This window comes from Bactrocera tryoni, chromosome 3, assembly GCF_016617805.1.
Source record: "Bactrocera tryoni isolate S06 chromosome 3, CSIRO_BtryS06_freeze2, whole genome shotgun sequence".
Classification (NCBI taxonomy): Eukaryota; Metazoa; Arthropoda; class Insecta; order Diptera; family Tephritidae; genus Bactrocera; species Bactrocera tryoni.
In genome coordinates, this window is record NC_052501.1 from 46,724,301 (window position 1) to 46,795,591 (window position 71,291).

General features: G+C 37.1%; 9 protein-coding genes across 10 annotated transcripts; 2 read left to right on the forward strand and 7 right to left on the reverse strand.

Moving 5' to 3' along the window:
* The first annotated feature begins 13,939 nt into the window (after positions 1 to 13,939).
* On the forward strand, positions 13,940 to 15,221 carry LOC120772008. 2 transcript variants are annotated; one of them, XM_040100368.1, is made up of 2 exons: positions 13,940 to 14,593; positions 14,644 to 15,221. In XM_040100368.1, the coding sequence occupies exons 1-2, from the start codon at positions 14,254 to 14,256 to the stop codon at positions 15,162 to 15,164; spliced, it is 861 nt and encodes a 286-aa protein (XP_039956302.1). In that variant the 5' UTR covers positions 13,940 to 14,253; the 3' UTR covers positions 15,165 to 15,221. The 2 variants fall into 2 exon arrangements, with proteins under 2 accessions (XP_039956302.1, XP_039956303.1); XM_040100369.1 differs by having other exon boundaries at positions 14,662 to 15,221.
* Positions 15,222 to 17,465: 2,244 nt separating this feature from the next.
* LOC120771801 lies at positions 17,466 to 19,755 on the reverse strand. The gene is made up of 2 exons (XM_040100003.1): positions 19,432 to 19,755; positions 17,466 to 17,890 (listed from the first exon to the last, which is right to left on the reverse strand). Exons 1-2 carry the CDS (start codon positions 19,632 to 19,634, stop codon positions 17,605 to 17,607), a joined length of 489 nt encoding a protein of 162 aa, XP_039955937.1. The 5' UTR covers positions 19,635 to 19,755; the 3' UTR covers positions 17,466 to 17,604.
* A 7,110-nt stretch (positions 19,756 to 26,865) lies between these two features.
* Positions 26,866 to 27,586, reverse strand: LOC120771897. The gene is made up of 2 exons (XM_040100169.1): positions 27,428 to 27,586; positions 26,866 to 27,205 (listed from the first exon to the last, which is right to left on the reverse strand). The coding sequence occupies exon 2, from the start codon at positions 27,182 to 27,184 to the stop codon at positions 26,978 to 26,980; it is 207 nt and encodes a 68-aa protein (XP_039956103.1). The 5' UTR covers positions 27,185 to 27,205; positions 27,428 to 27,586; the 3' UTR covers positions 26,866 to 26,977.
* A 2,053-nt stretch (positions 27,587 to 29,639) lies between these two features.
* LOC120772496 lies at positions 29,640 to 32,431 on the reverse strand. The gene is made up of 2 exons (XM_040101143.1): positions 31,425 to 32,431; positions 29,640 to 29,929 (listed from the first exon to the last, which is right to left on the reverse strand). Exons 1-2 carry the CDS (start codon positions 31,721 to 31,723, stop codon positions 29,782 to 29,784), a joined length of 447 nt encoding a protein of 148 aa, XP_039957077.1. The 5' UTR covers positions 31,724 to 32,431; the 3' UTR covers positions 29,640 to 29,781.
* Positions 32,431 to 35,764, reverse strand: LOC120772495. Its single transcript, XM_040101142.1, has 2 exons — positions 35,315 to 35,764; positions 32,431 to 32,580 (listed from the first exon to the last, which is right to left on the reverse strand). The coding sequence occupies exons 1-2, from the start codon at positions 35,659 to 35,661 to the stop codon at positions 32,454 to 32,456; spliced, it is 474 nt and encodes a 157-aa protein (XP_039957076.1). The 5' UTR covers positions 35,662 to 35,764; the 3' UTR covers positions 32,431 to 32,453.
* A 4,702-nt stretch (positions 35,765 to 40,466) lies between these two features.
* On the reverse strand, positions 40,467 to 45,789 carry LOC120771469. The gene is made up of 2 exons (XM_040099486.1): positions 45,378 to 45,789; positions 40,467 to 40,827 (listed from the first exon to the last, which is right to left on the reverse strand). The coding sequence occupies exons 1-2, from the start codon at positions 45,596 to 45,598 to the stop codon at positions 40,566 to 40,568; spliced, it is 483 nt and encodes a 160-aa protein (XP_039955420.1). The 5' UTR covers positions 45,599 to 45,789; the 3' UTR covers positions 40,467 to 40,565.
* A 5,262-nt stretch (positions 45,790 to 51,051) lies between these two features.
* LOC120771547 lies at positions 51,052 to 51,896 on the reverse strand. Its single transcript, XM_040099602.1, has 2 exons — positions 51,355 to 51,896; positions 51,052 to 51,299 (listed from the first exon to the last, which is right to left on the reverse strand). Exons 1-2 carry the CDS (start codon positions 51,714 to 51,716, stop codon positions 51,179 to 51,181), a joined length of 483 nt encoding a protein of 160 aa, XP_039955536.1. The 5' UTR covers positions 51,717 to 51,896; the 3' UTR covers positions 51,052 to 51,178.
* Positions 51,897 to 60,683: 8,787 nt separating this feature from the next.
* On the reverse strand, positions 60,684 to 61,227 carry LOC120770231. Its single transcript, XM_040097516.1, has 2 exons — positions 60,875 to 61,227; positions 60,684 to 60,804 (listed from the first exon to the last, which is right to left on the reverse strand). The coding sequence occupies exons 1-2, from the start codon at positions 61,225 to 61,227 to the stop codon at positions 60,684 to 60,686; spliced, it is 474 nt and encodes a 157-aa protein (XP_039953450.1).
* Positions 61,228 to 66,517: 5,290 nt separating this feature from the next.
* LOC120770627 lies at positions 66,518 to 66,923 on the forward strand. Its single transcript, XM_040098229.1, has one exon. The coding sequence runs from the start codon at positions 66,561 to 66,563 to the stop codon at positions 66,921 to 66,923; it is 363 nt and encodes a 120-aa protein (XP_039954163.1). The 5' UTR covers positions 66,518 to 66,560.
* The last annotated feature ends 4,368 nt before the right edge of the window (positions 66,924 to 71,291 follow it).

Sequence of the window (71,291 nt, forward strand, 5' to 3'; positions counted from 1 at the left end):
CGACTTGGTTCTAACGTCAGTGTTGACAGTAATAACTTCGAAGATGTAGATAATTTCGTCTATCTTGGAACCATTATTAACACCTACAACAATGCCAGCCAGAAATCTAACGCAGAATAACTCTTGCCAACAGGTGCTACTGCGGAGTGAGTAAGCAATTAAGACGTAAAGTCATCTCTTGCTGAACAAAAACCAAATCTATAAGTCACCCATTATTCCCGTCCTGCAATATGGTGCGGAAGCATGAACGATGACAACATCTAATGATTCGACGTTACGAGTTTTCGATAGAAAGGTTCTGCGGAAATTTATGGTCCTTTGCGCATTGGCAACGGCAAGTATCGCATTCGATGGAACGATGAACTGTACGAGTTATTTGACGACACTGACATAGTGCAGCGAATTAAGAGACTGCGACTGCGCTGGTTAGGTCATATCGTCCATATGGATGAAAACACTCCAACTCTGAAAGTATTCGACGCAGTACCCGCCGGGAGAAGCAGAAGAAGAGGAAGACCTCCACTCCGTTAGAAAGATCGGGTGGAAAAGGACCTGGCTGCACTTGGTGTCTCGAATTGGCGCCAAATTGCCAAAAGAGGAAACGTTTGGCGCCGTTGTGTAACTCGGCTATAACCGCGTAAGCGGTGTCTACGCCATTAAAAAATAAGAAGAATTACGGACAGTCCTCCCAAATTAACGAAATACATTTGTTTGAAATATCATTTACCCGCAGAATTTAATTCATATTTCCGGTTGCTTTTCTGTAACAATGTATATGACATTAACTCGACCGAAGAGCTAAATTTAATATATTGAGTTGATGTGCAAAACGTCAATCAGAGAATCGTAATTCATTATATTAAGGAAAAGAAGTTTAGACCAAGACCTATTTAAAAATTGTATCTAAAACTATTTCGATCGAAACTATTTTGTTCGTAGATCATATGACTGAAAACTAGATACTAGAATTTTGGAAACAAATTTTTGATGTAAAATCCGGTTGGTTCATAAGCTGGTTCTGAAGACAACTCTTATGTCAGTTGTGTATTCATTTAGGCCACACAATCTCATAGAAAATTTTCAGTTTCTTCTCCACCTAATCCGTGCCGCATATAATTTCCTTCCGGGAGAGGTAAACATGAGTAAGTTTGTTTGTGTGTGTATAATGGCTTACGGTGTGTTTCCTACTGGCAGTGTAAAGTCTTATCTATCATCTTGTCGTCTGACACATTTGTTCTCCTGTCAAGAGCAGCCCGGTCACACAAATTTCCACAAAATGTCTGCAACATTCGCATAGCGATGATTTTATAGCTATATACATATGTACTATATGTATGTAGATTTGTATTTAAATGTTTTTATGTTGCCTTTCGGGTTCACTGTTTTCATTAGTTACACTTATTGCGCTTGCCTCAGTGCTGCTGCGGTTCTTATACATAAATGCTCTGTTGCCAATATGCATACATATGTGGCATGTAAAATAATGTATACGTAGTGTGAGTGTATATAACACAGATAATTTATCGAATTATTTTCTTACAATGGATTTCGCATTTAAGATGTTGGCGCTTTGTTTGTGTTTATTTCATTAAATAATCTGTGCATTGAACCGGAAACACAAATTTTGTTGTTGGTGTTTAGGTTGAGCTTTTTCCTTTGTGTTTCCTTAATTTTATTTGCATAAAATTTGTGATTATTTCCAAATCGGGTTCTCTTGATATATGCGATATTTTCCCTAAAAATAATGAAATAGAATATAAATTAACCAACTCACTTAATGGGCAAAGTTTTTAAAAACTTTTTATCCTTTAAAACCTAACTTTTTCACTTTCAAGTGAAATCTGTTAGTAAAAATCTTCAATCATAAGACATTACGATACATTCTACTCTCAGCTGTTAATGGCAGGGCTTCGAATACATCTCGTGGCCTTGCTTCGAATACATCTCGTGGCCTTGGTTTCCAATTCCAACGAACTTAAAAGGTAATAATATCAATCTCAGTATTTTCAGACCTTTTCGGCGATTTACTTAAGATATAGTATCAATATATACACTAGTAATATAGGTCCATACCAGTATATGCTTACTAAAATAGTTTTCGCATATAGTCCGGTTCACTTGAATAATTTACAAAAGCAAATGCTGATTGCAACAACAATATTTGATCTACAAAGAAATGCTTCGCAGATTATTTAAAAGAAAAAATTTCTAGAATCAGTTTTTAGGCTCGCGTCCGAAGCCAGTGGAAATAGCACTCGCAAGCTTCTGTGATAGTGCTTAGGTTCCGTAATAGTAAATTGATAAGAGACTCCCTTGTAAAAGAGGTTATTTCGTGGCGTCAACTTCTTCTCTGAGTCTCTATATTGCACTATACCCGCTTTTTTGACACTTCTCTTCTGTAAGGTTTGCCATTTCTTCTTGGAAAGATATACGATCCAACAACGAGTCGAAATAATTAAAATTTACTACCGAAGGCAGTGACTTTAAGAGCGGGTTTTTCAATAAAAGCGCTACAAAAATTAAAAAAAAAAACAAAAACAGTTTGGGATATCAATGAAATTATTCATTCCTGTGAAAGTACATTCGTACATACTCCATGAGTCACCATTGCATCCCGAAAAAATACTGTTTGGTGCGATTTATGAGCCGACGGCTTTATTGGGCCGCACTTCTTCCGTTAAAAACCTCTTTATTTCAATTATGATCATTTACACCAAATTAAAAAATTAGCATTATTTTGTATACCAGATGTCCAATGTACCAGTATGCTTATATTAAATGTGCAGTTATCCCAAAACCATTGTATAAACTAGTGATTTGTTCCATATTATAGTAATTAACATTCTTTCGAAAACATCGAGATATGTATGAGGACATTTAATAATACGAGTATATTACTTCAAATTATCTATACTCAATTCCGTATAATTTCACTTTCTAATTAACTGATATTTTTAGAGAGATTGCATCTTCAAACTCTTGATTAAGGCCACTTTATCATAATAATACAAACAATATTTTGCAAAGATCTCGTCGATGACAAGACGAGTTGAATTCTGATTGGCTGTCTGTCTGTCTGGCCTTGTAAGCAATAACTTTTGTTCACCTAAAGGTTGTTAGTGTTCTACAATCCACAATCATTAGATGAACAAAGCTAGTATACTCTGTTGCAACATGTTGTAAATGTATAATTAGAAAGCCCAGAATTGGGTCAAGACGAATTTTATTTTTTGAGTATATTATTAGACTCCAGAGTTCCATTGGATGGAAAATAATAAGTATTACATACTACTAAAGTGAATGTTGGTATATCTTTCCAAAAGATTATTGGTATTATTATGATAAAGTCGTCATCGACGAGATCTGATTGGCTGTCTGGCTGTACAACCAATAACTTGGGTAAAAATTCACACATCTTAATGAAACTTGGTATACGTGTTCCTTGGGAAAAATTTTATGACAAGTTCATAAGTGGCCTACTCGTAGATGAGCGTAATCGGACTACTACTACGCCCACAAAACGCTATTAATCGAAAACCTATAAAATGCCATAACTAAGCACTGAATTAAGATATATACCTATTATTTGGTACAGATGATTAAAGTAGCAAGGGACACATGTGGGGTGAAACTTTTGAAAAAATGGAAGTGACCAGTCCTCTAATATATCTAAGGTACATACCTCTAAGCCTTAAAGCTACAATAACCAAATTCGCTCGAGACAAATGCTATAAGAAATCCCACCGATAGTGTGAAAATGGATGTAGTCATATGATAACACCGCCTACTCCCCATATAACGGCTTTATAGGAGTCAGTGTTAAATTTGAACGATATGCAATTAGGTGAAAACCCACATCTCGGAGTCTAAGGAAAGCAATATTACTTAAATTCGGCGAAATCAGAACACAAATACGCCTGCTTCTTATAAAAAATTAAATACTCTTTGCACAAATAGTGCCTTTGTGGTAAGCCATCCTAAATCTAAAACTTATAAAAATCGAAACAAAACTATGCACCGAAAATGGAGACCCTGTATAAGCCTATTGCTAACTTTTTACTACAAATATTGGTTAGCCTGTGAGAAATATTATTGCGATTCGGAAAGAGTTGCTTTCAGATAATAATATGTCAAAAATGGATTGAATCGGATCAATAATTTCCTTAGCCCACGTATATTTAATAGTAAGATTTTCGAACTTTCAGTTGACTTCATACCAAAATATGTGCGTTATCTTAATAAAATTGAGAAAGCGTGTTTTTTTAATAACGGTGCACCTTTGTGTTTAGAATGAATAAAGTCTAATTTACAAATCTTATGTACCTGAAGTTATTACCCGGCTTTCAGTTACACCAGAGCTTACCCCTTCCTTATTTGTATTTCAATGCATATACTCAAAGAAGGCAAACATAATCCTGTTTTGCTGATTATTATGCGTAATTTCCTGTGCAGGAACTCAACACGTTCGGCGGCCGGCCAAGGTCATTCGATTATGTAAGAGTTATTCAACATGAAGCATCGATGGCGATGATAATTCGGGTGGTGGAGCACGGTGCTCGTTCGTTCCAATGATGTGGTTGGCCGTGGGGAAACGGTTGGCGCAATTATTCCACAAAATGTTAAATAAAACAAAAGGTTTCATATAATATATGTATTTATAAAATAACAAATTGGACAAACACTTACCACGTCTGTATAGCTGAACGGTCGCAAAAGGAGAGAGCGCGCGCAACTTTTTTAGTTAGTGTTTAGTTGCGCGCGAATTGAAACTTCGAAAAAACTTCGAAAAGAGAAAAAGAAAAGATTGCTCTGCCGATACAGACGTGGCAAAGAAATTGGGCGGGGCGGCGTCAACATTCTCCCCGCCTTGCAGTATTACTGCAAATGCAGTTTACAATCAATTACTTAAAACTAACTTAACTAAATGGCTCCTGCACTTCCTCTTCCACGTCTTCTTTGCAGATGGGGTGGCCGACGAGACGAATCGAGTCTGGTTCGGTCCGGGAAATGCCGCTGAGATGAATCGAACCTCAGTCGGTCATTGCCATGCCGCCATTTTGCATAGAAGTCACCACCTTCCGAGGTCGGCGAGACGACTCGAGTCTAACTCGATCCTTGGTAGGTGGTGAATGTGAGAGGCGTTGGCAGCCAGTGCACTTTATTGTGCCGATGTTATACGACACCGGATATTATAGATCCCAGTGTCGTATTTTGGGCGATGAGTTGACCCACTGCCGCTCATTGTAACTCTGGCAACATGAGCCGGTAGTAAACGTCCAATCCCAAAATAACATCGACTGGCGCTGCCCTGTTGGAATGGTCTTATATAGGTTCTATATTGGCGTCGGCGTTATGAACCTGGTTGCAGTTTGAACTCTTATTAAAGCGGTTGGTGACAGCGCAATTCTTTGCTGCCAAGGTAGTGTTGCGTGTATCTGCTTGACGACGAACGTCTCGTCCACGCCTTCACTTCGGATGGGGTGGCCGACGAGACGAATCGAGTCTGGTTCGGTCCGGACAATGTCGCTGAGACGATTCGAGTCTCAGTCGATCGTTGCCATGCCGCCAATCCGAAAGGAAGTTACCAGCACGCCGAAGTCGGCGAGACGACTCGAGTCTGACTCGATCTTGGGCGTGTAGTATGCGGGAGAGGCCTCGTTGGTCAGAGCTTTGCGTGACTGATGGCGTCAGTTGACACGGTTGAGAGAGGTCCGAATACGTCGTGCCGATTGTCAATGAATTCTCTTCCATTTCTATTGTTGTGCGGGTGGCGCTCCGGCTGAAGCCGACATGCGTTCGACTTTAGATTGTGGCGATGCTTCTTTTTCAGTCATCTCGTATTTCTTTGCAGCTGGGACCTGCTGTGCGTTATTTGTGCATTGTGTGACAATTGTATCTTGTCATCTGTGGTGGTCGTACTTTGTTTGCTCGACGACGCTGTGGATTGTGCATGTGTTTGTGATTGGGGTTTCTCCTGTTTCACCGGTGGTTTTTTCGTCTTTTTTTTTAGCAATTGCATGAGTTTGTCCTTGACATCGAGTCGTATCTCATCGGGCACACGTTTGATCTCCGCGTAGAGTGAGAGCAAGAAGAGCTTATCGGGATCACGATTCTTCCGATTTTTTGCTTTTGCAGATTCTCGTTTCGTTGCGGCTGCGGCATGTTGCTGGTTGCGCAACAAATGCGAGTGCAGGCCGCCGTGGAATGCCTGCAGGTGTGGCATCGAATTGCGTTGTTGCGACGGACTACTGCCGGGTGCTCGAAATGCGCCACCATGTGTATCGGTGTGATTCGATGAGCCGGGCGCATCATTTGTTCTGCCATCGTTGCTGGCATGATCCTGTTGTTGCTGCTGCTGCTGATGTTGTTGCTGTTGTAAAAATATAAAATTAGTATTATTTTCGCTACAAAATTGAGTTTTTGTTTGTTGTTGACTTATCGTTGAATATTGTCTGTCGCCTTTGCCATTTATTTTTGTTTCTTCTGAGGGAACGGAACCTGTTAAAATCCAACCGAACACCGTACGTTGTGCAGCGATGGATCCGAAAATTTTCGATTTTACCCCATTTAGTATAATCTTCGGGTAAAGATCTGCTCCGATCAACAAGTCAACCTTTTGACTCGTATAAAAATTATTATCCGCTAAGGGGATATTGGGTAACCTTTTGACAATTGAAGAGTTAATTGATAGTTGATGGAAGTAGTCCAGTCAATTTTGGTAGTACCAACGCTTCCGCTTTTAGTTTTAAACTTTTGTTACGGGGCGAGCCAATTGTGATCGAGCATACCGACTGAACTCGTCCTGATACGGTATTATTCAATCCTGAAACTCGCGCGCTGACCTTTTTGCTTGCCAGATGTAAGCGTTTTTGCAGACAATTGCTTACGAAGGTGGCTTCAGATCCTGAATCAATCAGGGCTCTGACAGTGAAGGTGCTCTCGTTGTGACATACGGTTACCATGGCTGTACCTAAGAGCATGCTTCGACTGGTAGGCACATTTGAAATATTGGCCTTAATAGAGGCCACATGAGATTTAGTAGAAATCTCAGTAGTGTTTGTGCTGTCAGATATCTGAACTATATCCTCACTCTGATCCCGGTGAATCATGGAGTGATGTCTCTGTTTACATTTATTGCAATTGAACATACTTTTACAATTTTTGACTTCATGTGAGTCCGATAAACAGTTTATGCAGACGTGAAGTTTTCTGACAGCATTTAATCGTGCATTAGGCTGCATCTCAATGAATCTTTGACAAGTTTTCAAAATGTGCGATTGAGATGAGCACAGTTTACATTTAATATAGTTTGTTTTGGCGTGATGCGAATTGATGGGTTTGCATCTAATCCTTGACTGCAAGGTTGGAATCCGATCTTCACCATCAGCCAACTTAATCTTGGGTTGAGTACCCAAATCGCCTTTGAGATTTGATACTCTCTCAAGCGTTTTTACCCGTTTGGTTAGAAATTTGTCTAACTTAACCCATTTTGGGATCTCTGAATCCGAATCCAAAGATTGTTCCCAAAGCGACAGAGTATAGTCCGGTAGTCGGATAGAACACAAATACGTAAATATGGCATCCCAGCTATCTACATTGATGCCATGTATTTGTAAATCTGAAATGCAGCTATTAATCTCCCGCTGTAAATTTCTGAGTTCGGTCTCAGATTCTGTTGAAATGTGCGGGAGCTTGAATAATTAATTTAATTGTGTGTTGACAAGCACTGGCTTGTTTTCATATCTACACAACAAATTGTTCCAAGCCAATGCGAATCCGTCATTCGTCAATGGCGCTTTCGAAACGATATCTTTTGCCTCACCTCGCGTTTTTTGATTTAAATGGAATAACTTTTCTACCGGAGATAGCCTTGGGTTATTCCCATAAATGGCGTCAAATAAATGAGGGCCATTGTAAAACAGCGCCATGAAATATTTCGGTATCACAAGGCGGTAAGTTGATGGAATACCTCACGGGTTCTACCCTTTTTTTCGTTCAGGTTGAATCACCGTAGAATTCGAAGTAGGGCTTTGGTTGAAGGCCGTGAGGTTGTGCAAGTGTTCGCCCATCAAGGCCGCGCAACACACATACGCGTGGTACCAGCTTGAATATTTAAGCTTAATGTCGTCAATTGAGCCTGTGTCGGAAGGATCCACCTTTGGCAAACACAACTTGTATTCTGACTTTACTTCTGCCCACAGAGATTTCAGTTCAGCTTGCTGTACTTCAAGACAGTAGGCACTTTGGTTGATTGCTGTTGGAGTAAAAGACTCCTCAAACTCCAGTAGAGCGTCTGCAGCTGTGATAAATGCTCTGATGGCTTCCATTGTGTTCAAAAAATTGAACCGGAACTGCAAAAATGTTGCACAAAATCGGATCTAAAACTTGAAATCAAAATTTAAGAAATATTTGCAAATATGTTGCAAAGTTCAAAAGTTATAGAACCAATCACGGACAAACTACAAATTAGTAGTGCGTTGTTTCTTAGTGAAGCGTGAATATTCGAAGGCACAAAAAAAAAATTAATAAATTTAAAACTGTTTTCGCAAAGTATTTTTTCGAATTTAATTACAATGTGCTTGCTGGGTAATCGGCCCAATGCACTTGTACTTGCACTTGCAAATTTAGTGAAGTATTTCCTCAAAATATTTTTCCAAAATTTAATTTGAATGTGCTTGCTGGGTAATCGGCCCAATGCTCTAGCACGCCTAGTCTTCGAATATGTACACAAACAAAATTGCTTTGTGCTTAATTGCTTTATTAAAATCCAAATACAAATACAGATAAAAATTCACAAGCACTTCACTTTCACTTTTGTTCACTGGGTTATTTAATTTAACACTACACTATTTGTTTGTTGCTGTCCTTCTGGGATGGCTGCTGCGCTGCTTTGCCTTTGCTGCTCTCCCTTTGCTGCTTGCCTGTGCTGCTTTGCCGGTGCTGCTCTCCCTTTGTTGCTTAGTCTTAGCTGCTCTGCCTTTGCAGTTTTGCTAGTGCTGCTCTGCCTATGCTGCTTGGCTTTCTTGCTCACTTCACTTGCTCCAATTTTTGATGTCGCTCACTTCACTTGTATTTAATTTTTTGTATTTTTTTTTTTTTTTGTTCACTCGCGAAACTGCAGCTGCGTTATTGCTGCTTGCCTTTATTGCTATTCGAGCAATATATGGGAAGGCAGAGTTGAGCGACTAGACTCAAATTAAACCACAAGGAAAACACAAAAAACCGAGAGAGATGGTTGACGCTCCAGACGAATAGTGCATTTGCCAGGTGTTTGTTGTTGTACTTAAATGAAGTACAATACTACCTGCAATCTTGTGCTTTGATTTTGTGGGTAGAGTGCCAAAAATAAGTTTTGGTCTCCACTTCACACAGCACAATTGGTTTTGTACATAAATGATGCACAAATTAACCAATCTATTGCCTTTTAGCTTGCAGAGCACAAATCCAAAATATGTTTGGCTGTAACTTGCGTGTTGCTAAATGGGGCAAATTATGCACTTTCACTTTAATAAAAAATCGACTTGTTACCTGTTATCCGGCTCGAAGGACCAATGATAATTCGGGTGGTGGAGCACGGTGCTCGTTCGTTCCAATGATGTGGTTGGCCGTGGGGAAACGGTTGGCGCAATTATTCCACAAAATGTTAAATAAAACAAAAGGTTTCATATAATATATGTATTTATAAAATAACAAATTGGACAAACACTTACCACGTCTGTATAGCTGAACGGTCGCAAAAGGAGAGAGCGCGCGCAACTTTTTTAGTTAGTGTTTAGTTGCGCGCGAATTGAAACTTCGAAAAAACTTCGAAAAGAGAAAAAGAAAAGATTGCTCTGCCGATACAGACGTGGCAAAGAAATTGGGCGGGGCGGCGTCAACAGGCGATATTATGTAAGCAAATAACTACAGCATTTTCTGAGAATATAATTCGGAATGCGAATACAATTTCACAACTGCAATTAAACTAAAGGATGGAGTCATGTGTAGAAGTTCACGCAAGTGAGGAAAGTTCTCTGATCGCCATTCACTTGGGAGTGGCCAGAAACGACTCTTTTACACATGGCTCAAGCAGCTCACGACTTCCGGTCTTTGACCAAGTATCCTCTGGGTAGCCTAAGAACATCCGTTTGAAGGCGAGCTAAAGTGAGAAGGCGAAACATCCCCTACATAGGGTTGTGTGCTGGGTTTGGGACCCGCCACGTAAAAAAACACTCCAATGAAAAAGAAAAAGCAGCCTCGGATGAGAGACCCCCCTTTTGATGACGACCATGGCAAACGAAATAAGGACTACGATTCAGGGCATGCACCTGGAATGTCCGGACCCTTAATTGGGAAGGTGCCGCTGCCCAGCTGGTTGACGTCCTCGCAAATATAAAGGCTGACATCACCGCCCTCCAAGAAATGCGATGGACGGGACAAGGACAGAGAAGAGTAGGTCCTTGTGACTTTTACTACAGTGGCCATATAAAGGAGCGCACGTTTGGTGTTGGATTCGTGGTGGGAGAAAGACTCCCTCGCCGAGTACTATCATTCACTCCGGTGAGTGAACGTCTAACCACAATCCGCATCAAAGCGAGGTTCTTCAACATATCGCTGATTTGCGCATACGCCCCGACGGAAGAGAAGGACGATGTGACCAAATATGCCTTTTATGAGTGCTTGGAGCGCACTTATGAGGGCTGCCCACGCCACGATGTCAAAATCGTGCTTGGCGACTTTAACGCCAGGGTGGGCAAAGAAGGTATCTTTGGCACTACGGTCGGTAAATTCAGCCTCCACGAGGAAACATCCCCAAATGGGTTGAGGCTGATCGACTTCGCCGGGGCCCGAAATATGGTTATCTGTAGTACTAGATTCCAGCATAAAAAGATTCATCAAGCTACCTGGCTGTCTCCGGATCGAAAAACTACCAACCAGATCGATCATGTTGTGATAGACGGAAGACACGTCTCCAGTGTTTTATATGTGCGTACGCTCCGAGGTTCTAACATCGACTCGGACCACTATGTTGTTGCAGCTAAGATTCGCACCCGCCTATGTGCAGCAATAAACGCACGCCAACAAACACAAGGAAGGTTCGACGTCGAGAAACTGCAATCATAACAGACAGCCGAACGATTTTCTACTCAGCTTGCACTCCTGCTCTCTGAGAGCACTCGTCAACAACTCGGTATAAGGGAACTGTGGGACGGCATTTCAAACTCCGTACGTACAGCTGCAACCGAAACCACTAGTTTTCGGAAAGTGCAAACGAACAGCTGGTACGACGAGGAGTGCCGTGACGCAGCGGAGAGAAAACAGACTGCCTACCTCGCAACGTTACGATCGACCACAACACATGCGGGATGGGATAGATACCGAGAGTTGAAGAGGGAAGTGAGACGCATTTGTAGACAGAAGAAGAAAGAGGTTGAAATGCGTGAGTACGAAGAGCTTGATAAGCTGGCCGACAGGGGTAATGCTCGAAAATTCTACGAAAAAATGCGGCGGCTTACAGAAGGATTCAAGATCGGAGCATTTTCTTGTAGAACCCCCAAAGGAGATCCAGTCACCGATGCCCAGAGCATACTTAGATTATTGAGGGAACACTTCTCCAGCCTACTGAATGGCAGTGAACGCACAACACCAGGAGAAGGCGAACCCGATTTCCCAATAGATGACGATGAAGCAGACGTTCCATTACGCGACCATGAAGAATTTCGAATAGCAATTGCCCGCCTGAAGGACAACAAAGCGGCAGGGGCCGACGGAATGCCGGCCGAGCTATTCAAACACGGCGGCGAAGTATGCCCAACGATTGGAATTTAAGTGTGCTATGCCCAATCCATAAAAAAGGAGACCCCACAATCTGTGCCAACTACCGTGAGATAGTCATAACTTTGAAGTTGTAGATAATTTCGTCTATCTTGGAACCAGCGTAAACACCACCAACAATGTCAGCCTAGAAATCCAACGCAGGATTGCTCTTGCCAACAGGTGCTACTTCGGACTGAGTAGACAATTGAGAAGCAAAGTCTCTCTCCACATACAAAAACCAAACTGTATAAGTCACTCATAATTCCCGTCCTGCCTCTGCACCATATAGCATAGGAAAGTTCTCCGAAAGATTTATGGTCCTTTGCGCGTTGGCCACGGCGAATATCGCATTCGATGAAACGATGAGCTGTACGAGATATACGACGACGTCGACATAGTTCAGCGAATTGAAAGACACAGTACCCGCGGGGGGAAGCAGAGGAAGAGGAAGACCTCCACACTGTTGGAAGGAGCAAGTGGAGAAGGACCTGGCTTCGCTTGAAATATTCATTATCATCTGTCTCTCCATCGACGCCTCAGTTTCAGAAATTTCGATCTGAAATTTTGCCAGAAGCTTTTCTCTACAAGAAGAAGCTTATTTCTCGGATCCACCAATATCGGCAATTTTTCAAATTTTTGTATGGATAGATTTTCTAACCTCGAGGTTAACGTTTTTCCATTCTTCTGAAATTTGTATGTGAGTACGATTCTAGGACTACAACCTTTCTTCTTACTTAATTACTCTTACTTGTTTTCGTGCTTGGTTGCTCTGGCTAATATTCACGAACGGTCAATATGAGTATTGTGAGGTAGATTTTCAACATTTTTTACCCCACACTATGTGTCCATCTTTAATTTTCCATTTTCACAAAATTATTCTGTTAATATTCGCTAAGGTTTTTGATAGCAGGTTATCAGATCCGAAGGAGTATTCGGCTGCTTCGCAATATATTGTGCTCCTTCATGTCGAATCTTGAATCAACTCGGATTGATTTATGGAACGGCTTGACACTTTTTGCGTCGAGATCTTAAATCGAAAGCGTACAAAATACAACTTGTGCAGGAACTGAAGCCTTTTTGAGCCAAATTTGTTGAGCTATGAGACTCATTTCTGGCTCAACGAGTTTGGGACAAAGAGCAGCCTGAAGAGATTCAAGAGCTGCCATTTTATCCAAAAAAAAAACAACGGTTTGGTGGGGTTTGTGGGTCAATGGAATCATAGGTCCGCATTCCTTCAAAATGTTGCCAATGAGAACGTAACCGTTAATGGCACCCGCTATCGCGCCATGAAAACCGACTAATTGAAGCTCTCGATCTCGGCGACATTTGGTTTGAACAAGAGGGCGCCTCTTCCCATACATTACACCCATCAATGGATTTATTAGGAGAACACTTCGATGGGCTGATAATATCTCATTTGTGCCGTTCGATTGCCCAACAAGATCGTGTGGTATCACACCGTTAAGCTTTTTACTGTTGGGATACGTAAAGTCTAAACATAAATCTAAATAATTTTTGAGGTATCTTGTTTTAAAGTTTCTGTTTACTCAGTCTATTATATTGACTCATTCTGATTTATTTTTTTTGGCCACTTTTCGCAACTTCGAGATTAGAAGATAAAGAAAACGTGTTTAGTAAAAAGCGTGAGCTTCACTATTCAATATAAGATATAGGATGGTAATCCTTTCTGTATAAATTCAGAACATTGTGGAAGAGTTCTTTATATAAATTCAGTATGTTCAAAGTGTTAGTCTTTAATGAAAAATTAATTTGGTTTCAAGGCATTCTCGGAATCGAGTTCCCACAGCTAATCTTTTGAGGTTTTAATAAATCTCAATATTTGCTTGGAGACTTCATAAATTGTTATGTCGTTTGAGGTAGTACATACTTAGGAAAACATTGACATTGACGTATTGACTTCATCATCGAAATTGAATAATCTTGAATAAACTAAACAACCCTCTTCTTAACAAATAGTGATACTTTTTACGTAGAATTTTACGAACAACATGCTTAACTTCAAATATAGTAACTCTATAATATTTTTGGAGACTTGTCAAAATTACAACTGTAAACCAGTCTGACAATAAGCAATCACATAAAGAAAAACTTGTACAGCAAAATAGTTTCAATATTTAATTTTCTCAACTTTTCTGCCGAAAAATTGCTTTAAAACCTAATTAATCCCACTTTGTATTCTAAAAAATTGTTGAGGCTAACTAAAAGCCCTTAGATTTAGTTGCAAAACAAAAGCTAATAAAACCGTATCAAAAACATTTCGGTGACAAAAATTATCGAAAATAAATTTATGAAATACAAAATCTAAAACTATAACAATCAGCCCTATGACCTGAATTGTCTGACTAAATTACGCATACGTTCTTGAAAATTAGTGTCTGCCTCTTGTTATTTGTGTGAGAAACCTAACAAATGTAAAATAAGCATTAAAAATGTACGATGGACTCACCCGAACCGGTTAAGACGCATTATGTGCGTTGTTTGAAATGCAACAAAATTCTCGAGTGTTCACGCTACGACACCAACGCGTTACTCGAACACATTCGCACCGATCATCCCGAAATAGAAATCATTGAAAACGGTAAAAAGGATATGCCACGTAACGGTCAAAAGTCGATGCGCGAAGCAGCTGGCAACATCGTCGTGCCGCACGAGACGCTCGCCGATAAGGCACCTACCATGTTTGAACGCGGAGCCGCCAAAGGCTCGGATGAATATGACGACTTCAAGCCAGGTTCCACATCTTCGCGTGAGCGCATGCGCATACGCTCGCAACGCGGTAAGCATCGTAGCATTCGTTGTCAGCAGTAGCCATGAATCTAACTAAAGGTCTCTTTAAAATGCCAGTTGATAATACAGTCCAACGTGATATATCCGATTGTGATGTGCGCGCCGATCAGAGTAATGCCACAAGCCATGCCTATACACGTCGCTACACGGTGCATACGCCCTCTTCGCCGACATACAACGAGAAGCCCAGTCGCAGCCTCTATCGCACTTCGATTGAAAAGTGGCGCCCGGCCAACGGTACCATCTATTGTCCCAAATGCGGCGCCAATCGACGTCCGCTCATACGCACACAAACCGAACGCAGCTCGAACAATTCCTGCTGCGCCGCCTGCATACTCGGTTGTTGGCCCTTCTGCTTTTTGCCCTTTTTGCTACCCAACGACAATAAGGAGTATCTGCATTGTTCGAATTGCAAGACTTTCTTGGGCTTGTATGATCGCTCCAATAATTGTGTGAAGCCGAACCGGGAGTATTGCCAAACAGAGGAGACGGTCATAAAGGAGTCAGATTTGCGAACGTCGGGGGGCGATGATAAAGAGCGGCAAGGTTGCCTGTGTTAATGGCCGACATTTGTTTATGATAAATTCTGTATGAAATATTTTTTGTTATATTTTATACCCGAGCTTTTGTATGTGCTTTAAGCTTTTTCGTACACAATAACTTTGACTGGGAATATGTATTCGGTTTGTTTTGGATTGTGCCAGTACACGAACCCTATCGAAAGTTTTGTAGCTTTAAAGCTTTTGAAGCTTTTTTTTATAAATTTGAAACTTTGCCTTATACATGTGCGGGTGGTAGGTCTACATATATACTGGTGTGGTAGGTCTACATATACACTGTTTTTGTTAATCACGACTGGCTTTTGAATAAAGAAATAACTTATATTATCAATCCAAATTTAATATAGAATATTTTATCGGCATGGCTAGTTTCAGTTCGTAATAATCTGATCTGATAATGATAAAGTCTAAGTTCAAAAGGCTTCATTTAGTTAATGCGTCTATCAACTTTAGTCCCCCAACAGAGGTAAGATAAAATTGTATATTTCGTCATATTTCGTCATCATTTGATCTTACAAACCAAACATTTTATACTTCGAGCCAGAGAGTGCTCAAGCAAAGTTAAAAGACCTGTATAAGTAAAAAACAACAATATCAAAGATTTGGTCCAGATCAGCCTAGAGAGCTCAGGGAAAATCTGAGGCCCTGGTATTATTAAAAATACGGGCAAGAAAAACTAGCAGACAAAACGAAAGAGGAGGTTAAGGCAAGCAACAATGAAATTAACGAAAGCACAAACATTGTGGAAGCAGCTAGATTTTTTGGCAAAGATTTGAAACGAGCGTTTACACCAATTGCAGAAAGAGAAGACTTAAGGTTGCATTTTAATCCCTGGGAGAGTCCTCACTTTGGAGGAATTAAAGAGGTTGATTATGTTGTCATAGATGCAAGATTGGACCTTGATTCCACTGAGAAGAAACGGATAAGGTGTCCGCCAGCAAAGCACGTACAACAATGACTGAAGTTAATTAAGGACGAAAGCAGTGAACAGAAGAATACTGAAATAGAAAAAAAGAAGCGTAAAATCAAAGGAACACCGTGGTCCGTTGAGAAAGAAAAACAACCGACATGAAACCTTTGTAACGAATATGAGCAAATAATTACGAGTAAAATATGACTAATACAACATAGGAAGGCACATAGTCAGCGAGAACGTCACTTAGCTAACTAACATGACACGATCACAAGCTGCGTTCACCTTTCTAGCAGTTAGTTTTATCGCCTGAGAGTATGTTCAAAAATGAACATGTGCATTTGTATCAAAGGACCCCTGTTTGTCGGATTATAGCAATATATTTAGTTATTTATTATTCTATGCAAGAAGAAAATTAAATAACATAAGAATGAAATGTTTTTGACTATATGATGTGTCTATCAATGTTAATTCCCCACTAAAGGTAAGATTTTGTCATCAAACAAATAACAATCACAACAAATTCAACCATTGGTCCATTTAAAGTACGCGTGTAAATTGTGACAAGTTTGTCAGGTGATTTTTACCAAGAAAAACAAATTTAACACCGAGTTTGCTAGTACGGAATAAATGAAAATGTTGTAGAAGTATTTTGGGGAGTGTACCTTATCAGTAACATAAGTGTTTGAGGGGCACAAAGCATTCAATGAAGATTATGAAGACATCAAAAACTTGGCTAAAGCAAGGCACACAATGTCTGTACATAAATGACGATAATGATTGACGATAAGTCATAAGTTTAAAGAGGGTTTCAAATTCGTCATGTTACCACCAGAAAGATAGCAGAGGATCTCAAAATCTCTTATGGATCGACTCAACATGTTTTGGTTAATGTTTTGGGTACAAAGTGTGTAAACTCGTACCAGGAGACGAGTCGTAGAATTATATCAATTATTTATAAATTAATATTTATGACCAGAAAAATAAAATTATTATTAAGCGAACAATTCGAGGTGATTAATGTGAAAATTCCATAGAAATCTGATTTTCTAAGGCGTTTTCAATTAAGCTATGTCGAGGACACACAGCATGTTGGATTCCTTAACAGAAAGGCTCAAAAAATTCATTTATGCTTTCTAATAAATAATTTTTGCATTAATAACTTGAAAAAAAAATTTAAAATTTTGTGTAGGAATTGTCAAAGAAATCTACGAAATATTAAAAATTTAAAAAATGTTTGTTTCTAATTATATTAACAAAGAAAAGCTGCAATTTTTGAGATATAACAAAGCTCTGCCTTTCTCTAAAGAATTACTTCTTTTTCCCAAACACTTTGCATTAAAATATATACATATACATACATTGATATCATTATTATTCTCCCTACGTTTTATTTTTATAATTCAATAAAATAAATATAATATATAAATAAATAAAAAATGATTTATTATAGAAATGGATTTAATTCTTCCATTGTTCTCCTTTTATCGCTCAACCAGCTCCAGTCGCAAATCCCTGTTTTGAATATCACTTCGCCTCCGCTTGCTCCACCACTGTTGCTTCCTGAGTTTTGGCTGCTTCCTTCTCTGCCTTTACTGCAGCACGCTTCGCTTTAACTTCTACACGCTTTTTTTGCACTTCAGCCGCACAATCCTTCGGTGGCTTCTTTAGTGACATGCTGTCGTTGGCCGCCATTTTCCGTGCGCTGCGCGATAAGCAACGTTCGCTGCAATTTATCGGCACAAAACGGCCAATGTAGCAGCCACATTTGCTGCAATAATGATTGATGTCGGTGCGGCGTTGCCAATTTTTACTGGAAATAGATGTGGATAATAAGATTCTTTTGACTTGTAGCAAAAAAATTGTGAAAAATTATTGATTTCAAAACTTCTAAATATATAGTTTTTATAAAATTTTATAGAAAATTAAAAAAAGAAATAAAATAAAAAAAACTTATTTAACAAAGATTGGCTTAAAAAATTTTAAATTGCTATATTTCTCAACAATATTTAAAAAATATTTGTAAACAAAAATCTTTATAAAATTATCACTTAGAGAAAATAACAAAAAAAAAAATATTTTATGAAAAGTTTAATGTGTATTTTTTTATTACTTTTATCGAAAAATTGAAAACAAAGTAACACATGTATTACAAGGTGCGTTCCAAAGTAAACGCGCCCTGACGTCTAGCGCCCCCTGGTGGCGCCACCTATATGTCGACTGATGCGTTTGAATCTGCTATCTTTATCCATTGTCCAGTAAGAATTTCATGACATTTCATCTATTGGAAGTGAAGTTATTGCGTTTTAAATATGTTTGTGTTATCGGTGCGAAAATGAGCTTCGAACAAAGAGCCAAAATTAAATTTTGTTTTGAAATTGGTAAAACTTTTACCGAAACGTTTCAATTGATGACACAAGTTTATGGCGATGATTGCCTATCCCGTAGCAGAGTGCACGAGTGGTTTCAACGTTTTCAAGGCGGTCGTGAGGACATAAATGACGATCAACATGTGGGCCAATCAAAATCCGTGATCACCGAAAATTCCATCGAAACTGTGCGTGAATTCATCAAAAATAAGCCGAAATCATCATTGAAATTCATGGAAATGGAATTGAACATCTCCAAAACATCGATTTATCGCATTTAATTGATTGACGACCTAAAATTGCTCAGAATCCATCATCGATCATCGATCATCGATCGACGCTTGTGACCGATTATTTGACCAAAAATCACATTGTAACCATTAACCGTTCCCCGTATTCACCTGATATAGCACCGTGCGATTTCTTCCTTTTCGGAAAAATGCATTTGCCCATGAAAGAAAAGCGTTATGCAGACGTAGAGACCATTCAAAAGGTTTGAACCGTCATACTGGCGGCCAACGAGCTAAAACACTCGTTCGACATTTGAACATATTGAAGCAGAAGTAGACTATTTTTAGTAAAATAAATTGATTTTTCCGAAAAAACTATTTGTTCTGTTTTTTCTTTAAGTCCTGTTTACTTTGGAACGCACTTTGTATTCACAGATTGTCTTATGAGATGTTTAAATTACTGAATTTTTGAACATTATATAAAAAATATTATTAAAAAATTATTATTTATAAAAAATAAGAAAAAAATTTGTGAAAATTTAACATTAATTAATAAAAAAATAGTTATTTTAAGATTTATTTTTTTTCAAATTTCACATACGCGATATTCATGCACTGTTTTATAATTATAATTAATAATATTTTATAAAAAATTTTAATTGTAAAACTTAATTAATGAGATTTATTTATCTCGAATCAGAAAATTATGTTTTTAATTTTTCCAGAACTAAAATATTTTAAAGTAAACTATTTACCACAACTTCGTAGCGCTGAGAAATCGTTGCAGACAAGTAATGGCCTCCAAACGTACGATACTTAACGCTTCAGCTTCGCAGGCGGGACAATTCACGATCACCGGTTGTTGTTCGAGGAAACCAATATCCATTAGTTCGACTCCCTTGATTATGGGCTCTTCTTTGACAATCACTTTTACACATTCCTTTTTGTCAATAGTCATTTTGTGTTGTGTTTACTTTAAGTATATTTAGATATGTATAATTATAAACAAATAACACTTCCCGATCACTTAAATAACCAAAGAATTATTTTACTTCTTGGCAGTTGCAGTTTGTATCTCACCAGCGCTTAACTTACACTAAATTGGAAATATAATGTTGCGTATACTTGCAGAAAGTAAATGTTGTGCTGATCGCACCCACATAAAAAATACTCTCGCGATTTCGCTCAAAAGAAATTTCAGCAATGTCTCTCTTTTTTAATGAATTTGTTTTTCACCTGCTCTTTGACTCTCTGGTTATTAGCCGGGAATGTTGATTTTCATTTGGTTTGCGTAATTAATCTCACAGATTGTGTGCTCTCGTTTTCTCATTTTTCTCCGGAAAATTTTAGCAAGAATATTAATTCATGCAATTACTTATGTGAGTATGTATTTTAATATTATTGTTATGTAGTAAACTCACAGATCCGTGATTTGCATACTGAGATTTTTGCTTTTTATTTTGATCAATAGAAATTTTTCTTTATCACAAATATATTCGTATCGATAAGTTTTTCATCTCCGCTGCAGATTCTTCCCATTCTTTCATATAGCAAGTCCTATATTTTAAGCAGTGTTTCCTTAATTTCTGGATTCATAAGAAATATGTTTTAATCAGTTATCGTTAGATCAACTTAAATTGTCCTACTTATGCCTCAAAAGATCTTTTAGGATTCATTTTTTTAACTAAAATTCAGATATAATATTTTATATCAGTAGGTAGGTAGGTAGTAAATTTTTATCCCAATTCGCGATATCTTTTCTAAATATTGACTTTAGTATTCCTCAGAAAACTCATTTCCAATTTACGGGTATCACATTAAACCATGCCACTGATCCTCGCGGATGTATGACAAACACAGGTCTTGCTATTTTTCCTGAAAATTGTTGTAAATATAATCTCTTCATCATTATTTTCGCTAATCTTCGAAATGATGATCGTGACTTTTATTTAACATACCTTATATCATATATTGTCGCATTCGCGACTTGGCTCCCACGTCACTGTTGACAGTCATAACTTCAATGTCGTAGATATTTTCTTCTATCATGGAACCATCATTAACACCAACAATAACATCAGCCTAGAAATCCAACGCTGAATAACTCCTGCCAACAGATACTACTTCGGACTGAGTAGGCTGTTAGGAAGTAAAGTACTCTTTCGACGATAAAAAGCCAAATTGTATAAGTCACTCATCATTCCCGCCCTACTATATGGTGCAGAGGCATGGATAATGACCCCATCTGATGAGTCAGCTTTAAGAGTTTTCGAGAGAAAGGTTCTGCGGAAGACTTATGGTCCTTTGGCAACGGTGTATACCGCAGTCGATGGAATGATGAGCTGTATGAGATATACGAGTCGACGATATTGACATAGTTTTGCGAATGAAGAGACAGCGGCTACGCTGGCTAGGTCATGGCCTCCAAAAAGATGAAAATAATCTAGCTCTGAGAGTATTCGATGCAGTACGGGAAAGCAAAGGAAGAGAAAGACCTCCACTCCATTGGAAAGACCAGGTGGAGAAAGATCTGACTATACTTGGAGCCTTCAATTGATGCTAAACAGCGAAAAGGAAGAACGACTGAAGCGCTGTGGTAAACACGGCTATAATCGCATATGCGTCACTCCATAGAAGAAGTATATCCAAGAAGTCTCAGACCTACCATGGTAAAATACATTCTTTTGGTAAAATTTATTTTTTCTATTCGAACTATTCCTTCAAGGGTGATACACTGATTATAGCGACTCTCCAACTTTTCGATACCATTTTGGTAGTACGATTTGTCATTTGCTTCAAAATAGGCCTCCGTTTTGGCGATCACCCCTTTATTCGATGAACTTTTTTTCCCAGCGAGCATTATTTTGGGATATGCGAACAGGACATAAAAAAATATGGATTTTTGACATCGTTTTCACGGACTTGTGACACGGTGCATTGGCTTGGTGAAACAACTTTTACTTGCGAACGGTTTTCGGAGATTTCGACCTCCAAACGGCACAGTAACGCTATATAATAGTCGCTGTTGATGGTCCTACCTTTTTCAAGGAAGTCAATAAAAATTATTGAGTGCGCTTCCCTAAATATAGACGCCAGCTTTCCAGTCGACTTTTGTGTTTTTCAACACTTTGGAGCGGGGTCCTCGTCCACTCGGATGACTGTCGATTGGACTTCGGAGTGAAATTATGAAGCTATGTTTCATACATCACCATATATCGACGCAAAAACTTATTATTTTTTATTTTATTTTGCTTGAACGTCTCCAACCACTGCTCGGAGTTATCAGTCGGCGTTGTTTTTTACCTAAAGTGAGCTCGTGTGGCACCAACTTTGCACAGAGCTTTCTCATATCTAATTATTCGTAAATGATATGATGTAAATGTTCAGTTGATATTTTTATAGTGCCTGTAATCTCGAACAACTTTTCTTTATAGTCATCTAAAACTATTTTGTGAATATTTTTGATTTCGTCGGTAACAACCACTTTTGGTTGTCGTCTAAGTTTAGTGTCTTTCACCACGTCTAAATTTAGCATTTCAATCCTTGATGGTTGATTCTACTCGGCCAGAGTCCAGAAACTCGTCATCATACGCAAGTGTTTGCTTCTACTGTCAAAAAGCAATATTTTATCAACACCCAGAATTCCTTTTTATTAATTTTTTGTCTCAAAAACAAATGTTCCTTCACTCAAAACCATGTACAGTAATTCACAAGCTAATGATCCGAGAGCTGTCAAATTTAGACACAACTCTTCTGAAGGTTAGACTTACTAAAAATCATATGGATTTAATTCTAGTAGCGATATCTGTGGGTCACACTGGGAACTTGTCAGTTAAAAAAAACTTAATAAAAAGCGATTTTTAGGCAATTAATGGAATGCCAATTTAGGCAAGTGATCTTGGAAATGAGTACAATCACGATTTTCCTAGAAATAAAAACAAAATTTTCTATTCGACGTTGAATTAAAGCTGACAGCTAATGCATTCAGAAAAAATTTGAAGATTTCAAAACTTAAATTTCGAAATTAGTTCATGCCAATTAAATTTTATATGCAAATTTGAAGATCTTTAAGTGTCTAAACATTACCCGAATACATACTTACATATATATATATATGAACATATTTCAGCAGACATTTGACGTTAATTGCCAGACATTAGGTTCGGCATTCCAATGTCTGACTGTGCGTCTAATGATTGCTTAGACACTTGGTCTGTGTTTTATTCGCAAAAATTCATTCTAATTATTAATTTTTTTTCCAGCCAAACTGATCTATATGACCTCACCCACTTGTGCTTTAATGGAATTACTTTACATTGTGCGTGCGTATTTATGTCGGTTTACATATGTATATATGTATGTATGTGCAGACATATTTAAGCGAAAATAATTGCCTTAAATTTTCTCGCGGCATTCAAAATAGTTCTTGTGTTTGTTTGTTTTCATTTAGTAACGACCTGTTCGTGTGGAATTCAGAATTTCCAACTTGTTAAGCATTTGATAATACAAACGTACTATGGAAAATATTTTTCTAGATCATATGCTGGGACTTAAGCGTTTTTCAAGGGCACGTGTAAATCATAAAATATTATAGGTAAGAGCTAAATGCGGGTGGCTGAACAATTTCTGACTCATTTTATTAAAAAAAATACATACATATGATGAAAAAGACTGGAAGGATGATAGCGTAGCTATCAATCAAGATCACTACAAAAAATGGTAAGTCAGAAATAAATCTAACAGAGTAATTAGATAGATAGAAAATTCTACCAGCCTCTTCTATAGCATATGAATAATTAAGGGTTGACATACTGGCAGCTGTTTCAGAAGTCTTTGCGTTAGAATGTGATTATTTGACTAAACTCTGACAAGCAAAGTAAGACCAAATAGAACCCGTAATACCTCTGAAAACGCTTCCGAAAATACTAAAGAAGCTTTCCATAAAAAAAACTCCTTATTGCAGACGTATTGCTTAAATTCCAGCGGAATATAATTATATATATATGTATATATTTCTCTGGTTGAGTTTTTCTCCTACAATAATTCCTTACAGGTCCTATTGCTTGCACATCCTAGGAAATGGTACAATGAAAGCAATTGAAGTCCGATAACTCAAACATATACCGTCTATATATAGTATATATAGCTCGTGGCGTCGTTTGTGTCAAATTTTTCCGTGTGTCCAGCAAGGCTTGTCACTTCGCCACGTTTAACTTTAGTACAACGATTGGAAATTACCCAATATTATTACGAAAATTCACGTTCTGTAGTGGTTATCGAAAAACCACGTTCAGGAAACGCAATTAGATCACCAAAACTTACCGTTTGCCGCCTTGCGCCGCCTTATGTTTGACATCTAAATTTGGACACATTGCATGGAAAGTTTGGTGACTCGTTCATTCTGAGAAATGACAGGGTCAAACAGCCGCCAAGGTGATGCGATTTAACTCCTCTATATTATTTTCACTAGGGATATGATAAATCAAAGATTTACGTCAATCAACCAGCAACGCTCGAGGAGCTCGAAGACTATATTCATTGCACTAATGCCGAAATTCTAGTCGAAAGCCTGCTCCGGGTCATCGAAAATAGGCGTAGATAGGAGGAAATATGCAAGTGAGTGTCCTTTTTTCATTTTAACGTCGCTCTTGTTATTAGACATTTTACATATACTTACATCTCAGTTAAACCGTATTAATATAATTGTTGTTATAGAAATTTCTGTATATAACAAATTACTACTCGAATTACCTAAACTAGTATGATTTTGATGATATAAGTATATGTACTTACCACTCTCCATAAAAAATTTAAATTTAACTGAGAGCATTGTATACAGTGACATATGTAGATACCCTTACGTATTCATAAGCATTCATACATATGTACACATACTGGCATGATTATTTACTTTCTTGAAGATCACGACAAATTAACTAATATTCTTCGAATGCTCAACGTGCAACATATCACTTCAATTTGTAGGTGACATCAGCCACATTTGTTATTTTTCGTAGGCGACAGTGAGTTATATAAAAATAGTATAAACAAAAGAATTTATTGTTTCTGTATTTGGTAATAGTCATGCGAGAGTTCATATGAGAGAAGAATTATTTTCCAATTATACAGATAAGACAATTAATATTTATATTAACTAATAGCGAACTAGTCGAATTAAAAGTACTCAATCTGCATCCATATACATATGTATGAAGATCAGAGATTGTGCAACCATAATGCAGAAAATATTACTGTAAGTGCTGAAATAGAAGAAACAACAAGTAAGGAATGCCTAAGTTCCGATGTAACCGACCGAACATTTCATACTCTTGCAACTTACAATTTGCCGCATTAGGGGTAGTATTGACCCTATTTTATCTATTTTAACGAGTAATACTTACTATTAACATGCCACATACTAAAAAAAATTTCCCTGGTTTTCATTAAGGTACATTACATGCAGTCACCAATCGTTGGCCCATTGTTCGAAAATCTTTATATTAGGTATATGGGGACCAAGGGAAGTATTGCCCCGATTCAATCTATTTTTAATATACAGAGATACTATTATAAGGAAATGATTTTCTCAGAATTTTGAATGGATATCCCACACATTAACTGATGTTTGCGGTCAAAACTCCACAATAGATACTGGAGTCCACATACCCGGTTTGCTTGCGTACTTTAAAGGAATTAGTAATACAACGTTTTATCCCGTTATGTCAATTGCTTTTGGTTTTGTGCAAAGGAAGTGAAAGAATCAAATGGAATTTAAAACTGTGTTACAAGGGAAGTAGGCGTAATTGTGTTCGATTTCGCTTCTTTTCACAATATGACATAAAAATATGAGAAGAGTGTAACGTACAAAATTTAGTCGAAATCGAGATATGTGATTTTACAATAAAAAAACCCGTCTAATACTAAAATTGTGTGTACAATTTTATGAATCTGTCGTATTTAGTTATTGATATATCGCACTTTTAGTACGTTTATATGTGGAGTAGACAAGATTCTCTTCTGATTCCAAGTCTCAGCGGCACTTTTAGTGCTCTCCATGAATGTAGGATCGGAATTCGCACGACTAAGCATGTCCAAAGATATCTTTTTACGATACTCTTTAAAAAAATAATTCCGCTTAATCGGGACGAGTCGAGCAAGAATCCGTTTCATACCAAAAATATCCTCCAAAATGACTCGAACGGACTCGAAAGAAATGTCGAGCTCTTTTGCCATCTCTTTAACACTTGCCAGACGATTTTCAAGCACGGTATCCTTCGCTTTTTTAGTATTTTCATCAGTTGAAGCGGTCGAAGGTCGTCCAGAACGGGGAATGTCTACAACGATCCCTTTACCTCCCTCTTTAAAAATTAAAGCACCGTAAACCTTTTCCAACATTCTCAAGGATACATCACATATCCGGGGAATTTAATTTTTTGTCACTATAAATGATCAGCGTGTCGAGCTCAATGGACTTAGCCACGTCCGTCTCTGTGCTACAACTGGCCGATCAAACTCAAGTGTTTGTATGGAAAACTCTTTTATCTGTCGAGGTATCTACACGAAATTTGGCAGAGGTTATTATCCAATGCATCCCTACAATATCCAAATAAATTTTTAGATCGGACCTCTATAGATTATAGCTATCATTCAAACCAACCGATCAAAATCGGAAAAAATATCCTATTATGCTCCAAAAAATGCACATAGGAAGAGTTTTATAAAGTTAACCGAAGTTAACGTTTTTTTCTTGTTTACACTTTAAAAGAATGGAAAAAGATATTTTTGTGTGTCATTAAACTAAATTTTAAGAGTAAGTTGGATTATTTTCAAATACATTACTAGTTCAAAATATCTGCAAAAAATTAAAAAAAAAATAAATCCTTTATTAATGATCATTTCAATTACATATATGCAGCCACAGTAGAGTTTCCATTGTGACAGTGAACGCTAAAAGATTTCACTTTATCGACAGTTTTGAAAAATATCTAACAGTCGGTTAACATGTCATAAAACCGACACATAATATGCATTTAGTATGCATATTTTATTCAAAAACAAGGGGAAATTAAAAAATAAAACGAATGGAGAAATAACACAAAATATTCGCACACAAGCAAATATGACTAAAATTTCAAAAACATTCATTATTCATTATGATTTAAAATGTATACTCAGGAAATTGTGTTAAATATTCAGAAAACCTTAAAAGTATGCAAATACATACACAAATATAAAAAGTTACAGACATACATAAATATATAGTTTGGTTGTCTACAATCCAATAGAAGGCAAGAAATCAACTCAAAGTTGCGGCCGCCGATATGTGCCCAAATATTCACCGCACTCGGAACAGTAATGCCGTCGACTGAAGCAGCGCAGTATTGGACGCTGCATCACGGTCTTAGCCGTCGCCTTACAATAGGGGCAGGTGACCTCATGCGGCTGGGGACCTACAGCAAAGTAAGTTGGCTGCGGAACGATGGGCAGCTTCTGTTGTGGCTGAACCATAACTAATTGGATAGCGTCAAACTAAGGTGAGAAAAAGTTGTTGAAGCGTGAAAATGTTACAAAAAAAATAAATAAAAAAAACGAATAAAATTTGTAAAATTAAAAACAGTGAAGAAAATAAAAATTGTGAAAAAAAAATTAAAAAATATTGAAATTATAAAAAATATGTTAAAAAAATTTTAAAGTATTACATAAATAAAAGTAATTGTTTTAAAAATTCAAAAACAAAGAATTAAAACAAACCCGATAATTCGCTGTACAACCGAAACAGTGACGACACAACACGATTGTATGTAAATACTTGCGACTGTGAGCACGCTTTGTTCTATACTAAACCCAACCAGACCCGCGAGCTAGCCACTGAGCACCGGCGAGCAGCCGCAACCACTTGTATTTGTTGGCATTCTGCAGTTACTCAAATATTTGGTCACTTTTGTTGACTGTCGCTCGTTTGCTCCGCTGTCAGTCACCTCCACATTCACACACACACGCTGTATACACAAATATACCTCAGGCCTCAATACATCAATTGAAAAAGTGTGCCTGCATTGCCGCAAAACAATATTGGCGAGCAGTGATGAGCAATCCGCGAACAACAGCCAACGCCTCAATGTCGAAAGCATCCGACGGCATAAAATAAACGTTCTCGAGCAGCAACCACACGCCACCACTGAACGCTGTACATTCGTTACCATTCGCTTAAATTTATGTTGCTATTTTTATGCCAACAAAGAAGAGAAAATTAAAATACAATTGGAATAGGCTTTAAGTGAAAAATATAAACGGCAAAGGGAAAAGCGGGAATACAGAAAATTACTTACCTTACTTATTACTTTAGCCAACAAATGAAATTTTTAAATTTGATGAAAGATTTTTTTATTTTGCTAAGGTTAGAATTATATTTAAAAGCACGATACCAACAAACTCAGTCAACATTGTCTTGCAATCGGTAGTGTCATAGCTTGAGGGAGCCCTTAAACGAAAAGACTATGTGGTTGGTACCATTATTGAAGTTATGGAGGCTTTCCTAACGTACAGCAGGAGACAATTATTTGAGCTCGAGGTAAATTTGAGCGCATCATCTATAGTTTTCTTTGATCTGTCTTTGAGCTATTGTGGGGTAGTGGGGTCATGCATGTGCACTTCGTAAAGGGGTACTCCGGAAGGTGGCTTTCTCTTCCCCATGGACCTATGGCCTATTGAAGGAACTTGATGAATGAGGCCCCTGGAAAGCCAAATATTTAGAAGAGAGTGAAAAAGTATGGATGCAAGATCTTATCAAAAGTGGGGTTCTGGCTGTATGAAACCGTAGCGAAGCCCATAATATTTTTTTGGGTTGTTTTGTGGTGGATTGTGTTCAGGAAAACGCCGTACCTGTAGACTAAGGTCCACTCCGCTCTTCACTCAACTCCACCTCGATTGCATACCTGACAATCTAGACCACTGCATCGCTGAACCTTATCCTGGTGGGAGGCATATGTGAGCGGAACGAAGTCGTTGGATAAGAGATGCAATGCGTGCTTTATCAATATCATCAAGATATTTTATTATCCGACTTGTTCCCGTACCCGGTCTCAGCGCAATCGCAAAAACGAAGAGGGAATTTGAGGTGTTGATAAAATATCGCTTTTTGATGAGGAAAACATTAGGTTGAAGCGGAATCTTGGCTTGATAATGAGTTCCCTCAGAAGAACCATCCAACAACGACTATTGCATAGCGTTATTTTACAAATCTGAAAGGAATGCTCGCTGGGAAGAAATTTTCGTCGAATAAAAATGTGAATGCCGGAACTAGGGCCTACAAGGAGCGTTCCAAAGTAAACAGGACTTAAAACAAAAAAACAGAACAAATGATTTTTTCGGCAAAATCAGTATATTTTATTCAAAATAGTCTCCTTCTGCTTCAATACAGCTTTTTCTGGTTTTCTACCGTACGGTATTTATTGAAGACGAAATTTGTCATTTAATCGTTCAAATTAATGCATCATGATAATTTTACTCAATTATGCAGACGGTTTTTCTTCTTTATTTGTAATTAAAAATAGGTCACACAAGAGTAAATAAAATCTAATGAGACACATTTATTGGAAAATAATGAGCTTGTAGAAAAACAATTTAACCTTTTGACATAATTGATACTCAAAAGTCGAAGAAAACTTAGATAAACTAACAAATTGCGTGCTCTTGACACGATTATAAAATCAAGCCGAGAGACCGCTTAAATTTAGCTCTATAAAATGTTAACAAGACAAAAAAATCAAATTGGGAAAGCAAAAAAACACAAGATCCATATTACATATGCCAATGCTATGATACTATGTATTTTTCAAGGCTTAATGTAAAAAAAGAATTAATTACAAATAAAATATATACGTATGTAAATATGTGCGCTTAATTACAGTTTTATGCTACATATTTTCGAGCGTTTTCATGAAGACAAAAAGTGGAAAGCAGATATTTTTATTAATTTTATTTTTTTAATATTACTTTTTCTTTTTGTTTTGCGTTTTTCGTTAATCGGCCTCCTTGGCAGTAAAGGAATATGTACGAGTATGTATTCTCCAACTAAGTGAGTGTACGTGTGGGTGGCAACCACCTCATGACGTAGCAGCCAGCTTCTTCGGTTTGATTGCTGAGTGCTTCATAGCGCGGCCAAAGTAGCAACCGCAATTCTTACAATAATGATTGCGATCCGTTTGTTTACATGGTATAAAGTAGTCCATACAGCAGCAACAGCAAAATGTACTGGAAGTAAAATATAGGGATAAAATCACAGTAGAATAAATTATTTTAAAAAGATCTTTGTAGCAATTCTTTTAACATATGTAAATCTAAAAATATTTATTTGAATATAATACTTGTTTAAATGTAGCTCATATCTAGGTTGCCTTTAATATTTCGAGATTTGACAACCAGATGGATCACTCAGGTCAACATTATACGACAACTGACTAATTTTGGAGATACCTCAATCAGAGCAGCCAAAGTGTTTCGATCATTGGTTCAAACGCATGCAAAAGTGTATAGATCTTAATGAAGAATATTTTGAATAACAATAAAGCAATTTTCGGCAATTAAAATTTGCTTTTGCTCTTTAATCCCGAAATAGAAAAGACAACCTACGTATGTATAAAGAACATGCAAAAATAACTGGCGTTATTTTTTCTATATACATACTATACAAAATACTCTTGAGAGATGCATTTCTTAAAATAGATAAGTATATAAAGAAATCGTTATATTGATTTTGTTCGGCCAGTTTAAATGACAGCTATATGCGTCCGATTTGAGCGGATATTGTAGATTGTCTTAGATAAGAATTTGTGTAAATTTTTTAAAGACATCATGTCAAATATTACTTAAGATTTGCCATACAAGCACTTGATTGCGATCTTTCAGTTTATATGGGAGCTATAAGTTAAAGAGACCTAATCTAAACAATTTTATCGGAAATTGCAACTTTGCCATAGGCTGTAACCCATACTAAATTTTGTGAAGATCCCTTGTCAAATAAAAAAGCTTTCCACACAAGGACTTGAGTGTTAAAATATATAGATACTTAAAAATATGGGAGGAAGGAGTCAAGTGTAGAAATTTACGCAAGTGAGGAAAGTTCTCTGAGCGCCCTTCACTAGGGAGTGGCCAGAAACGATTCTTTCAAATATTGCTCAAGCAGCTAACGACTTTCGGTCTTAGACCAAGTATCCTCAGGGTAGCCAAAGAACATACGTTTGAAAGCGAGCTAAAGTGAGAAGACGAACCATCCCTGCCCATTACGATTTAAGGGCATGCACCTGGAGTGTCTGGTTAATTGGGAAGGTGATACTGCCCAGCTGGTTGATGTCCTTGTTAAAATAAAGGCTGACAACACCACCGTCCAAGAAGTACGATGGACGGGCAAGGACTCATTCGAGTAGGTCCTTATGGCATTTACTTCGGTGGTCATATATAGGAGCGCAAGTTTGGTGTGGGATTCGTGGTGGTAGAGGAACTTTGTGGCTGAGTCCTGGCATCAACCTGCTGGATGAAAGTATGAAAGCTGCCCCGCCAAGATGTCAAAATCGTAAGCAAAGAAATTACTTCGTATATGTAACTTACTAAATATTTCTAGTGGTTTTTGTAACTATTCTATTTACTAATTACCATTACTTCGTCAATTAAACTAAATTTCTAAAATCCTCACCACACCAACACTTTTTCACACTCAGAAATCTTGTTAATAAATAAATGGAACACTTACACCCACAAACAGCCAACGAAACGATTTATCTCCGTCGCCCACCATTTCATATCGTTTTCGACTTGTGTCATTTCAACAATGCCGCAAGCAGGACACTTCAACATTACCGATTCCTGCGGCAAATTGAGGTAGGTGCCAATGAGTGGTGTAGCGAAATTATTATAAATATGCTGCTCCTTCAGTTCCTTCAGCTCCTTCTCAGACAAAGGCTTCTTGGCATTTTTATCCGCCGCGGCAGGTGTGTTGTTGCTGTCTTCGATTGCGGGTGTAGTCGGCGTGGAGTTGGATTCCGACATCATGCTTTAATCGTTATATGAAATTATAAGTAAAAAAACGCACTCACTTTGGTATTACTTAGTATAAATTAGATTTCTCGCGAAAAAAATGTAGAAAAAAGAATTGTTTGTTCGAGCGCAATGATTACACGTCCGGCAATTAAAGAAACGTACTAAAGTCGAACGGCTAACAAATATCTCAGTTGAGGTCAACAGTGAACGCTAGGAGTAAGCAAGCGAGCGTGCGAGAGAGTAAACAGGTGAGTGAAAGAGAATTGATATAATTCTCATATATGAGTGAAGAAAGCGAAAGTTTTCACGCTACCACCCACGTCTAGCTTCTCAGAGCACCTAATAGAGCTGCTGCTCAGAGTGGGAAAAAGATCTGGTCGATCGAGAGATTGTGAGAGTCGTTGTGCACGGTTCACGCCAATAGAGTATTATTTTTAGTGTTTACAAACTAAAATATAAGTTTCAAAAAAATATATTTTTGAATTATTCGATTTAAAAGGTATTTTCGAGAGCGCGCACTATAAACAAATGCATATTTATTATTGCACTTTTAATTAATTAAACCTAGATTCTGGATGAGACTGCTTATTTTATTAATTAGTATTTTTATTATTACTTTATTTGGTAACTTTCGTTATTGGCTTTGTTATTTAGCTAATATTGCACGGTTCCGAGTGCACTTTTTCGTTTTTTCTTTATTTTATTTTTATTTGCTTTTATTATTTATTTTTGTTATTAGCACTCATTTCGGCTTCTGTTGTATGCCTAATTTTCCCCCACATTTACTGCAGTAAATGCCTTTCGTGGTCCACTCGCGATTACAGCCGCACCAGGTGCTAATGCAGCAGAGCCAGAAGATTGGGAAGAAGCTACAAATGGAGAAAAATTAAATTTGTTATACGATTTATTTTAAATATTTGAATAACGTTTTTTGGTATTTCAATATGACAATAAATTGTAAAAATATTTCAAGGAAAGCAAACATACTTTCTCACCTCAATTCTTATTAAAAAAAAATATTACATTGATTAAACTGCATATTACAACTAAAAAATATATTAAACCAAACAAAAAAATAATTTTGTAATAAATTAATTAAAGTCTTCAGTGTACAGTCTCCAAGTAAAATATTTCTTCTTTGTAAAAAACAAGAAACCCCCTTAACAAGAAAAACCCTTAACTTTGGTGACACCGAAGCTATAATACCATTCACAAATACGAAAGATTCCTTACAATAACTTTGATCTCTCGATTTTTATGACAACTATATGCTACCGTGGTCTGATATCAACCGTTTTGACAAATGAAAAAAGACGGGTTCATAGCTTCAGATTGATATATCATAAACTGAGGGACCAGCTGGTATAACTTAAGCTGATGAATATATTAAAATTTTAAAGAGATGGTAAGAGAACTCAACATCTCTCTTGAATGGAAACGAAAAAAAGGCGAAACCAAACAAAAAAAACACACCAAAGCCGCTCAAAAATCAAGGTGAAACTCATTGTTTTTTTCGATATTCGGTATATTTTCGAAATTATTCACGAGGGACAGACGGGCAAAGGGAGTTCTATTCATCGCACCGAGCCATGATTGTGATCGAATTTAAAGCCAAAAACGCCATGAATACCACCGTATTCACCAGATTTGGTACTGCGTGATTTTTTCTTGTTCCCGAAACTGAAATTGCGCTTTGTGGAACTCATTTTCAGTCGATCGAAGAGATAAAACAAAATTCGCTGAATGAGCGGAAAGCTTCTCGGAAGTGTTTCTAGGACTGAAAAAATTGTTGGCATGAGTGTATTACCCCTAGTGGACATGAATTATTCATAAACAACGGACTTGGGTTTCAAATAACCTAAAAACCAAGAGAGGCACGAAAAAGTGATTCTGCTGCCTGACTACATTCAGCCTTAAGTTGCCAAACACATTAAGCCCTACCTGGAAACGTTTAAATGGGAAATGCCAAGCAGTTTCACTAACAAGAGGAAATCGAGAAATGGCTTGATTTATGGATAGCATCACAAGATGAACAGTTTTATTGTATTGATATTCGTGCTTTACCAGAAAGATGTGGAAAAGTTGTGACATTTGAAATACTTCGAATAATTCGTTTGTAACCATTTCCATTTTATACATAGAGCTTTAAAATATGCGGCGACTAACAGGAGAATGCTTCCGTAGAACCCCAGAAGTGATCTAGTGACTGATGCCCAGAGCATACTAAAATTATGGAGGGAACACTTCTCCAGCCTGCTGAGTGGCAGTGAAAGCATAATGCCAGGAGATGGTGAATTGTACTCCCCATTCGATGACGATGGAGTAAACGTACAACAACGCAAATACAACAAAGAAGAACAAAGCAGCGGAGTCGATGGCCGGCCGAGCTATGCAAATACGGTGTCGAAGAACTGATAAGGAGCATGCATCAGCTTCTTCGTAGAATATGGTCAGACAAAAGCATGACCGACGATTGTAATTAGGGGAACTCTGAAAGATTAAAGCCCACTGTCAATAAACTGATTCGATATTCATTATGCGCCAAATCTTGAAAAAAACCAGTGAAAAGAAGATCGACGCAACCCACCTTTTCGTCAATTTAACGGCTGCTTTTGTCAACACGAAAAGGAGCTGCCCTAATGCCTGAATTACCGCTGTGTAAGCTGACATTGAGGAATACCAAACACTCCGTCAGGATCAGGAAGGAGCTCCTTATTTTGCGATTTTTCAATCTACTCCATGAGAAAATAATTCGAGCTGCAGATATGAATAGAGAAGGTACAATCTTCTACAAGAGGGTACAACTACTGGCGTACGCCGATGATTCATTGACCATAACAATCGCGCAGTTCGTTCTATTTTCTCCAGGTTGGACAAAGAAGCGAAGCAAATAGGCGAGACGAAATATTTCCTGCCATTAAACAAACAGGCATCACACTTGCAGCTTGGCTTCGGCATTCCGACATTGACATAGTTCAGCGAACTAAAGGGCAATGAAAACACTCACGCTCTGAGAGTATTCAGTACCCGCCGAGGGAAGCAGAGGAGTAGAAAGACTTCCACTTCTTTGGAAAGACCAGAAAGAACTAATGACGCGCTGTTGTAAACTCGGCTATAACCAAATAAGCGAATGAAAATAATAGAATAAGTGTTAAAATTATAATATGATGCAAATACTTTTTAATAAATTAGGTAAAGATATATTTATATTTTTAAAATCAAATAAAGGATCAATTCTTATAAAATGTTAAGTTATCCGAAATCTAACTCAAAATTAGAAATTAAACAAAATGAACTTAGCAGCTCATAAAATGTAAATACTATATCTCTGTTTTTTTTTTCAAATGTGGCATCACACGTTTTTTTTGTAATCTACTAAATTCAAAACTTTTTTATTCTAGATTTTTAAATTTTTAACTATTAATTCTTGATTATATATTTTTTAAGCTTACTTAATTAATAAGTTTTCTATACGGACTGATCACACACATCTTTTAAATTAAAAGTTCAAGCGGACAAATTTAAAACGATAAGCTTAATTTGAGACAAAATTTTCTTAAATAAACATTGGCATTGAACACATAACTCAAAATATGTACTCACCACGACGACGTCGACAAACAGCAGGTGGCATCCTTTAAACCCGCCGCTCGCATCACAGCCGCATCGCCGTACTGCTGACACAGCGGACATTTGGTGTGATAGGTACGCGGTCCCACGGAGTAGAAATGCAAACGCTTGTGGCTGCGCTTCGGCACTGCTGTGGCGTCGAGCAATTGTTTTTGTGCCACTTTACTGAGGCTGACCGCATCATCTATGTACGGCACTACGGAGGTGCGACCCTCCAACACCACATTAGCCACAATGTGGCGCTTTCGTTCCTCCAACGATTCAGCCGGTATCAGCTTGACCTTCACCAGCTGTGGTGCTTCTGGAACAGCGGCTGCCATGTTGCTTTTAGAAAGTATATTTTTCAAAAATTGTTTGATAAACTCAATACTTTTATTTCTAGAAAATGTATAGTTTTTATAACGGTTGTGTTGTTGCGCGTTGAAATGGTAGCAGTGAACTGTTGACTGCTGGCCACTCAGACCGTACGTTGGTGGGCGGCAGGCGTTAATACAGTTATGGCAAATGCTCAGTGATCGACAAGAGAGCGGCGAGAGTGTGGCTGCTGCAGAGAATGATCACTAATCTGTTTCAATGTCTAATTGTTATTTTTTTTCAATTTTCGCCAAACAGTCTCGTCTGTTGTTCGCTAAATTCTCATCTCTCTGCGATCTCGCTTTGCTCCAATTAAAATAACATTTAACAAGATCTTTGCAATGTGGCATAGTGTGATGTCATCGCCGCTCAGTGCGAGTAATTTATCATTTTTTGTGTCTTTACTTTTCCCACACGCTTTCGTGCAAACCGCTGAGGTAGGAAAAACGTGCGGAAAATCACGCATTTTTAGCAAACGATGCATTTACGTATACTCGTATGTGTTGTTGAAGATGCTTGAAAGCAAATATACAAATTTAGCTACACTCTCCACCTGTTACATAATCATGTGCATATGGTCATAAACAAATCGGTTGTTTAGGTTTTAGTTTAAGTCAATAAAAAATAACTCTGAATAATGAAAAAGTATACATATATGTTTAATCAACAAATGCTTGAAATGCATATTTCAGATAAACGTAGGGAGAGCACTTCGTTCACATACTTCGCCACGCCCACCTTGCACATAATGATCACTTTCTAAACTCTGAAAGGTTAGCTTGGGTTAGTCTGGTAGGCTAATAAGCCACGAGTAGACCAGTTTTTGTCCATTAGGATACCAGATGGAGTACTGTTACGTGACCATAAGGAGTAGCAATGCTTTAGGGTGCCTGCGCTTGACGATAATTTCAAGAGACAACAGTCCTCACCAACGATAAGTTTTCAAGCGTCTTATATCGTGGGGCTCTAAATTCTTGAGGCGTTGCCTTACCAGCGCAGGACAAGTGCCCAAAAAATGCTCCATTGTTTCCCCAGTTACCTGGCTCTTGACATTCCATGCAGTCTTCTTAAGCTGTCAGCCCCATTCTACAAGGTTTGTCCGGAAAGTAATTGAACAAACGTGAAAATTCTTTAAAAACTTTCAAAATAGGCTTCTTCTGTGTCGATAGACCGCTGCCAGCGTGGTTTCCAAGCACTTAAGGCGTCACGAAAGGCATTCTCCGGAATAGCCTTAAGAGCCGAGGTGCATGCTTCTTAGATCCCCTTGTTTCTTAGATGCTTGGCTTTCATCAGGCCTTTCAGGCAAGGAAAGAAAATTAGGACCCACAGGAGGGGCACATATGGGCTGTAGGGCGGCTGCGGAAACGTTGGGCGGCTGCGATTTCTTGCCGGACCCGATTGACCCTTCGTTTGAGTCGCATGAGGACTTCTACGTAAAACTTGGCGTTGAAGAACAAATTTCTGGTGGTCGATTCCTTTTATGTCAAAAAAGATAATGAGCTCTAACGACCGCGACATTTTCAGCTTGCACCACTCACAGAAACACGTCGCTCAAAAATGTTTGTCCTGTCTCTCCAGGTGCTCGGAGACAACTGACCAACCGCTCATTTGTTAGCTAGGAACGCCCTCTTCCGAATCCAGTCGGTTCCCGCACACTGCGAAGTACAGCCGCAGCGGAAGATGATCAGTTCTATTACTTGCCGGACAAACCCTGTACAGGCTTGTGCCGCCACCAGGCTTTGACCAGAGAGTAATTCAATTTATAAATGTATTTATAATCTACCATTTTATACATGACTTTTGCAGTTTTATACACAAATAGACCGTTCTACCAATGCCGCTCAGGTTTTTGGGTCACAGCCGTACACCATTATTGCCAATCTCCTTCCACTACCTCACCTAACCTAAGCTGGCACCCAGCAGAAGTGAAGTCGCTTGCCTCTGGCGATACTCTCTACTGCTTTTCGAGACACATTTATGCGATTTGTGATATGATTAATGAATGGTTGGCGTAGATGATAAAAGGCTCTGCGGCTTTTCCAATAACAAAGATTTCTAAGTGATCTGACAGCTTAAAAGACTGCCTTTTGTCTGACTCTGGACAGTTTATCCCCGCACCAACTCAATCCCCCCTTTTTGAGCCATTTATTTAAATGATGAATGTGTTGCGGATTGATAATATACTATTACATTAACCACCTCTTTCTTAAAAAAATTTTGATACATTTCTACTTCGTGTATGGAACGGATCAATTTTGAAGAAATTCTGTATCTTCCAATATACTAGAACTATTCTGATCAAATTCCGACGACGCCTTCTCTTGCAGCTAAAGAATTTCGAATTCAGAACCCGACCACGCTTATTTTCGATTTAAAGGCATTATATTGTGACAAAAAGGCACCCGGAAATTGCAATTAAATTTGATACACCTGTTAGATTTTTACAATAGTTAAAAATATCGAAGAAAGATTTTCTCTCAAATTCTGTATTTTAAACCATATTTCGTGTAAGGAATCGTTGCAAGGATTGGAAAAGGATTACGGTGATTCAGTTTTAACAAAAACACAATGGTACAAAGCCTTCAAAGATGGTCGAGATATCGTTGAAGACATACCTCGTTCTGAACGACCTTCGACCTCTTCAACTGATGAAAATATCAAAAAAGTGAAGGATATGATGCTTGAAAATCGTCAGGTACATGTCGACATCTCTCGCGAGTCAGTTTGAATGATATTGGTATATATTTTGGGTGTGAAACGCATGCTTGCTCGACTCGTACCGATAAATCTGAATTTCTTTCAAAAGTAGTCCCGTATTCAGGTATCCTTGGTCATGCTTGATCGTACGAGTTTCGACGCCATATTCATGGAGAATGGAGGGAAAAAATAGAGCATAAACCACTCAAAAATTAAGGAGATGTCTATGTTTTTTTTCGACATTTATTCCGGAGGGTCAATATGCAGTTCTACTTGGCCGTATAGAGATGTTTGCGTGAGAACATCCGCAGAAAACGGCCGGAAAGAATAATTCATGGATTTTACACAATGATAATCCACCATCGCATCGAGCAACGATTGTGACCGCAAATCAAAGCCAAACATACAATGAAGACAATCGATCAATCACCGTATTCACTAGATTTAACTCCGTGTGATTCCTTCTTGTTCCCCAAACTGAATGGCCGCTCGATGGAGTCCGTTTTCAGACAATCGAATAGATAAAGCAAAATTAGCTGAAGAAGCTGAATCCATCTCACAAAGTGTTTATGAAGAGTGCTTTGAGGACTGGAAAAATCGTTGGCATAAATAAATTTTAAAATAATGAAATATTCTGCGTTTTATTTCCAATTTCCGAGTAATTTTTTGTATAGTAAGGGTAGTGAGAGAAAAATTCTGCGAAAGATTTATGGTCCTTTGCGCATTGGCCACGGCGAATATCGCATTCGATGGAACGATGAGCTGTACGAGATATACGACGACATTGACATAGTTCAGCGAATTAAAAGACAACGACTACGCTGGCTAGGTCATGTTGTCCGGATGGATGAAAACACTCCAGCTCTGAAAGTATTCGGCGCAGTACCCGCCGGGGGAAGCAGAGGAAGAGGAAGACCTCCACTTCGTTGGAAGGACCAAGTGGAGAAGGACCTGGCTTCGCTTGGAATATCCAATTGGCGCCACGTAGCGAAAAGAAGAAACGACTGGCGCGCTGTTGTTAACTCGGCTATAATCGCGTATGCGGTGTCTACGCCAATTAAGAAGAAGAAGAAAAAGGGTAGTGATTTCGACAATTTTTATGCAAATCTCAGAAGCAGGTGCTCACAACCGCTGCACGGAAACACCTACGATTTTAGTTCTAACTAACAACTTGAAAATATATGTAAAAGCGGTTGTCCCTTTCACCTGTTGAACTGCGAATATACACATGTACTTAATTAATATTTTTTGAGATAACTTCGAACTCGTAAGTTCTTTTATATTTTGAATAAGGTACAAGATAATACCAAAAATATGAAAAGCTAGACCATATATGAAAGTTATAAGTAATTACAAATTACATCAGTGTGTTAAGACCTAACAGACTTATTAACGGTGGAATGATCTTATCGAAGACTTAAAGCTAAACAATCAGCTATAAAATGGACATAGTATGAGAGACTCTTCGAAAATCGAAGGAAAATAAGTGCTTCTAAATGAAGAATTTCGAATCTAGAAAGGTATTGTGTACCTTGTTTTATTCAATATAGATGATAGATATGCAAAACATGATTCTGGCAGGTGAGGTAGGAGGTAGAAACTGCTTCAAAAATTCTATTCGAGTATTAGTAAAAAAGCTTCTAGAGATCCTGATACATATTCGAACAAGAAATTCATTTTAAGTAAAAAATTATTGTAATTTTAAAAGTCGAAATAATAATTACTGTTTTTCTCTAAATTATTGCAAATTTTTTAAGCTATTGATTTTTTTTTTTTTTTAATTTTAATTTTTATTTTTTTAATTTTAATTTTTATTGTTTTTACTTTTAATTTAATTAAATTAATATTTTAATTTTGATAAATCAATTAACCACATTGCTGTTTTTCGCTAAATTATTGTAAAATTTTAAGTTATTAAAATTTTTAATTTTTTTCAATTTTTAATTATTTGAATTTAATTTTAATTAATCAATAAAGCACGAAAGTAACGCTCAAACATTAATTATTATACCTTTTTTATTTCTCGAAGTTTTTTTTGTAACATTTCATCAAAATAACCATTTGATGAATTTTCTGAATATAAGTATTTATTAAAATACAATAAATGTACAAAAATAATAAATTAAAATAAAATATATCCATATCTAGTATTTTATGTGTAAGAGTCTCGACTTCAATCACTCTCATCGCTCGTCTTCGTCTTCTTCAATTTCACCAGCTCTTTGGCTTGCTGATTCGCTCGTATTTTATTATCGAGCGCCTCCTTCTCGACTTTGCAAAAGCGTTGCCACTTGTTTTCGAACACCACATCCGAGTGCTGCATTTTGAATAACTGTCGCTTGTACCAGCTCAACGTTATGTAACGGCCAATGTAACAGCCACACTCGCTGCAATAATGGTTGACGTCATGGCGACCACTCCAACGGATGGGATTGCTTCAGTGCATAGAATGTGGAATAAAAACAGAGAGAAAAAATAAGCATATGTAAATTTTTAAAATCAAAAATTTTGTAAATTTTGGAGCGTAAATATTGTAAACATTGGAAATAATTATACGAGCGTGAACAAGTTTATAAAAGCATTACATACAGATCCCATAAATTTTTCTCTGAGTGGTTTAGGTGAGATTGGAAATTTTCGAAAATATAAAAATTGTTATAACGGTAAATTTATTTAGGAATTTTAAATTTATTCGAAATTCAGAAATATGGAATTTTAAGTATCAGGACACATAAAAAAACATTACAAACACAAGAACGTGTATGAAACACAAGAGCGTTACATGCGTGATGTTTTGCGCCAAGACCTGAATCGAAGCGGAATCATCTGCATAGACTTTAGACTTTACACATCCCCACAATAACGTCTTACGGTGTGAAATCGTTACGATCTTGGTAGCCAATCGATCGGCCCAAAATGTGAATTTATCTGCTCACCGAAGTGTTCTGTTTCGCCGTTTTTTTGAAAACAAATGTCACCCAGATCACCAGCTTCAATTTCAGGCATCAAGTAGTCAGTTATCATGGCGCATTGAATATAGCATTCTCACCGGCATCATTTTTGAAGAAAAATGGATCGATAACTCCGCCTGCCCACAAACCACACTAAACCGTTACTTTTTCAGTATAAAATGGTAGGTCTTGAATTTCTTCAGGTTGCTCTTCATCGCCAATGCGGCAAATTTGCTTGTTTACAAACCCATTGAGCAAGAAAGGAGCCTAATCTCTGAAGAAAATTTGGCTTGAAAACGTCGGATCCTTCTGAAACTTTTCAAAAACTCATAAAGCGAAGTGATGTCGCTTGGGAAAGTCGAGCTTCTTTAGTTCAGTGCAAGTTGGCGCGAACGGCGCCGAATGAACTCTCCACGGCTCCTCGTGTACACTCACAGCTACATCCGCTATATTTTCCTCACTGCGTGCAGGACATTTTCTAGTCGGTCGATTATTATCCAATAATGAATTCTGGGCCTCAAGTATGCTCAATAGGCCGAATATGATGACCGTAAGTTGGGTGAAGTGCGCGAAACACATACTCTGAAATCTCTTGTGTTGGTTGCTATTGTAGCATTCACTACAATTACACAATTGACGGTTTTGCTGCTGTGCAAAAACAAAAGCAGAGGATCGAAGAAGACCCGAATGAATCCAACAGTGATCGCGCGCAACATTAGGAGCTTCCACTTCATTGAAAGGTTTGCGTAAGGATCTAGAGTAGCGGGCTTACAAAATCCAAATCATCGATCAAATAGAAACCGAATGACTATCAAGTGTGTCACACGTTCGCACGAATGCACCTAAAACGAGAAGGTCAACTATTCTGATTTTTAAACGAAAATTTTGTTTAACAATGAAGCTCACTTTTGGATTTTTAGAATGAGTACGTTAATAAACAAAGTCAAGCTATCATTTGATACGCCGTCACATCTTCAAAAAGTCACAGCGGCTGCATTAGCAGAGGGGAATAATTAATCAATATTTCCTCAAAACCGAAAGTGGCCATAATGTTGCAGTGAGGAATTCTATATAGCCATAACTAATTACATTTTTGGTACCTGAATTGGAGGATGTTGATGTGGACAACCTTTGGTTCCTTTGGTTACCTCGCGTCGAAAGCCTGTGTAATAGTGCGAATCAAAACATCTGGACTATTTTTATGGGAAGTCGCTTGTCTACCCATATAAGTTTAAGACGTCTTGAAAAAGAATATTCGGCGCATTTAATTTTGATATGCGGACCCAATTGATTCAAAAAGTAGTCGAAAATTCTACTTCTCGGCTGGAACTCATTAGATCCAGCTACGTCGGTCACTTACTCAAAATCATTTTTAAAACAAAATGACAAACCCTTATCTTCTTTATAATAAATCTGAATTCTTGGCATAAAATCATACGTAAATGTGTTACATTTTTTCTTGAAAACTACATGTTTAAAAAAACACAAAACTAAATATTTTATGCAAAAGACATATCCATTAGCCTTTAAAAAAACAACAAATGTGAAAAAATTTTATCCAAAATTTTTCTGAACCTAGTTCAACTTTTGTTGTAATATTCTTCTTATAACAGTGAGCCCAAGACTTTGAAAGTTTTGTAATCTGAGACATTCAGAGATCATATAGTTAGTAACCAAATTTAGCAAGCGACAGCAGCAAACAATTGGATATTGCAAAGTTCAATAGTTACCGTAATTCGTTTCATTGCGCTATTCTGTAAGACTTACTAGTTTTACGAATTATTTATTGAACTGCAATATCAGAATTATTTAGTAATGTACCCAATTAAGCGATTAGTAACCGATGAGCTTCCAGTTATGATGAGAAGTTAACATTCATTTATTATCCTCATTTCAAATGCATTTTTAAAAAAGTTTGTAAGAATGTTTCAATTGAGTGGGTAATACTGTATATTCTTTCTTCGATTTGTCTATGCCGTTTTTTGTATGTAGTATTAATAGGTTATAGACACTTTCTACTAAATTAGGAGAGCGTAAATATTCGTTACTACGTGAATACTTTCACTGCTGCAGTTTGGTGGCTGTCATGAATAATAATTGCATTTTAAGTTTAGAGACTAGTCTGCTGATAAATAATGTTTTATGGATAACTGTTGCATTTTATTGATATGCTTAAGTACCACTTATATTTGTATTTACGAATAGCAACACAATTCAAACGCACACTTAAAATATTTGTCCATACTACTGTTTACTCATTTTAAGTAATGCAAGGTTCGTAATCTTATAGAAATTAAGTTTCAATAATCAAAAGATACGCAATTTATTAAAAAAAATCTTCATAGGATCGAAAAAAATCGTCATATATCTTTCTAATGAAAGTTATAGAGTTATTTACTTACAACTTCTTTCACCGAAGTATAGTGTGGTCACACTAATTATACCCCTAAAGTTTGACTCTAAAAAGAAATATAATTCTTATGATATCCCCTTTAATGGAGTTATGAATAATCTTAAATAATTAGTCACTTCTGAGGTCATTCACAGAGGCTTTTTAAAATCAGTGGGCATACATTTTTCCTATTTCTGGTGTGTAGTAGAAAAAACACAATTATTAAAGTCAAAACAAGAGAAGACTACATTACAATATAGGCATTTATAGTATATGAAAAAATGAATGTGAAAGGCAAATAAAAGAAAAAGGATACACTGAGAGTAGATTAAAAAAAATAATAATGGATAATTTCAGTGTAAGCAAACAGTTCATACTTTTAAGTGTATAAAGTTTGTTAGTTATATGAGGTTTAGGGCAAGTTTTCACGATTCTATCTATTTTAGATGCAAAGAGACTCTGAATTTCCTTGAAATAACTCCCACATTTTTCGATGTATGTGGTATAAAGTCAATTGGAAATTCGAAAATATTTACATTAGGTGCAATACACATTAATTTATTTTAAATGGGGACTAAGGGAAATATTAATCCGATCCAACAAATTTTTGACATAAGACATAATTATTATAAAAGAAACCGTTTTGTCGATTTTCAATTGCATATCTCACAAACTGATCAATATTAACGGCAAAAAGTCAGACATACGCACTGGGGCCAACATATTTGGTATGGTGGGGTTTGAAGAGATGTGGTCCGATTTTGACAAGTTTTTGACTTCAGCTGGCATACCACAAATGCACTATTTGTACACAGTTTTATCCGAATACTGTAGTCGAGGTTGTAATCGAATATGGTTGAAATTGGAGGAGTAGGTCTGAAGATATGTGATTTCACCTAAAAGTGAACGGTGCAACGTCCATCGTCCAATCTTGACACCGATTTCTATGACCCCCTCTTTCATCATAGCGGGTGTAAAATTTAATGTTGCTGGCTCACATCGACTTTCATTTATCGCGCCCGTAGTAATTTCTAACAGAACCATTCCATGGGGATGGGCGAGGTTATTATCCAATTTCATGCATTTTCACACTGGCGGTAGGGGTTTTTATATCAATTGTCCCAAGCGAATTTGGATACTGTAGTGTTTAGGAGATATGTGCATTTTTCTATTGGAGGGCGTGGCACGGCCATTTTTTCAAAAACTTTTGCTCACTGGTTCACCTTGCTTCTGCATTCCCAGCTCCCGATTTCGTCATTTTCGTCTTCACTTTTTTTGCCAAGAAACACAAGTACCAAATTTCATAACAACATCTCAATTTTTACTCAAGGTACAGCTTGCATTGACAGACAGTCAATCGGATTTCAACTCGTTTTATTATCCTGATTATTTATATATACTATATATACGTATAACCCTATCTCTAACTCGCATAACTTAGCTTATCGTGTTGGCGCCAACTTACGAGCCGAAGAAATAACCGATGCGTCATCAAAAACATCTTAGGAGACTACGTCATTTTTCACAAAATTTACTACTTTTTACTAATTTCAAAACCCTAAAAAATTGTTTATGCCCGATCACTAACAAATATGATATACTGTTGTGTACAATATTCTACGCTCACTCCTCTATGACTTACCAACAAAGGCAAAAATTAATCACAGAAACACATTTCTGCAGAAACGTCACTGCCTGCCGTTCCACACTGGTGAGGCATTTCCCGCCGCAAGCCGGGCACTGTATCTCAACGGGCTCTTCTAGTAAATGTCCAACATTCGTAGACAATACCGGCATCACATCCTCTAGAGCGCCATCATTACTGTCAATCGTCACAATGACAGTGGACGGTGTGGTTGCCATCTTTGACAGCTGTCTAACGCTAGTCTAATGTGTAAGCGAGTTCTCGGAGTGTTTTCTTTTCTTCTCAATTTCGGCAATATTTTTAATACTTTTAACTTAATTTTTGTAATTTTTTTTCAACACTTCACAACACGTTTAGCGAGCGTTAGCACCAGGTACATATTTCGAATTTCGCTACAAATGCCGTCAAAGCAAAGCGATCAACTGACAATACATAGAATTGTTAATCAGCGACATTGCCAGCCAACACTGAAGTGGTAAACACATAGAGCGCGACAGACTGCAAACTACATCTGTCAAATATTAAAATACACACGTTTTTAAGGGCAGTGTTATTTTGACAGCTGCACGACTACACGACTGCGGGACAACAGTTGTCGTTCTCTCTAACTTCAATATCCTCCTATTTTTGCCAACGTCAGTAGGACGACAGTAGAGTTGACAGTAGAATGGAAGATAGAAATAGGAGGTAGAGTGGTGATGCCACTAATATGTAAAATGTAAAATTATTCACAGCTCTAACAAACTTGACGTTATTTTACAAATAAAAGCATAAAATAGCTATATTATAGCTCTATTATATCATTTGTAATAACAATTGATAATTTAAAGCAAAAATATTTACCTATTTACTTATTTTTTGCATAAAAAATTTCATTTTGAACAAAATATTAAAATTTCATTGAAGTGAAAGGAATTAGTATGGCCACAACAAAATTGTGTACATACAAAATGGACAACTGTGTTGTTTTGTGTACATGCCGGCCATTCTGTTGTTGTTGCTTCTCAAAATGTACATGTAGTAAGATGAACAACGACGTTTTCAGTTCACTGTCGTGCTGTTGCAGTCTGTCGCGCTCTATGTGTTCACCACTTGATGCTCTTGCTATTGGCGTCGTTGGCGTTGACGCTGTCATTGTTATTGTGGTTGCTTTCATTTCATCTGATGTTTGTTGTTGCTCTGGCTGCCTCTTCGTTAGTGGGCACTCAAGCTAATTGAGGGAATATAAATAGTGTTGGATTATATATGGGATCAGCAAGCAAATACTTGTATAGGTATATAGTATAAAGAGCAAATGTTCACTCTCTACAATGAAAAGGTTTTGAGTAATTTACTGCGTTCCTCGCTTCGATTGCTCTGGCTGTGCCACACTTTGATACTGTGACGCTTTCGAGGCGAATCCGTAAGACTGTTGGCAGCATCTGGGCACATCAGCAACAGTTGTGTGCTAAGTCAAATTAGAGCATACCTATGTATATACATACATTTATGATACAAATATTATTTTTAACTATAATAATGTTGCATATTTTATTTACTTACCTGACGATCGAGTCCTACTATATTGAAAATATTTCAGTGATCAACTCATCACGCTGTGACACTACAAAAATGTGTTTTTCCTCTTTGTTTAATTAGAGTTTGTTTATGTTCTCTAGCTCGATGCCAAACTTATAGATTATATTCGATTTTACGACCAAAAAACTCAATAAACTACAATCCAAATGTTTCCTCGGCAGATGTATGAACTGCGGAAAATGGAGGCTTTAGTAAAAATTACTTTGGATCAGCAGTTACAGCCCGGTAAATCTCTAAGTATGTATTACACTGCTTCGATTTTTCATTGCAAATAAAACCAAGCGTTTTCTTGGACCGATATGTTTCCTCGTTCTTCCTTTATAATTTTTTGTTAGTAATATATTTTTAAGGATTAGCAGTAATCAGCTATATAGGATTGGTAACATAAACCATAATACCTTCCTTCTATCACTTTAAGATCATAGTGGAACAGCTCTCCTTTGTTCTCAGGTTAGTTTAGATGGCTGATCAAAGATCGCATATTTATATGCTATATGTAGATATAAAAATGAAGAACTCCTGTGGTCGAACTTATAAATTAACAAAACGTTTAGTTGCCAATACAAATTTGCACAGGCGTTTAAGTTCCACTCCCGCCAGTTCGGTTGGAAGTCTGAAGATATGCGCTCCATAGTGTCAAGTCAAGAAGGAAGTGTTGAGTTATTTCCACCTCATCTTCTTTCATGCAGCTTCTCACAACCTTACTGTATAGACGCCAATACGGCAATGGCCTGTTAAACGCCCCATAACTTGGGAGAGGTTAGATCACTAGATCTCATGCGATCGACCTTGGACCAAAAGGCTTTTGCGACAGCGCATGTACCGATGGTAGCACAGCTATTAAGCTTTGCAATATCCTGCGATTCCTACGACCTGGTCACATACCAGTCTTATCTCAAAGACTCTTGATGCTATTGATAGCGATATTAGGAACTCCTCGACCAACCCTAAACGAGTTCGAGGGTAATATCGCCGCTCTGCTGCCTCAGTGAATGGTCAATTCTCTGAAAGAGGCTGCACTTCGGAGCAGTAGACCTGCTGCTACCTTAATGGCTGTAACCTTGGTTTCATAGTAAATTTTCTCACCAAAATTATTCAACAATTTATCTAAATCATTGCGAATTGGAGGATGGAGTCATGTGTAGAAGTTCACGAAAGTGAGGAAAGTTCTCTGATCGCCATTCACTTGGGAGTGGCCAGAACCGACTCTTTTACACATGGCTCAAGCAGCTCACAACTTCCGGTCTTTGACCAAGTATCCTCTGGGTAGCCTAAGAACATCCGTTCGAAGGCGAGCTAAAGTGAGAAGGCGAAACATCCCCTACATAGGGTTGTGCGCTGGGTTTGGGAACCGCCACGTAAAAAGCAAATGAAAGATTACCTACTGCCTCGGATAAGAGACCCCCCTTTTGATGACGACCATGGCAAACGAAATAAGGACTACGATATTTATGGTCCTTTGCGCATTGGCCACGGCGAATATCGCATTCGATGGAACGATGAGCTGTACGAGATATACGACATACGACATTGACATAGTTCAGCGAATTAAAAGACAGCGGCTACGCTGGCTATGTCATGTTGTCCGGATGGACGAAAACACTCCAGCTCTGAAAGTATTCGACGCAGTACCCGCCGGGGGAAGCAGAGGAAGAGGAAGACCTCCACTTCGTTGGAAAGACCAAGTGGAGAAGGACCTGGCTTCGCTTGGAATATCCAATTGGCGCCACGTAGCGATAAAAAGAAACGACTGGCGCGCTGTTGTTAACTCGGCTATAATCGCGTAAGCGGTGTCTACGACAATTAAGAAGAAGAAAATTGCGAATATAATCTTACATGCTACCCATATTTTTTTGGAATCTTAAAGCTTATCATAACTTTGATGAAATCTGTATTTTTCATAAATTTTTCTACAAATGTCGCTAAAACAATATCCTTCCGCGTCCAAAGCTTTGGTAAATTGTTTAATCTTTCTTAACTTGTTTGTCGCATTACATCACTGAGTTCATTTTAAACAAATAACTTTTGTGGAGATATTTCCCCCCTTATTCACATCCATTGGTAGATTGTACCAATATCTGGGTATTTGGCAACATCATTGTTTCTGAGTAGTAAATGCGAATTACTTCTGAAACGATAACGAGATTTTTTATTGAGTAAACTGTTGGTAGTTAACTAGGCGTTTGATATTTAATAAAGCCTTAAAACGTTTTATTTTTTTGGTAAGGAGCTTCAAAATGAGGATGAACGCTAATCATTACTGGAAAACTATATTTTTTTACTAACAAGCCGATATTTATTAAAATATTAGATACGCAATTGTCTTAAAAACAAGAGCACGTCCAAAATTTCCACGAATAATGTCGTTATCTGAGATATCTAAGATATCCATGGCAACAAACTAACTTCAGTTTTTGTTTAGCACCTTTTGCAATAAGTGCTTTCAGGCAGTTCGGAGTATTTTACCGATCCAAAAACAGTTTTTGTGATTTTAACTTCTCTTAATAAGCAATTTTACGCTCGATACGTCGTGTCTACAAATAGTGACAGTCGACGGCAATCTTTGTTTACGGATTTTTGTCAAATTTTGTCAGTGTGTTCAGAGAGATTCGACATTTCGTCATGCCGCGATTTTCCCAGATTATTATGCAAATTCATGTTCTCCGAACAAAATTGTTAATATTGAAGTGATTGAGGCAAATCCTTGTGTGGTTCAGGAAAAGCAATTGCACCAAGAATTGATATAAATTCTGGATGAAATTTTGAACTACTTCTGCAATTTTACCAATTTGACACAGCTCCCTTTGTGATTTACAGGTAAGATATTTTTGTGTGGATTTTGGGTGAGAGTGTTGATAAATCGCATGTAGAATCGCCTAATAAAAAGCATACATATTTTTATTTACATGCCGTTGTCATTTAATTATATAAAATTTGCGCGATTCTAAATTTTTTCGAAGAATAATTTTTCTACTGTTCTTTCTGTTTGTTGTTGCCTATGGCAATTTACTTAGTCTTCTCTATACTCATTGTCGTATAAAAATAGACTTCTAACAATTCGATCCTATGCGCAAATGTACATACATTGTGACAAAAAAGCGATCCGAAATTGTAATTAAATTCCCCGCGTAAATAATATTTTAAAACCATGCCTTTTTATTAAGTTGGTAGGACTGTCCTTAACTACTAAATCACATACGAACGCGATCTCAGAAGTGTGTTGAGATTTTTACAATAGATAAGAACATCGAACAAAGAATTTGTCTCAAGTTTTGTATTTCTGACCCAATTTCATGTGTGAAATTGTTGTGAATGTTGGAAAAGGCTTACAGTGATTCAGTTTTCTCAAAAACACAAACCTGTGAGTGGTATAAAAGCCTTTAAAGACGGTCAAGAGATCTTTGAAAACATGCCTCGTTCTGGAAACCTTTCGACCTATTTAACTGATGAAAATATTCAAAAAGTGAAGAATATGGTGCTTGAAAATCGTCTGACAAGTGTAAGAGAGATGGTAAGAAGCTCAACATTTATCGCGAGTTCGTTTGTATGATTTTAGTGGATAGTTGGGATATAAAACGCGTTCTTGCTCGACTCTTCTCGATAAAGGTGAACATTTTTCAAAAAGAGTACATTAAACAGGTCTCTTTTGACATACTTGATCGTGCGAATTCCGATCTCGCATTCCTGGAGAGCATTATGACTGCCGATGAGAAATGGATTAATGAGTTTGCCATGCCAACAAGTCAAGAATCATTGGAATGGACCCCGTTTTCAGTCGATTGAAGAGATAAAACAAAAATTCGCTGAAGAAGCTGAATGCCCTTCCAAATGTGCTTATGAGAAGTGTTTCGAGGAATATTTAAATATTTTGTGTTTTATTTACAATTTCCGGGGATTTTTTTGTCACAATGTATGTATATATATAAGTGTGTACAATTATTCATATGTAAAGTGAAATAGACACAACATTTCGATGCAAAAACTTAAAAAACTGAACTTTTATCAAAAATACATATGTATGTATGAATGTATGCTTTGAGTAAAACCAAATTAATTAACATAAAAAAGAAATATGTACAGAATTATTTTATTTTTAAATGTTAAAAAAATACTATCTATATACATATAAATTATTCGAAACAGATTCATAAAATTATTTGCAAGCACTAGACCAAAACAATTAAAAGCCTTACTAAGGTACTATAATAAAAGAATCTTGCTCAAGTAGGCCGCCAGTAGAAGCCTAGGTGGCCGCCGCATCTATTGCAGAACATGCGTTTGCTCTTCAAGCGACTCTGCAGGCACAGATAGACAAAGGACAACGAGAATATTGGAAAACAGCTGTGAAATAAACATATATAAATTAAAAATATAAATTTTCTGCCAAAACACGCACCAGGACAATGTGGAGAGTAAACAGCTGAGATGACCCAAGATGCCGCTCATTTGCACCGTTTCGCTGTCGGCACGCTGCTTACAGAGAGGACAACGTATCTGATAGGTACTCGGTCCAACGGCAAAATAAAAATTCCCATCATCCTTAACCTTCGGTGCCCAAGCGGTGCTGGTTTGATTGCGTCTCTGCAAGGATTCTTCCACGCTGGGATCATACTCATCACGCTCACGCACCGTATCGCCGAGGACATAACTTAAAATTGCATCAGTGGCCTGTTCGAATCGCTTCTCCGGGGTGCTTGGTGTAATCGGTGTATTTGGTCCACTCAAACTTATTTCAACCAGTTCGATTTGGGATTGCATTTTGCTAACGCTGAGATATTTTTACAGAAATGTTTTCTTTTTTGTTCTTGTTTTGTTGTTTAGTTTTTTATTTTTATCCAACAAAACAATTCGCTTCTTTATTATGTTTTATTCACTTTCGCATTTCACTTAGCGAATTTTCAACTAATCCGGTCAGCTGCAGTTGTCTTTGTTGTTCGAATGAGCAGAGCCAACTGGTTGTGTGAGATTAGCCAAGCCAACCCAAAAACGCTGAGAGATTTTTATTTATTGACGATGTGAGAAAGACGAGTGAGTAACTTTGAGTGGTTTGTTTTGGTTATTTTGTTGAGAGTTGCTAGTTTATAAGCAACAAAGCCACGCATAAAAAATTAATAAAATGTTTCTTAGAATATTTCAATTATATTTTTTATTAATACAAAAATATTATTCCATATTATTATTAGGTGCGCAGCAGTTGGTGGTAATCGATTTTGATATACATATGTATGTATCTCAAACGTGATAAACTGATCCTAGACATTTGAAAAAGAAACTGTGTTTCAACATTAGTGACTTTTTTTGTGTGTCATATACTTTTGGTTGTGTGAATAATCGTCATTTGCAGGAAGTATTGAGTTTCTTATTTCAATATTACTGACCGTTCGAGAGAAGCAAAGTCAAAAACCTTCGAAGACGAAGAATTGTAGACGTTGATTGATGAGGATCCGTGTCAAATGCAAGAAGAGGTCATTTCAAAGCGACTACAAGTCATGCGACTACAAACCTCAATATCAGGTGGGGCGCAAAAAGTGATTCTGCTGCATGACAACACTCCGCCTCACGTTGACAAACCCGTTAAACCCTACCTGGAAACGCTTAAATAGGAAGTCCTACCCCACCCGCTGGATTCCCTGGATATTGCACCGGCTGATTATTATTTCTTGCTTGCAATGGCACTTGGTCTGGCTCAGAAGCTCAGAAGCCACTAACAACACGACATCGAGAAATGGCTTGATTTATGGTGATAGCATCACAGGATGAACAGTTTTAGCATAAGGGTATTCGAGCTTTGCCAGAAAGATAGGAAAAAGTTGTACCAAGCGATGGGCAATACTTCTAATAACTTATTTGTTACCATTTCCTTACAATAAAATTGCATTTTCATTAAAAAAAAACGAGGACTTAGTTGCGTACCTAAAAGTACTGTGATCAAATTGAAATGAATGATGAAATATACCTCGGTTGTTTTTCGAATCGGTAAATTTTTTTTCTGTAAGTTGGTAGTACTTTTAAAGTCAAAATATTCATTAGTATATGAGATACGCGTGTGTTTGTGCGATAATGCACCATCTCATACGGCATTGGTTATTCGTGAACATTTTGCCACATTTTCAACTAATATCGTGCCGCAACCACCGCATTCGCCTGATTTACCTTCGTGTGACTTCTGGCTATTCAGCAAATTCACATGACCACTCCGAGGACACCGTTTTGACTCAATTGAAGATATAAAAACTGAATCGAAAAAAGCTCTGATGGCCATCACGACATAGGATTTTTCTAAGTGCTATGATGACTGGAAAATTCGTTGGCATAAATGTATTGCTGAGGGAGGGGATTACTTTGAAGGAGATGAAATGGACAAAATTCACCTTTCAATATGATCACAGTAGTATAAAGATTCTTCTGTTAAGTATCGTATAATACAACGATTGTTTGTATTTCAACTATATGAAAGAAAGCGGAATTATCACATCTGTAAAAAAAATTCTTTAACCAGACATTATATTTCATTTGAATAGATGCGGATAACAGATGATTATCGTCAAATGTTCCCAGTTTTAGGGGTCTTCTGGTGTTCTTATTGTATATTAAACACATCCAAGTAAAGGTCTCTTATAAAAGTGAGTGAGAGTCTATAACTATATTCGAGAGTTATTTTATTTAATTTGAACAAGAAAAACATGTACATGCATTCTATTTTTCAAAATATTGGCCATCTGGATCAACAAACTACACCTGCCTGACGGACAATAATAAACAAAATGAAATGAAAATGATGGAAAATTATTGTATCGTGTTCAGTCGCACATTCCGGACATTTTACGGCGTTAACTTGGTTTCAGAAAATAATAATACTGCGAGTCCTTATGAACCCACCAAATACAGAACATTACCTTGGCATCTTGGGTATTTTGCCTTGCCGTTGACGTGGTTGGTGTTTCAATGTGATTTTAGCGTTATCGTAATGGATCCATTTTTCATAAACAGTCAAAAACTGATGCAATATTTCTGACATGCAAGATCATATTTCAACATCTCTTGCCTTCAATTCAAATGGTACCCAATTCCTTGCTTCGAATGTACCCGGCTGCTCTTAAACTCCCAAAGATTCTGCGAGCTTTTCTAGTTTTTGACAAAAATTTTTATCGAGTAATGCTTCCAGTTCCTTATCTTGAAAACTGAATTATTAACTGTTTTGACCGTCAGGGAAAATGAACTCATATACTACCAGAACGCTCTGAAGACGTCAAACCATAGCTTTCCGCGTTTTTGAAGGCCTATGTTTCGATACAAAGATCATCCTGATCATCATTCCTAACAAAAGTGACAGCTTAAACCGTAGGCTTCACTCAAAAGTAAGAAAAAATGTGAATTATTATGGTCTGTGTAGGCTCAGAATACTTATGATTCAAAACTTATTATTATAATTAGATAAAGGAACAATTCGCCATTCAGACCTATGTATGTAACAAATGCAGGAGTTTGAAAAAAACATGTTCCGATAAATAAAAATGATATCTTCGACATAAATGGACAGAAAAGTTTTATATGATATTTGTATATATATGATGTATTTTACTTAGTAAATCCACTCTACTGACTTTCATAGCCGGATAGCTTACAAGTGCCTAAAATTTTAAATTGCCGAAAAGTAGAAGACCCTCAAAACAGATAACTCATTTCCTCCTTTTCTTGACTGGGATCCCTACACAATTATGTAATTCCTTAGACGGAGATCAGCCAGAAATAAAATATTTGTGCTGCTAAAAAATGTTTAGTCCTTTGAACGCAACATACTATAATTACTCATGTCGTATTTTGGCTCCACCTACTCGAATCGCAGGCCTGAGGTGTTTAAGAGTCGTAAGGGCGGAACAGTCAATAAAAAACTGATCAAACACCTGAACAGGGTATATCTTCTTTACTGGCGTAGGCACCGGTTACGCGATTATAGCCGAGTTAACAACAGCGCGCCAGTCGCTTCTTCTTTTCGCTACGTGGCGAGAATTGAATATTCCAAGCGAAGCCAGGTCCTTCTCCTCTTGGTCCTTCCAACGGATTGGAGGTCTTCCTCTTCCTCTGCTTCCCCTGGCGGGTACTGCGTCGAATACTTTCAGAGCTGGAGTGTATACGTCCATTTGGACAACATGACCTAGCCAGCGTAGCTGTTGTCTTTTAATTCGCTGAACTATGTCAGTGTCGTCGTATATCTTGTACAGCTCATCGTTCTATCGAATGCGATATTCTCCGTGGCCAATGCGAAAATGACCATAAATCTTTCGCATAACCTTTCTCTCGAAAACTCACAACGTCGTACTCAGGCCGAAGTAGCACCTGTTGGCAACCTGCGTTGGATAGGAGGATGGAGTCATGTGTAGAATTTCACGCAAGCGAGGAGCGTTTTCTGATCGCCATTCATTTGGGAGTGGTCAGAAACGATTCTTTTACATATGGCTCAAGCAGCTCACGACTTCCAGCCTTAGGCCAAGTATACTGTGGGTAGCCTAAGAACATCCGTTTGAAGGCGAGCTAAAGTGAGAAGGCGAAACATCCCCTACATAGGGTTGTGCGCTGGGTTTGGGACCCGCCACGTAAAACAACACCCCCCATGAAAACTAGCAACCAGCCTCGGATGAAAGACCCCCCCTTTTGATGACGACCACGAACAGGATATATACATAGCTAAAATTTTTCACGAATTTTTCCCAGAAGGAAACATTAGATACCCCATTCATAGTATGTGTTGCGGTTTTTACAATGGATAAAGACATCGATCAAAGAATATGTCTCAAATTTTGTATTTTTAATTTTGGCTGCGGTGATTCAGTTTTTTTTTTCAAAAACATAATCCTACGAGTGGTACAAAGCCGTCAAAGACGGTCGAAAGATCATGCCTCGTTCTGAACGCCCTCGACATCTTCAACTGATGTAAATAGTGGGTAGTCGAAAAAGTCTTTTCGTATTTCTAATCAAACCCGACTTATTTGTTTCTTTATTTATAGTAATTAATAAATTAGCAAATAAGTAAGTACCATTTTAATCGATTTATTTTTACCATTTTTCCGGTAGGGATTCGATTCCATCAGTGTAGAACTTTTATCAGTATAAATCGAAATTTCGAAATTTCCAGAACGGAAGTGAACGAACCATTGTTGTGCTACGCGGACTGATACATTCGCATTCTTCTTTTTTTATACCAAAATTTCAAAATATAGCAAATTTCTTCATTATTTTTACTTAAAATCTCACCTTTCCAACACTAGTATGAAAGTCATTCAAAAATCAAGGGGATGCTCATTGTTTTTTCGATATTCATGATTTGTAGCATCATGTATTCTTTCCGGAGGGACGGATAGTCATTAGAGAGTTCTATTTGGCCACATTGAGACATTTGCGTGAGAACATCCGTCGAAAACAGCCGGAATCGTGGAAGAAAAAATTATACATTATTTTAGACGACGACAAAGAACGGGGCTAGAGAGAACTATAAAATGTTACGTTACGTTAAAACCTTTGACCGATACTTTTTCAGATTCAGTAGTTATTCTTATTGTTGCTGAAATAAATGTTCCTGTAAAGGGTATTATATCCGACCGTATTGTACAACCGAAGTTAAAATTTGCTCGTGTTATAACGAAATTGCCGTTGGAACACTCTGTAGTTTTATATAACATGCAGATATGTACATATATCCATAAATATTATATTTCCCACTTAACCGTACAACAAACAGTATGCATAAATACCTGTACTTCACATTCTTAGAAGGGAATACTGTTATGTAAATTTTTTTATACAAAAACTGCAAAGCAAAATATAAATAAGAAACCTTGCTATCAATAATGCCATAATTAATACTTAATAATATACTCATAACACTAACGAAATATCTACATACCATACCTACGGATGGATATTTTCACAACACCCACTCGTTAACCATTCACAATGAAAATTAAAATTTCATTGCCAAAAAAGAGTGCTCTTAAGTTGAAGATAAGTACCTACACATACAATTGTACTTCTCTATACTTTTTTTGCAAAATAATGCGGCTATTATTGAATTTATTACCGTTACATTTGATACCATATGTAGGTATCAGTTGACCCACTTTTATGATTAATGTAAAGAAACCGAAATCAAACAAGTAAGGAAGGGCTAAGTTCGGGTGTCACCGAACATTTTATACTCTCGCATGATAAAGTGATAATCGAGATTACATTATACGTCATTTACATATTTTTCAAATACCGTATTTTTGTAAAGTTTTATTCCGCTATCATCATTGGTTCCTAATGTATATATTATACAGAGAAGGCATCAGATGGAATTCAAAATAGCGTTATATTGGAAGAAGGCGTGGTTGTGAACCGATTTCATCCATATTTCGTACATGTCATAAGGGTGTTAAGAAAATATTATATACCGAATTTCATTGAAATCGGTATAGTAGTTCCTGAGATATGGTTTTTGGTCCATAAGTGGGCGAGGCCACGCCCATTTTCAATTTAAAAAAAGCCTGTGTGCAGCTTCCTTCTGCAATTTCTTCTGTGAAATTTAGTGTTTCTGACGTTTTTTGTTAGTCCGTTAACGCACTTTTAGTGATTTTCAACATAACCTTTGTATGGGAGATGGGCGTGGTTATTATCCGATTTCTTCCATTTTTGAACTGTATATGGAAATGCCTGAAGAAAACGACTCTGTAGAGGTTGGTTGACATAGCTATAGTAGTTTCCGAGATACGTACAAAAACTTAGTAGGGGGCGGGGCCACGCCCACTTTTCCAAAAAAATTACGTCCAAATATGCCCCTCCCTAATGCGATCCCTTGGGCCAAATTTCACTTTAATATCTTTATTTATGGCTTAGTTATGTCACTTTATAAGTTTTCGGTTTCCGCCATTTTGTGGGCGTGGCACTTGGCCGATTTTGCCCATCTTCGAACTTAACCTTCTTATGGAGCCAGGGAATACGTGTACCAAGTTTCTTCATGATATCTCAATTTTTACTCAAGTTACAGCTTGCACGGACAGACGGACGGACAGACAGACATCCGGATTTCGACTCTACTCGTCACCCTGATCACTTTGGTATATATAACCCTATATCTGACTCTTTTAGTTTTAGGACTTACAAACAACCGTTATGTGAACAAAACTATAATACTCTCCTTAGCAACATTGTTGCGAGAGTATAAAAATTGGAAGAAAGGAAGGAGGCTGTAATAAAGGTAGCAATGACGGAGCAAAAATATATTGTTTTTCATTACACTTTTACTAACTGCTTACTCAACTATTGATTTAGATAATTGTTATCAATATGCAAGTTAGTAAAGCACCTGTGATATGACAGAGCATTAATTTTGAACTTTTTATTTTACTTTTATATTATTCCGGTTTTTTTATACCCTGAACAGGGTATATTAAGTTTGTCACGAAGTTTATAACACCCAAAAGGAATCGTCGGAGACTCTATAAAGTATATATATAAATGATCAGTATGTCGAGCTGAGTCGATTTAGCCATGTCCGTCAGTCTGTCTGTATATATACGAACTAGTCCCTCAGGTTTTAATATATCGTTTTAAAATTTTGCAAACGTCATTTGCTCTTCAAGGAGCTGCTCATTTGTTGGAACGGCCGCTATCGGGCCACTATAACATATAGCTGCCATACAAACTGAACGATCGGAATCAAATGCTTGTATGGCAAACTTTCACATTTGACAAGATATATTCACCAAATTTGGTTTATATTATTTTCTAAGCTAACAATGTAATCTCCGAAGAAATTGTTCAGATCGGTTAACTATAGCATATAGCTGTCATACAAACTGAAAGATCGGAATCAAATGCTTGTATGGAAAACTTTCACATTTGACAAGATATATTAACGAAATTTGGTATATGCTCAGATCGGTTAACTATAGCATATAGCTGCCATACAAACTGAACGATCGGAATAAAGTTTTTGTGTGGACAACTTTCATATTTGACAAGATATATTCACGAAATTTGGTATGTATTATTTTCTAAAGCAACAATGTAATCTCCGAAGAAATTGATTAGATCGGTTAACTAAAGCATATAGCTTCCATACAAACTGAACACATAGTTACTAACAGAAGTGCACCTGTGAAGGGTATTTAGCTTCGGTGCAACCGAAGTTAACGTTTTTTGTTGTTTTTATTAAATAATATTATAAAACTGAGATGTACATTGGCACTAGAAAACACCATATAATTATATTTCCAAATTATAATTAAATTCCCCAGATAAATTATATTTCAAAAACACGTATTTTACTAAGTTGGTAGAACAGTCCTTAATTACTAAATATGAGGGCGATCTGTCAACCAGTTTGTTTACAGCATCTGCTTAAGTTGGTACATCTCAGTAGTGCGTTGCGATTTCTACAATGGATCAAAATTTACAAAGAATTTACTTAAGGCTTACAGTAATTCAGTTTTATCAAAAACACAACCATAAAAGTGGTGCAAAGTCTTCAAAGCCGATCAAGAGATAATTGAAGACATTCCTCGTTATTGACCACTTTCGACCTCTTCAACTGATGAAAATATTCAAAAAGTGAAGGATATGATAATCGTCAAGCAAGTGTTAGAGAAATCGCAAGTGAGCTCGACATTTCTCGCCAGTTTGTTCGAATGATTTTGGCGAATAGTTTGGATATAAAACGCGTTCTTGCTCGACCCGTCTCAATACAGGTGAATATTTTTCACAAAGAGTACCATAAAAAGATATCTTTGGACATGCTTGATCGTGCTAATTCCGATTCGATATTCATGAAGAGCACTTTAGCTGCCTATGAGACATGGGTTTATAAGTTTGACATCCAAACAAATAAACAATCATCGGAATGGAGAGAAAAATCGAGCCGAAACCAAAAAAACCTCACCAAATCCGCTCAAAAATCAAGGTCATGGTTATTGTTTTTTTCGATATTCGTGGTTTGGTGCACCATGAATTTGTTCCATAGGGACAGACGGTCAATAAGAAGCTCTATTTAGTTGTATTGAGGCGTTTACGTGAGAACATCCGTTCGCCGGAATTGTGAAATACATATCAGTTCATGGGTTTTACATTATGATAATGCACCATCGTATCGAGCCATGATTGTGACCGAGTTTAAATCCAAAAACGCAATGAATACCAGAGATCAACCACGGTATTCGCCTGATTTTGCTCCGTGTGGTTTCGAATCAAGCCGAAATACTCGAACGAGTTATAGAAAATTGGACTCAATGGATGGACCAAGAAATACGTAGCCGCGGCCTACATTTGAAAGAGATAATCTTCAAAGAATGATCTTTCGAATGATAATAAATATTCCGCATTAAGTTTGTAAAAAAATATTGCCAGTAAAATTTACTATGATCAACTTTTTATCAAATAGAAACCACCAAACACAAGAACTTTTTCGAAAAAAAATCTTAAGAAGTCCCTTAAAAATTTATGGAAATTATTATTTTCAAAAAACCTTTTTTTATAAAAATTAATAAAGAGTCTATTTCAATTTGTATAAAATATTTGATTAAAATATTTTTTCAATTCCATATTAGATAAGAAACATATGCTCCCAAACATTAGTTGCCTTAAAAATATTTTCCACACCCAAAACTATAAAACCTATTGTTTTAGTATAAAACAAATTCCACATTCAACACATTATTGGCACAAATTCGCCAAAACGAGTACATCAAGTAATCACTTTTGCTTCCAATAACCCAAATTTCCTCCACACCTTTTGCAAATCACTTTGTTGCCACTTTGTCGCCGGTCGATGGCGCGTTTGTACAGACACTTGAAGGGAAATATGGGCAAACAACTAAAAAAAAATAAAAATAATAAAATATTTCTCAGAACTTTTTCACTAAATCTAACACCACACACATTACCAGTAGAGCAAGCGATCATAACTAATGGTGTCCATGTGCAATCGCTGTTCACAGTCGGGGCAGTACATTTGCCGCAGACAGCTCAAATCTGTGGGCGAACGATAAGCGTTGGGCACAAATTCAATGCTGCCACCAAAAATACTATGCAGCACATTTGTGGCACCTTTGTGCGCACCCCCTTGAGAGTCTGTAAGCGATAGACCCTGTTTGTTGGGTATGGTGCTGCTAGTAACTGTACTACGATCCTTAAAGTGGAATAAGCTCATATTGTTGTTATAACTGGAACCCTTCTCGAGGAGTTTTGAGTTAGTTGTATTCAAATTGATTTCGACGAGGTCCTTGTTTTCGGACATAATGCACAGTGATTTTTAAATAAAAAAAGTTTATTAACTGCAGTAAAATGTGGACTTGTTATTGGCAGCTTTCGAATGTAACTGATCTGCATAAATATTTAACGGCACAGCTAAACTTGTTTGAAAGCATTGAGCTTTTAGTAGAAAGCTACAAACATTGTAGGTCCAGCGAGATGACATACGGCGCCACTCAGTTTTAGCGGATAGTGAGTGGAATTTGATTGGAGTTTGAGTAGAGTGAAATCAAATGCAGTTAGGTTGCATAGAAAGAGTATATTCGTCCACTAATGAAAGTTTTAATTATTACTCTCGTGCTCTTGAAAAAGTTTCTGAGTCGCATTTGTCATTGATATCAGTTGCTTACTGCTAAGGTTATTCCTCTTGAAAGCAGGAATTATACAAATTGAAAAAATTTGATTACTGTGATTAGATTAATTTAGTTGTCTCGTCTTCGCGGAAATCGATGTGAAAATAATTACAGTGAAATCTCCCATAAGCAGGACCAACCTATATGTACGGTTAATAGAGTTGTCTACTTAATAGATTGCCCTTACCAAACATCAAAAAATGTTGGGCTCGACCAATGCCCACGGTTAATGGAGACGTTCGCTGATCAGACCCTTTGTTTAACACAGCTTTCGCTGAGTTTCTCTTTGAAGCCTAATCTATTTCCCTATAATCTTAAGCGAAACTTGGTTTGCGGGCTCCTCAGAACCTAATATAAAGATTTTCGCTTTTCTGGGTGACTTTATGCTGCATATATCTGCCAATATTAGAAAATTCTGAATGAAAGCTACAAAACGCAGTCTCTTTGTGCTAAAATAAATAAAATTGGGCGAAAATTAGACCTACCCCCATATAACTAATATCAGGACTTTCAAACTTCCGGCCGACTTTACTCCATATGATTGATGATCGTATGTGAGTTACTTTATGAAACCGCGGGAACATTTTTTTAAGTATGTGGCCTGATGACAGTTAATGGATAAAATCGGATCGATACTACTCAAACTCCCATATACTATGTATAATGATTTTCGTTTTTCTAACAAACCTTATGCTGAATATATCGGTCAGTGTATAAGTTTTATATAGTATACGTACACATATATAAAATATTCACATGCCATATTTAATAAATTTGTACATTTTATTGATGACATAAATAAGTATATTCAAATGTGTACGTAAATCTGCACATAAAACTTAATAATGTATTATTTAAAAATTGTACACGACTTGCAGCGGAGCTCTTAATTGTTGTAGCAATTTTCATGCAATTTAATTGGTTTATGCTTTTTTGTTTAAATACATTATTCGAGCTTACGTACATAATATACAACTTTATATCTCAGACTTTCTTTGAACATTTGAAAGTCATTATTAAGGGGTTACAGGGGTTTTCTGGGGAAAAAAGCCTTTTTTCAACAATTTTTTTCTCATACTCGTATAAAAAATTAAATATTTTATTAGAATTTTTCATTCTTACAAACTATTATTAAGAAAAAAACTCTGAAATTAAAAAAAAAAATATTTTTTAAACTTGGCCATTGCGACGCTATTTACGGTGGCACCTTGGAAAAAAGATGCGCTCGCGTTGGCAGAATAACTCTTTACAAGATGATCTAAAGTGAAAAAATACGTGTTTTATTTATAACTTTAACTTAGAACTTGGACGAAGGTAAAAGAAACTGAAAATTGGATTTTTGGCAAACATTTCTACAAAAAAAATGAAAATTTCAGTGAAAATGTCAAATAGTTGTAATCGAAAAAAATCCTTCGTCCAAATCTTTAAGGATTGTATCTCACAGACCTGTGTAAAATATCAAGAAGATCGGTTAAGTAGTTCTCTAGAAATCTTGCTTACTTCAGAAACACAGTTTTGAGAAAATAGCGTTTAAGGACGGCGCACCTAGCCCAGCTATCCTCGAGCGCACAAGTTCTCAAGGCTGTATCTCCGAAACTATTACTAAGATCAACTTCAAAATTTAGGACAATATTTTGGAAGTGTTGTAGAATTTAAAAAGATGATAAAAAAATTATGTTTTGAAACCCGTAAACCTATGTAAGCTCATAAGGGATTCTGGATAATATTGTTATTAAAAGTCTAAGAAATATTATTTTCTAATTCATAAATTCGCTAATACTATATATCAAACCTTCCTTAATTTTTCTGATATTTATTTTGCACCGATCGAAGATATCGAAATTCTCGACTAACCTTCTTGGACAGAAATTACGATGTCTTGAAGACATCGTACTAATGGGGAGTTTCACAATATTTAAAATTCGTTATGTGGACTTTTAACGCAAAATTGTCGTATCCAACAAGTCACGACATGTTATGATGGGATTCTTTTACATTGTCCTGCTTAACGATCAAAGATATTTGCAATCAAAAAAATCAATCAATTCCTCCCGTTTCGACAAATATTATTCGTTAGTCTTTTTAAGTTTTTCTTTAATAACTCACATTGTCTTAACAGATACCTTTATAAACCCAACAAATGAAATTTCGACAACTTGGTACCAAATACTGACGAAAGCGGTTGAACCTTCGCCCATCCCCTATATTTCGTCCAACCACATAATTTCGAAAAAAAAAGTTATAAATTTACATGGATCCAATTCGCTATATTTATAAAGGAAGATCCACGTTGAGGTACTTTTTTAAATAGCCTTTTCCTGACAAATTACGCGTTAGTCGTGTCAAACTGTTATGATATTTTTGTTCAGTATTGTTTGGCGTTTGAAAAATGAAGCAGGCGTTCGCAGCAACTCGAACTATGTGTGGAACGACTTGGCAAATTTTACGTCCAGATCTTAAATTGAAAGCGTACAAAATACAGCTTGTCAAGAACTTGAAAAGTTCCAAGAAGATCCACCGTTTTCGAGCCAAATTTTGTTCAGCAATGAGGCCCACTTCTGGCTCAATGGGTATGGACCTAGTGAAATTCAAGAGCTGCCATTCCATCCCGGAAAAACAACGGTCCATATTTCTTTAAAAATAATAACCGAAATAAATGAAATACTAAAAAACATTCTTTCTCATTAAATTTGAAGTTTTTTCTTTAAAAATGTAAGGAATGGATCACCCTTAATTCACATAACTGTACACCTCTCCTAATTTTCAATAATTTTGTTTTGGTTTTTACTTTTTTCGAACAAAAATGTAAATTCGAAATTGTTTGTAAAAGTGAAAATGAAATTGATAAAGAGTTTTAAAATTCAAATAGTTGTATTTTTATTTACAATCGGGAAGTCCAAACAAAAATTAAAATCTAATGTGTGGTTAATTGAAACTGTGTAAAAGTGTTTAAATTCAAAATTACTGGTTTCATCTTACAATAACACAAGAAAAAGAATATCAATACAATGTCTGAGCTCGGTCCAACTCCGAAGAGAATGAGATGTCCCAGCTGTGGCGCCACCATAGTGACCGATATAGTGCCAACGCCAAACACGAAAACACATATCATCGCGCTTATACTCTGCTTTTGTTGGTTAGTAATAACGCGAGTTTTTCATTAATGAACCGCTACTTACCCTCATTTACATTTATGTTTAGGTATGCAGTGAATAATTTTTGCATGGCACTAAATATTGTTTCTTACCAGAGTTTATAGAAGCTTTCAGAAAGCTCAGTATTTGTTAAAAGTTTACTATCTGGTTAAGCACTTTAAATACGTGCTAAAGCTTTTTTGGAAAGCTCTTCAACTGACTTACAGTGGGACAACTCTGAACTAACTGCTTATAAAAGTTTTCTTGGCGCAAAGTTTGTAGCAACGGCTGAAAATGTTCTTTGTAACTCGGAGTTGGTCTTTTCGACAGCTTTTACTTAATTTATACCCAGTTCGGTTTGCCATTTAATACCAAACAGACTTATTCTGGAACAAATGGTGCAATTTTATTACCAACATAATGTTCGCCCCGCCAACGCGCGCATTAATTCGAACTGTGTCCAACCACTTCATGGAAGATTTTTGGTTTGCGGGCTTTCCAAATACAACTCATGAAATAATTGAAGCCGAACGACTATCAAGCGTTTCCACCCTTCGGTAAATAGGCCCCAAGCGATGGCTACCGATCCCTATTTTCACAAGAAAAACTCGTGCAGCGATGAAACGTACTTTAAGTTGAATGCCCTTATATTCTCAAAAAGCCAATTTTTGTATGCTCTTTGAGAAGAGGGAAACATTGGCTTTCTTCAAAAGCTGCACATAATGTTACAATAAATGGGGAACGCTATAGAGCCATGACTAACGACTTTTTCGTATCTGGTACCTGGCGAATGACATGGGTGAAGTTTTACTTCGAGGCCTGCCCCCACTGGAAAAAGTGTAACAGTGTGATATCTCACTATCTTGGTGACAAATCGACTGGGCCAAAACGTGAAATTATCTGCTCACCGAATTGTTTTCTCAATTAGGCTACTGATGGATGCGATGTGTGAGAAGAAGCGCCGTCTTGTTGAAACCAAATGTCGGCGATATCACGAGCTTCAATTTCAGGCATCAGATAGTCGGTTATCATAGCGCGATAACGGTTGCCATTGTCGGTTACGTTCACACCGGCATCATATTTGAAGAAATATGGATCGATGATTCCACCGGCCTTTTTCTGGTTCAAAAACGTCGGATCTTCTTGGAACTTTTCAACAGGCAACAGCACAAGCTGTATTTTGTACGCTTTCAATTTAAGATCTCGCTCCATTCCGAATTGCTGCGAATAACCCCGAATCGACTCACTACTGTCTTCGTGTCAAATTTCAGCTACGGCTGCTTTATTTTCTTCACAGCGTGCTGGACGTTAACTATTCGGACGTTGACCATAAGTCGAGCGTAGCGCGAAATACATTCTTTACGAAACGTGAATTTTCGTAATAAAGTTAAACGATGATAGATAACATGATAGCTTGACACGTGATCTGCCAAAAAAAAAAGTATTGAAAAAAGGAAGGTTAGAGACAGATAATTCGAGATAATTAACTTCTATAATAACCGAGCATTTTCAAAATTATTCCTAAAACTATGAGAAGTTCTGAAAAAACCTCTCACCAAAATAAAAGAGCGAAAATCAGTAAAAAATTGGTTTGAAAACAGCCATATATGTATATATGTATATTTGTAGTGTAGAATGTTAGATATCAAAAAAAATATTAGATATATGCACACAAGAATGATCTATCGATATGTTATCAGTTTGTGACATGAAGTATTAAAAATAGGTCTTAAATACTCGTACAATACCAAACTTACTTAAAAAAAAAATAAAAAAGGAAAACAAATAAATGACTTCAAGCAACAAGTAAAAGAAACAATCAGTGATAAGAAATGTCAAAAGATAATTTAAAACAAAATGCAACAACAACAACAACAGCAGAAACCACGCTCAACTACGAGGCACCAAGAACACCACCAATGGCACCATCACCAGCTTTTGAAGTAACACCCTCAATATTAGCGATATCGGCCATAAGAACCCCACAAATGCTTCCACCAGCCTATGCACCCTCTTACACCTACCGCCACCCCTTGAATATACATATTGTCGGTGGCATACAAGCGCCATCGGTAGGGCCAAGCGCTCAAGAGCTCACCTGTCCGCGTTGCCTGCAGCATGTTCGGACGCTGGTCGTATACGAACCAACACATGGCCGACTTTGTATGAGCATTTGCGCGTTGCTATGCATGTGAGTTTACCGTTACTTACGATTATATAAACATTGGACCTCGATACATTTGTTTAGTGAGTATTTAAGGGATTTTGGAGCTAAATTCTTAGCGGAGCGCGCATAATTAATTGAGACCGACTTATCGTATGTTTTTGTCAGACTGTGAGTAGCACTGAATTTGTTTTGTAGTATAATTATTATTTTTGCATAACTCTCACAGTGATAGGTTAATCGCCCGCGGCTCTACTATCTAACCGGTTTTATTCATGCATTTACCTTAAAGTACAGTATTCTGTACTTTGGAAGCTAGTCTAGAAATATTTTTTGAAAAGTCCAGTTATTAATCAAACTAATGAAAGGAGGAAGTTCCTGGCTCTGGTTTTTGATTATCTATCTAATATGTTGATACATAGACCAATAGATCATACAAGACATCCCACAAAAGTTTTTCCATTTCAAATCGCAGCTCCATGACTTTGAAAAAATAATACCAACCTAGACTAAATTTTCAATTTCGGGCCACAAAAAGTCGTTATGTTGCCTATCTGTTTAACTGTGAGTCCTTTTCATTGGCCGAAGTGTCGTTTCATGCAGCATTCTCAAAGACAAGCAGATCAATGGATCAATGAAGCGCCTGATATGACGCGATCTGTGCTATGATTCAAACAAAAGAGCAATAACAAGGCATATTAGATTACATTAAAAGTTGAGAAACGCACTGCTACCTATTATGTTCTATTTTGGCCTCTCTCTCTTCTTATTGCGATTGCGGAACCATGGAGTAGTATGTATGCAGATGATCTCCATTTGGAGAGCAACCTGTTGCTTGAACTTTGGTTAAGAGACTAAAGTTGTGGAATGAATTTAAACTTGGAAACGTAAGCAACCCTTGAGTAAGAAACGCTAGCCAACCCATGAGGTGCCTGGAGCCTCAAAAGAGATGAATCTGAAAATGAATGAGATGAAAAATAGTCAACTGGATGGGGTAAAAGACCCCACTTTTCATAAAGTTTCAGGAGTGTTCAAGATAAAGATTTTGCAGAAGATTTAGGGTTATTTGCGCATTGGCAACGGCGAATACCGCAGTCGATGGAATGATGAGCTGTACGAGATATATGATGACATTGACATAGATCAGCGAATTAAGAGACAGCGGCTACGTTGGCTGTCCAGTATTCTATTCAGTATCCGCCTGTGAAAGCAAATGAAGAGAAAGACCTCCACTCCGTTCGAGAGATCAGGTGGAATAAGACCTGGTTGAACTTGATATCTCGAATTGGCGCCAAATAGCAAAAAGAAGAAACGACTGGCGGGCTGTTGTTAACTCGGCTATAACCGCGTAAGCGATGTCTGCGCGAATAAAGAAGAAGAAGAACATTTTGCCCAGAAAGCTTCTTCTGATCTTTTATATAATAGTTCTTGGTTCGTGTAAATTTGCATCATGAATGGTGCAAGATATACTTATATATATCTGCTTTATTTCTTATAACTTTATAACTTCCGTAATAAAATTACAATCGGTACAAAATGCTGCATCGAAATTCAAGGGCACTAAAACTGGGTCGGTAAGCTCGCCAAATACCATATTCTAACTTGTACATGCTCCTATATTTAGTTGCTACTAAGAATACATGCTAGTGGTTTGCTTGTAAAATGTTACATATAAAGTAAGCTTACAGCTATCTAGGGGAAAATAAATATTTTTTAATTTTGTCCCGAATGTCGGCAGAGACCACAAATTCCAACGAACTTCTAAACTGAATCAGTGAACGTTATCAAGTAGTTAAATATGATATTTTTATTGTTTTAGATGTTTGTAAGTAAGTGAACTAACTACTTAAGATATTAAATATAATGCTTGATTCAATATATTGCCTATATTGAATTCAAAAGCTGTTCGCTAAGTCAGGGAAAAAACATTTTAAAACTAATTCACGGAGCTTAATTGACTTCAGTATATAAAAAATTATATGAGGAAATTGTAGGAAATCCAATTTATTATGGTTATAAGGATTCAATGCAGATCGCAGTCATAAGAACAGTCGTAGAAAATTTTGTCAGCAGCGGCTCTGGTACAAGGTAGCTTTCTAGCGTCCACGCTATCAACAATGAGTCTCAATAAAGTTCCGGTAACCTACAATTTTGAGGAAGCTTTTCATAATTAACTTCTATTCTACTTCATCTAATTTGAATAACCACTGCGAACTCCGTCGAAGATATGGCTATAATCACTTCGGAGAGCAAATTCGAGCCAACTCGCCATAAGCCTGATCATGCATAAATGCTTTTTTTGAAGTCCGACATTATATTATATTTTATACTAAAATATTAAAATTTTTAGTTTTAGTATATAGTTTTAGTAGTATGCATAGTTCTAAATTTTCTGTCCATGAGCAACAGGTGTACATATAATTAATGTGAAGAATTGAGTCGATTTAGCCATGCCCGTCTTTTGGTCGGCCTGTCTGTCTATACATACGCCAACTAGTTCCTCAGCTTTTGAGATATCAATCTGAAGCATTTGAACACATTTTTTTCCTTTTCTCTCCAAGAAGATGCTCATTTGTCAGCCGCCGATATCGGACCCCTATATCATAAGGTGGCCATACAATTGACCGATGAAACCCAAATCCTTGTATGGAGAAAATTTGGCATAGATTATCACTTAAAACATCGATATAATCTATGAAGAAAGTGTTGAGATCGGACAACTTAAACCTACTTGTATAACTGCCATACAACTGACCCAGCAACAAAACATTTTATGAAAAATTATTTTATTTCTTTAAATACGTGTATCTCTATAATATTTCCAAGGCAATGCTGCAATATTCGAACAAATTGTTCAAATCGATCCTATAAAAATCAAGGTCTTCTATGGAAACCTTTATATTTGCAAAGAGTATTTTTTTTAGGTTTTGTCAGGAACTGAGCACCGAGTTTTTTGAAGTTCTGTTTTGCTTACTTTATTAGTGTTTAGAAAGTGTAATCCATTTCGAGGCTCCCTACTATTTTAACGAAAACTAAAAAAATTTTAAAGTTAATTTGGAATGTGTATTATCATTCGAAAGAACATTCCTTGACTGGTCAGATAGACCATCTAGCTGTTGAGTCCAATTCTGATGATTCATTCGAGCAGGTCACTGCTAACTGGCGAACTTCACACGTGATGTTTTGCTCCAAGGCCTGAATCGAGCGGGGTGGTTCACATAGACTTTAGACTATACATATCACCAGAGCAAAAAGTCTTATGGTGTGAAATGACACGATCTTGGCTCCCAATCAACCGACCGAAAACGTGAAATTATCTGTTCACCGAAGTCAGCATTGTTTGATGCGAAGTGTCAAAAGTGGCGCCGTCTTGCAACCACACCACAAACCACACCAAACCTTTTTTTTCTGGATGAAATTGGAAATTGTATAGTCATTGAATGCCTTCAGGTTTCTCCCCTTTCCAAAATGTTGTTTGTTGGCTTACACACCCATTGAGCTAGAAATGAGCCTCATCACTGAACAAAATTTGGCCCGAAAACGTCGGATCTTTTCAAGAGCCCATGAAGCGAAGCGATGTCGTTTTCAATTTAAGATCCTGACGCAAAATGTTACCGCGCCGAATTGACTCTCCATGGTATTCGTGTACATTCTCAGCTTCATGCTGGACGTGGTCTATTCGGTTGAATATTATCCAATAATGAATGCTGGGTCTCAAGATTATGGCTATAGAAAAAAGTAACTCTACTTGGATCACCCGTTACTAAGTACAGAACTCCGCTTTAAACTAGAAAATTCATTCTGGATGAAATCTAAATGACTCGTCTTTTTATAAATTGTGTGCTATCCGGCTACGAGATGATTCAAAATTCCGTATTCATACATCTTCTTGTAACTATAAGTTAGGTGCAGGAAATAGCGACATTTTCGGGGTTCCGCAATACGTAATTATCATTTTCAGTAGAAGCCACTTAGCACGTCTCCACAATATTTTCGCTAATAGACAATCCAGAAATTTATGCTGAATTCGCCTGAGTATTTAGAATTGCTGTTAAGGTTTTTAGTAGTGAAATTACTCAAAGCTTAAAAGCTTCAAAGCCAAATGAAGCTACGAAAATAAAATTATCAAGCGAGTAGGTCTAAAAAATGTAAACAGCAGCTACATAAGTATGTACACATTTACCATATACGCAACATCTACATACATATGTACATAATTACTCCTAAGTATATAGAAAGGCCTTATCGAACTTAACTATTAGTAGCGCAAGAGACAGTCGTCACTGACTACACACTAATTATAAAGTACGAGTAAATATAGATAAAATATAATATACTTATACATAAGTATGTATATACATATATTGTTTGTGGTGCTAGTATTGCCAGTTGTACAAAA

Bases quoted from the DNA above. Each gene is read 5' to 3' on its own strand.
- LOC120771547 (XM_040099602.1), bottom strand. From the start codon at position 51,716: ATGCAATCCCAAATCGAACTGGTTGAAATAAGTTTGAGTGGACCAAAT. The intron at 51,300-51,354 runs GTGCGTGTTTTG...TTTATTTCACAG, and splicing joins TTACTCTCCACATTGTCCTG to CTGTTTTCCAATATTCTCGT.
- LOC120771469 (XM_040099486.1), bottom strand. From the start codon at position 45,598: ATGGCAACCACACCGTCCACTGTCATTGTGACGATTGACAGTAATGAT. The intron at 40,828-45,377 runs GTAAGTCATAGA...TATGCACTGAAG, and splicing joins ATTAATTTTTGCCTTTGTTG to CAATCCCATCCGTTGGAGTG.
- LOC120772495 (XM_040101142.1), bottom strand. From the start codon at position 35,661: ATGGCAGCCGCTGTTCCAGAAGCACCACAGCTGGTGAAGGTCAAGCTG. The intron at 32,581-35,314 runs GTGAGTACATAT...CTCCATTTGTAG, and splicing joins TGTTTGTCGACGTCGTCGTG to CTTCTTCCCAATCTTCTGGC.
- LOC120772008 (XM_040100368.1), top strand. From the start codon at position 14,254: ATGGACTCACCCGAACCGGTTAAGACGCATTATGTGCGTTGTTTGAAA. The intron at 14,594-14,643 runs GTAAGCATCGTA...ATCTAACTAAAG, and splicing joins GCGCATACGCTCGCAACGCG to GTCTCTTTAAAATGCCAGTT.
- LOC120770627 (XM_040098229.1), top strand. From the start codon at position 66,561: ATGTCAAAAGATAATTTAAAACAAAATGCAACAACAACAACAACAGCA.
- LOC120771897 (XM_040100169.1), bottom strand. From the start codon at position 27,184: ATGGTTCAGCCACAACAGAAGCTGCCCATCGTTCCGCAGCCAACTTAC.
- LOC120770231 (XM_040097516.1), bottom strand. From the start codon at position 61,227: ATGTCCGAAAACAAGGACCTCGTCGAAATCAATTTGAATACAACTAAC. The intron at 60,805-60,874 runs GTAATGTGTGTG...ATTTTTTTTTAG, and splicing joins TATGATCGCTTGCTCTACTG to TTGTTTGCCCATATTTCCCT.
- LOC120772496 (XM_040101143.1), bottom strand. From the start codon at position 31,723: ATGATGTCGGAATCCAACTCCACGCCGACTACACCCGCAATCGAAGAC. The intron at 29,930-31,424 runs GTAAGTGTTCCA...TTTTACTTCCAG, and splicing joins TTCGTTGGCTGTTTGTGGGT to TACATTTTGCTGTTGCTGCT.
- LOC120771801 (XM_040100003.1), bottom strand. From the start codon at position 19,634: ATGACTATTGACAAAAAGGAATGTGTAAAAGTGATTGTCAAAGAAGAG. The intron at 17,891-19,431 runs GTAAATAGTTTA...ATCTATTTCCAG, and splicing joins CTCAGCGCTACGAAGTTGTG to TAAAAATTGGCAACGCCGCA.